General features: G+C 37.7%; 2 protein-coding genes across 5 annotated transcripts; both read left to right on the plus strand.

The window, feature by feature from the left end:
* The first annotated feature begins 6,967 nt into the window (after positions 1 to 6,967).
* On the plus strand, positions 6,968 to 10,986 carry GJE1 (gap junction protein epsilon 1). The gene is made up of 3 exons (XM_074862692.1): positions 6,968 to 7,092; positions 7,682 to 7,864; positions 8,246 to 10,986. The coding sequence occupies exons 1-3, from the start codon at positions 7,054 to 7,056 to the stop codon at positions 8,639 to 8,641; spliced, it is 618 nt and encodes a 205-aa protein (XP_074718793.1). The 5' UTR covers positions 6,968 to 7,053; the 3' UTR covers positions 8,642 to 10,986.
* A 2,238-nt stretch (positions 10,987 to 13,224) lies between these two features.
* Positions 13,225 to 54,537, plus strand: VTA1 (vesicle trafficking 1). Of its 4 annotated transcripts, none has more exons than XM_074862696.1 (9): positions 13,241 to 13,415; positions 14,469 to 14,545; positions 27,175 to 27,269; positions 30,471 to 30,598; positions 31,254 to 31,329; positions 35,855 to 35,966; positions 44,599 to 44,775; positions 46,646 to 46,726; positions 53,394 to 54,537. In XM_074862696.1, exons 3-9 carry the CDS (start codon positions 27,189 to 27,191, stop codon positions 53,537 to 53,539), a joined length of 801 nt encoding a protein of 266 aa, XP_074718797.1. In that variant the 5' UTR covers positions 13,241 to 13,415; positions 14,469 to 14,545; positions 27,175 to 27,188; the 3' UTR covers positions 53,540 to 54,537. The 4 variants fall into 4 exon arrangements, with proteins under 4 accessions (XP_074718794.1, XP_074718795.1, XP_074718797.1 ...); XM_074862695.1 differs by lacking the exon at positions 14,469 to 14,545 and adding an exon at positions 13,740 to 13,766 and having other exon boundaries at positions 13,247 to 13,415; XM_074862693.1 differs by lacking the exon at positions 14,469 to 14,545 and having other exon boundaries at positions 13,225 to 13,415.
* The last annotated feature ends 17,552 nt before the right edge of the window (positions 54,538 to 72,089 follow it).

Here is a 72,089-nt window from a genome sequence, read left to right on the forward strand (position 1 = left end):
ACTGATTCTCTTCTTCTCAAAACGGAGGATAAATGAGCTTGCGGTGAACTTGCTTGTTCCTATTATTAAAACAGTTCTCTTGAAGCCCTATGGGTTTATGACAGGGGTATGGAGAAAGCAAATGAATGCATGGAGGACTTGCTGCAGTGGGAGAAAGAGTTTGACCACTGAAATAGCAGAAGCAAAGCATGGCATGTGTGCAGTAATATATAGCCTGTCCATGGCATGCTGTCCAGTGTAGGAAATAAATTTAGAAGACATCAGCAATTTACTTAAATAACTTTTTAATAAGTTTATCAAACAAAAAGTAATATTGATTCTTAAAAGTTAAACATCTCTGTATCTATCAACTGATCTTTGTGACTCTTCTCACTTCCTGAATTTATAAATGTGTTACAATTACTGATTCATATAATGCTGATTAGTTTATCAGGAAACCCAGCCGGTGCTAGTCCTCCAAAACAGTCAGGCTAGAGACTTCACCTTTACCACTAGGCAGCTGATTGGAATTGTCACAGAGTTCGTCTGGAAGTGATTCTTGTCACTGATCAAGTTTCCTCCACATGATGTTAAATTCAACTACATTTGCTCCAAGGCAGCCTTACTGTCGGCCTGGATATTTATCACAATTGCTGGGACCCTCTACTTTGCTGAGCATAAATGAACTTTTCTAAGATCAACATTCAGGTTTCTGCAAACAGTCCAAATCCACCTTTTTGGTTCCCATTGATTGGATCCAGTATGTGTCTTTAACACTATGACCCCAGAGTATGACCCTTTCACTAATTTATTTGAAAATGGGTTTATATGTGAAAAATCAATACAATTCCCATTGGGAGAATAGTTTAAAGTCAACATGGCTTTACTAGTGATTTATCTGGGTCAATAGAAAGCTGACTCTTTTTGCATGAATATCAGCAGAACACTTTAAAAGCTTCTATCGGCATAAACTTCTTGCAGTTTGCACGGAGAGAGTTGAGACCCCTTGCTTTTTGTTGCACAATACCATCACTCCTACTGCTGCCCTCCAGGATAATTTCTTCTATTCTAGTATGTTTTACCTGTCCTTTAGTCCACAGGATGGAATTCCTAAGGTTGAGGAATTAGGAATATATTCAGTGGGAATTTATGTTCCTGATTCTTACCAGTATTTGATTTAATCTACTCTGTATTTTCAGAACTCTGAACAGCAAGGAAATAAGCTTTGGAGACTGTGAGTGTCTCAGCTCAAAGGAAGCAGAAAGTTAGATTATGCATCTAATGTCATTCAACGGATGTCTGTGTCAAGACAAGGGAATATACTCAAAGAGCATGAATATAATTTCCTGCAGAGGGAGAAAGGAGAGGGAAAGGATCCACAGACCCTGACATAAACCAGCCGGAATTCAGATCCCCACAAACAAACAGTTCATCATTCTCTTTTCAAACAAAAGAATCCACCCGACTCTTTGGATGTTATTTCAGATTATAGTCTAGAGGCAATCTCATCGTGCAGCTGTGACACAGTACTTGGCACAAGAGCAGAGAGCACCACAGGTAAATCTTCTTAGTGGGAAAGAAACTGCTCACAGGCTGACATCAGCCTGCACAGATGAAGCCTATCTGGAAGTGCAACACCACAGAGCAGGAACTGCAACAACCTGGAAATGCGAGAGGCAAATTTACTTCATCAGTAATTCCCAAACATAGGGATGCAAAATCAGCCCGTGTAGGAATGAGGAACTCCACGCATCTCACAAACGCCCTCTATCGAGAATTGCTTCTAGCAGGGAAAAAGGCTCCTTTCACATGTTCATGCAGCTCAAGGCACTTGATAATTCCAGGGCTCCTTCCAGATTTGCATATCCCAACAAACTTCGTGTAGTCCCATGAAGAGCCAAGCATATCTGTCACCAAAACTACCTGCAGTAAGTAGTCTTTAATTAAGCATGCATGCTTGCAAACTAAATGAGAACTGTGTTTAAATGCAACCCTGAAAGTGATCATGTTTGAAGGACCAATCATCAGTCATGCATTAAAAAGAAATAAGAGAACAAAAAAGGAACAAATACTATTTGATTTTAAACATGGAGCATTAGCTGGAAGTGGGCCCAAGAAGCAGCTGGGAAGAGTAGGCAGAGTTGGAGAAAGGAGGGGATGGAGACAAGGGCTCTCTACCAGGGTATGAAATATTCCATGTTGTGGAGCCTCCAAGGAGGACAAAGGTTCAGCTTCTAAGGCCACATCTCTAAGGCCAGAACTCAAACTCTAAGATTAGACATCTCAACATCAAATGTCTATGACTCTTTTACTAGTAAAATAGTGCTGAAAGTTAATTACCTCATAGGTGATGCCAGTGCAATTCTCTGGGAGAAATGGATATGAGAATTACTCTAAAAAGAATTGTTGTGGATTTGTGTAGAAGAAGTCACAAATGGCATAAGCTAGCAAACTAAAGATGTTCAAAAGAGAAATGCTGAGTTCAACTATGGTTGCCCAGGGGTAAGCTCTAAGAAGCAGCTAACTAACAGAAAATATGTCAGATGTCTGCCATGCAGCCCTTTCCCCTTGAACACTCCAGAGAACAAAAAAAGTAGCTACACTCTGCAGTCAGAGCCAAGCTGTGTCCACTGGCAGTGCTATGTCCTTGGAGTGCAAGGCTGCAAGCAGTAGTCTGTGGCCTCCCAGGTCTGGCAAAGCTGCAACAAACACCAATATGGAAAATCCTCTTTGTTAAGTCTGAAGACTGGACATGGTGACTGTAGGAAAGAATGCTAGAGTGATTCATCATGCCTATTTCTTAATATTTCAAAATATGCTTTTTAGATTAAACAGACTTTGTATTGATTTAAAAAAACATAAAAAGTGAGGAAGAAGCTTTATATGTGACACACATCTCCCCAGACTTAGCGCCACACCCCTGTGCAATAAACCCAGACTTTCTTTAGTCCATCCTTCTAAACTCCCAGACTTTGCATCCTGCCTGCTACTCTTCATGCTAAATATAAACCAGCAGGCAGTCAGGAGGATCTGAGAAAGTCACCCTCCTCCTAAGTCTCCTACCCTAGTTGAGGCACTACAGAGAGACTTGGATAGATTGGATTGGTGGGCCAACGTTAACGGGATGAGCTTCAACAAGGCCAAGTGCCAGGTCCTGCACTTGGGCCACAACAACCCCATGCATCACTACAGGCTTGGGGAGGTGTGGCTGGAGAGCTGTGTGGAAGAAAAGGATCTGGGCGTTATAACTGACAAGCAGATGAACATGAGCCGGCAGTGTGCCCAGGTGGCCAAGAAAGCCAACGGCATCCTGGCTTGTATTAGAAATAGTGTGACCAGCAGAAGTAGGGACGTGATAGTCCCCCTGTACTCTGCACTGGTGAGGCCACACCTGGAGTATTGTGTCCAGTTTGGGGCACCTCAATACAAGAGAAATATTGAGGTGCTGGAGCGAGTGCAGAGGAGGGCAACGAAGCTGGTGAAGGGCCTGGAGAACAAATCCTATGAGGAGAGATTGAGGGAGCTGGGACTGTTTAGTTTGAGGAAGAGAAGGCTAAGGGGGAGACCTCATCACTCTCTACAACTACCTGAAAGGACATTGTAGAGAAGTTGGTGCTGGTCTCTTCTCACAGGTGATTAGTGATAGAACAAGAGGGAATGGCTTTAAGCTGCAACAGGGGAGGTTCAGACTGGACATTAGGAAAAAATTTTTCACAGAAAGAGCGGTCAGACAGTGGAATAGGCTGCCCAGGGAGGTGGTGGAGTCACCATCCCTGGATGTGTTTAAGGGTCCTTTAGATGAGATGCTGGAGGATATGGTGTAGGGGAGAACTTTGTAGAGTAGGGCTGATGGTTGGACTCGATGATCCCAAGGGTCTTTTCCAACCTGAATGATTCTGTGATTCTGTGATTCTGTGAAGATGAGGCAACCTCCATCTCAGGTCAGTGAGGGCACCTGTCTGCAGCTAGTAGAGGCCTCCACTGGGCCTAAGCTTCAATGTGGGAACTCTGCAAACCCAAACAAAAATTCAGGTGCTTCCAGAACTAGGCAATGATGGAAAGCTGGCAGAAGAGGCTGGTCTCCATTATTTAGGCATGCAAGCTCTCTTTCGGTGGACAAAAACTTATCTTACTGATACCAGTTCATTTTCTGTGCCATTTTATTTTGTGCCATTTTTTCATGACATGGGGATAATAGGTGCCATTACATTTAACCAGACTAATAAAGCAAAGAACTGGGTGCTTAATGTTAAGCATGCAGTTCATCCCTCTAAGCACAAGTGCAGCTTTATGCATGCCTTTAGTTTCCATTTGTTTAACTGTGATTATTCAGTAGGACTTCAACGCATTAAAAGGTTAAAAAGCACACTGCTGAATTGCAATCCTGAGCCGAAAGCCAGGCTTAGGACTCACTTACAAACAAGTGTGATATCAACATCTTCTATCCCATTTGGGCACGATAGACAACCAACAGACAGCCACTCCTGCAGATTCAAAACAAATAATGATTTTCTGTCAAGAAAGTCCCAAGGAATGGCTTGAGTTGCCTTAGCAGACCATATTCAAAAAGACTGCACAATACCAGCTTACTCTACTCCCATCTCAAGTTATCCTCTTAATATGGTGTTACAAAGCACATTATTGAACATACATGACAAAGAAAAACATTGCTATTAGTTCCTCCTAGTGCGAAGATAATGGGCTTCCTGTGCTTTGGCTCACATAACACGTATTGGAGCCACTTCGAAGAAACCGACAGTTTTATTGTGGGCCCATTCATCACATTCAGTGGGGTCTGAGTGCAGACACCCATGGGGGCTTGTATTGGGTTTATCTGACAACCTCTCCAGAATCCATTTTTTATTTCAATGCAGCCGTATTCCTTATGTGTTCCCAGAAGTAAAGCAGAGCATTGCCAGCTAACTCTTCTTTTAGCATCTCTATCACAGAATAGAAATTCAAGTTTCCATAATGTTACTGAGGTCATACAGAGAATGATTTGATTGCCCTAGATTAGATGATCCCATCACGTAAATAGTTATGTTATCCCCACCTAACAATAAAAAGATACAAAATAGCATTTGTATAGGGCAGCTTTTTACCCCAAATATGGTTTAAAATATTTTTTTCTATCTATAGAGAAATCAGATGCTTGCTGATCAAACTTAATGATTGTTGTGGGTTCATGTTCATTGATTAATGTGAAAATAATTGCTACTATACCAAGCATAATAAAAAGCATTAAAGATCTACCTCAGGTTAGAAACTAGGAGCTTTTTGGGTTTCCCATTATTGCTTTTTTAAGTATTTCTGCTTAAAGACATCGTAAGAAATACCAATATGAGTATTATTTGAAGTACACTCAACAGTAGATTTTCAATAGCAATTCACATTTTAAAAGAATTAAATGATTAAAATATTACTGATATTAAACAGCTGTCCAGCATGCTGAGCTAATTTAGTAATTTTATAGTATTGTGGGAAAATTTAAAACTGCTTTTTGAATATAATTAAGCTCCATATGTATTATGAGCAGAAGAATTCACTGTAATAATTAGTGCATTTTTGTGAAGGTTAGTCACACATCCTGGGAACCACAGTATTTTATTGCAGATCATGTACCACTGTGAGATATTATTACTTTTCGTTCATTCAGTATATACAAACCTCAGCATTCTCTCTACACAGTGGAGCAGCAGATTGCATTGCAAGAAAGTTTAGAAACCCAGTTTCAATGCTACTAGTACAACACCTTTTACAGTCCTTCAGAAGATAAATAAAAATTTAATTAATGCCCGAAAAAGAAGCTGTGGTAGGTAACACACACTTATACTGATGTGCTTTTCACCTTCTTCGTAATGCAGCTACTTCAGCAGAGGCAGGGCAGGTTCCCTTTACAAAGGGTGTTCCAATGTCTTACAACAGTCATTCTAATCATGCCATTAATACATTCATTGTGGTGTCTTTTAGAGCCACAGCAGACAAACCCACACATAAAACGAATCCCGATTCCCATCTCTTCCCTCCTCCTCCCCATGTTTCCATGCGTATGAGCACACATCACAGAGGGAGCAACACTTTTTGTTACATCACCTCGACATCACACTGCAACCAGTCACGAAGGAGGCTTTCTCAGGAGTTTAGAGATAAAAGAATACATGACCCGCTTTGGATTTGGTGGCTGCATTTCACTTTCCTGTGCATCCTCTTCAGAACGCCATATAAACTACTGCACACCAGCGATGAAGGATGAGCTACCTCTTCCCCTCCTCTGGTGTCCCATCCCCATCCTTCCTTTCTCCACCTTCTCATGAAACTCCCACTAGGTTCAAACCAACATGTTGAGAAAGTACATCCCTGAGTTTCACTGTGCGGCTCTTCACTCCCAGGAGTGTCTGGCCCATGCATTGGCTCTTCTGGAGCTCTTTCAACTGTGCATATGGAGTAGGCTGATGAATTATTTATAGCAATTATTGCCATTAAGATATTTGTAGCAATACTAGAGTGCTTAATATTATTCTTTCTTTTCGTTCAAGTGCTGTTATTTCTTTGAATTCAGAATTTTGTACCTCCAAGGTCGGTTGCATCCTTACTTTTTATTGGACTTGCTTAAAACCAGGTTATTACACTCTAGATGGTGTCGACTGAACCTGCCGGCAGCCCGGGACGCTACCGCTGCGCCGCGACTCGGGGGGTCCCGACTCCTCCCGCCGGCGGCAGCCCCCGAGAGCTCCGCGCCGGGGCTGCGGCTGCCGTGTAGCCTCTGGCCGGGACCCGGACCGGGACCGGGGCGGGAGAGAGGCGGCGCGGGGGAGCCCCGCTGCCGGGGACGGGCCGGGGTGACGGTCGGTGCTGCGGGTACCCCTCGGGGTGGGCCGAAAGGCCGACGTAAGGCGGCGGGGCAGGGGCGGGGGAGCAGCCGGCAGCGGCGTGGCGGTGGCGGCCGGCGCTGCTGACGGTGCTGGCCGGGGATTAGGGGCCGGCGGGCCCCGCCGCTGCTGTGCCCGCTCCCCGCCCGGGGGCAAAGGGCGGAGCGAGCCGGGGCCGGGGCTGGCTCCGGCCGCCGCTGCGGACATGTCCCCCAGCTACGTGCGGAGCTTCTCGGAGGGATGTGTGAGTAGGGGGGAGGGGACCCGGCGCCGGAGCCGGGAGCGAGGGGCCCGGCCCCAAACCGGGAGGGAGCCGCGCCGCGTCCCCCGGTCCCCGAGCGCTGCGCGGCGGGGCCGGACGCGACGCCCGCCGACAGAGGCCTCCCGGGGTGCTAGAAATGGCCCCGTGAGGAAGCTGGAATTTAATTTGCAAGAATAAGTATGGTTAGGTTTGCTGCTGGCGCGGCGGTCCTTGTTTTGCCATCACCTGACGTCCCGTAAATCAATGCAGCAGCAAAACGAAGCGCCTGGCGCCCGAAGCGTTCGGCTCCGTCTGGTGCATTCCGCAACAGCGGAATACAGAGAAGGGCTGTGAAACAAATTAACTGATAAGTGCTAGACAAATGAATGTTTATATAAAATTAGTGGCAGCAATAAAGTGTTCTAAGCCGTTATTTTGTTAAATAGCTACTGCAGCCTCCATAGGCAAGCTCTCTCCTTTTAAATCAAGTAGAATAAAATAAATATTTTGGATAATGAAAAAGAGCTAGTAGGCCTCCGACAATAATGCTGTTCATTTCTGTTTTCATGTTGAATAACCCCGTGATTTGCAGCTCAGGCCACCAACGGTAATTGGCCAATTCCACACTCTTTTCTTTGGCTCAGTGCGTATGTTTTTCCTTGGCGTTTTGGGCTTTGCCGTTTATGGAAATGAGGCCTTGCATTTCAGCTGTGACCCAGACAAGAGAGAGGTTAATCTTTTCTGTTACAACCAGTTCAGGCCTATAACTCCTCAGGTAATTCTCTTTTATTATTGTAGAAATCCAATGTTAAGAAAATAAACTGCAGAAATTAAACATAATTGTTCAATATAAGAAGTAGAAACTGATTGGGCTAATTATCACTTAGCTTTTTCATGAATATTTTCTTTTTAATAACCTTTCACTGAGACTAAATATGGAGTTGTGCTTTCTATCCTTCATAACAAAAATCCTCACGTTTCAGAAACCAACTAAACTTTTCAAATTAAAGTGATTTTTACCTGTATTGTTATCTCAGTGTTTATACATTTGATATATATTAAAAACAGACTTGCAAAATGTTCCAATATGTGCGTGTTTTAGCTGTCCCGATGCAGTTGTAAATGATCTGACAGCTACATTTCTGCTACATTTTAGGTATTCTGGGCGTTACAGCTGGTGATTGTACTGGTACCTGGGGCCTTTTTTCATCTTTATGCTGCATGTAAAAGCATCAAACAGGAAGATAACCTCCAAAAGTCATTCTACACTGGTTTTTATATCTTCTCTGTTTTCTTAAGGATTATCCTTGAAGCTGTGGCTTTCTGGCTTCAGATTCAGCTCTTTGGTTTCAAAGTGAATGCAATCTACATGTGTGATATGGGAGCACTTGAAAAAAAGTTTAACGTTACCCGGTGCATGGTGCCAGAGCACTTTGAAAAGACAATTTTTCTTATTGCAATGTACACATTTACTGTGATTACAGTGTTCTTGTGTGTTGCCGAGATTTTTGAGATCACATGTAGAAGGCTAGGTTTCTTAAAAACTCAGTGATGTCAATCACTCCTAGTCATTTGCCACCCTGTCCACCTGCAGTTTTATAACAACGATTTCAAGCTATAACAAAAAACATCTCCTGTCATCTATGCAGTGTTGCAGAAGAGAACCACACTCATGATCACTGATGCAGAGTAGTCATCTGACACTTATTCCTCATCTAAAAGCTACCGCATTACGTGAATAATTTTTGTTTGCATGTCAAGATCAAAGGCAGTAAGATTTACAAGAGTAACGTGTTTTCATGACCTGACACATACAATAGTTTTGCCTCCAGAGGAGTGCCTCTGTGTGAGGAGATTATTTATAAACATATTTTTAATCACAGCTTTTCTGAACACATGCAATTGGAGCTAATAAAGTTATTTACCTTCCAGGAAAAACTATTCCAACTTTCTTACATGTTCTTATGGCTTGAGAATAAAGCAGTAATGTTGGATAATCTCTGGGTACCAGAAAGCATTCAAACATTTTCCCAAGCAGTGCCACTGCTGCAACCTGCGTCTCAGACCCCAGGAGCAGAGACTCCTGGTTAGGCTGTGGTGACAACATATCCATCAATACCAGCTTACTTTGCAGCAGTCCTACTACTGTCATCTGCTAGCTGTGAATCTCCTTTTAAAGGTGGAAGAATGGTATTCTTTGTGCCAACTGGAATGCCTTACCCTCATTATGTTTTGGCTTAAGATGTAGAGGATTTCTACCAATTTTGTTTGATCACATTTTGAAGGAGTAAAAGGGGCTTATGACTTAGTTTTGCATAAGAGGCTTAAAAATGTCAAAAGAAAATCTCGGAGAAAAGCCTTTTCTGGGTCCAATCGTGCCTTGATTTCAGTGAGAGTTTTGCTTGCGTGTGACTGCAGAATCGGGCCCACAGAATTTTTTGCTGTGTGTGTGTCACATCTAACTTAATGCTCTGACCAAACCTGCTAGAATAACATTTAAAAAGAAGTCTGTATACTAAAATTATTCCATGCAGTAAGTGTGTTTGGATAGGTTAGGTCTTGATCTTTATATAGGTATCAGATGTTTCCATGTGTGCCAGTTTCTTCTTAAGGACTAAAACATCTTAAACGTAAGGACTAAGAGACATCTTAATATTATTTTATTCCTTGTGCTGAAGTGAGATAATGGAAAAAAAACAGATTTCAGAACTGGAAAGAAAGGAGGAGGCGGTTTCCTGTATAAAATATAGTATAAAAATAATAGTAGTAATAATATAGTATAAAATAGTAGTAATAATATAGTATAATAATATAGTAATAATATAGTAGTAATAATATAGTATAAAAATAAAATAAACTAGCAACCATAACAATTAGCTATTTCCCGTTTGTTTTTCAAATACCCTCAATTTCTAGGAGAAAAAGATGGAAGGTTTCTTCCTCTTCCTCTTTCATCATTTTCTACAGCTACTAAATTGAACAATTTCTGTTCCGAATCTCAGTGAAACAAGAGACTCAGACTTATCACTACTTAACAGTGATCCAGGAACCAGCAAAGTCAAAAGGAATCCGTCAGCATCTTTGGACAGTCTGAGGCCTGTAACACTGGCAAAGAACATCTTTGCTTCTTGAATTAAATTTAACTTATGTGAAAAAACATTCGGCATAAGCATAAAAAGTTGAGATCCCAGTGACAGGTTCTTTCAGGAATATCTGGAAAATTCTGGAAAAATTACTGCAAAATCTTTTAGCACCGACTGTTAGTTAAGCAGTCCTAAACAAGGTTGGGTTATAAGAACCTTGTAATCCTCACCCACAAAAGCAGTCCGCATTATATAAACAGAATTGCATGATTTAGGCATCTTGGATTTGATTGATTCTGGGCTATTTAAACTAAAGTGGGTCACAACTAGATGTGTGATTTTTTTAATATGCTGATCAAGAACAAGGTGATAAATTTCAATACATTCACTGTATTAAAGCATTAATGTTGTATTATTTTTTCCCTATGAATATAAGTTATATGCGGTCTTATATATATGTCCAGTCAACAATATCAGATTTGTGCAATATTAAATTAGTTATTTGATATTTCTAAGCATTACAAGTGAAATAAGAGTCACTGTGCTAACTTCTTGTTTGCATAATATACCATGTGCTTTGGTCAATACATGTTTATTTTTTTGTTGTATACATTGGTATCCATCTGGAATTATTCTTTGCAATTTAAACTTGTAATCTCAGGTAAAAAAGATCTTTTTGTTTATAAATGAAATACAATATATATATTACTACTAAAAAGAAGAATTTACTTTCATGTGCTAGGTACAGTCATGACCAACTGTACTCAAATCACAATCAGATGTTTGTATAATAATAAAACAATTTCATCACAAACTTGTCAGTGTTTTCCCTGCTGCTCAATACTTCCATTGTTTGTTGTTGTTCTTCTGTAGATTTCAAAACACTTCAGAAATGTCAGAGGAGTGCCAAAACCCCCAGCCCCTCAAGCGACTGCCCTGTTACCTGCCTTGCAGAGCCAGGACTGGCGCGGGACTGCCTGAGGACCCCTGGGGGGGCTCTAGGAGCTGAGTTACCCACCACCATGCCCTTTCCCTTGGTGGTCAAAATCTGGAACATATTAAAAAAGCGTTCTTCTTCCAACACAGATCTTTTTCTGCAGTTCCTGTGAAATTAAAATTGCCAAATTCCTCAGTTTCAGTTTTTCATTTAAAAACAAAATGTACATTATTGCCTTTTAGTGCAAATGTTTTTCTGTCACTGATTCTGTCATTAGTTTCTGGAACATGTTGATGGAAATGTTATGTCCACGTAAAGAAATCATTTCCCCATGGTTGTCAACACTTTTCTTTCCTATATTTGCCATTTATTTTCCCGGCACTCATGTATTCTCAAGTGTCTCTAAACTTTTCTTTCTCCTACTCTTCCAAACTCCCACCACTTTTATCATCATTCACATTGCTTTCTATCAGCTTCCTTCCTCCTTTACTCCCTCTTGAGATTTATAACATGTCTGCATCCTTTTCTCAGTGTTGCACTGATTTTAGCTCAAATGCTTAGCAAATATTTGAGATGATCCTGAAGGCTTTTATTGTCATTATGAAAGGAATTATATAATACACGTGAGGATTCTTTGATTCAATTCTATTTCTTTACACAGCAAACACAAAGTCCCATCTTCCAGAACACAGTAGGAAGTATTTTCGTTGCTTACATCAGGGTCACATTATAAGTGCTTCTTTGACTTTTTCGTTGTTTTTCACCATACTCTAGCCGCCTCATTTTCACAGACAGCACTCAAAGCAATCCCCAGCTCATGCGTTTGCAGTCAGTTTTGTCTCTAGTCAGACATCATGCCCATTTCAGTTCTCACTTAACAAAGATCTGTAATTGTTCCCTCTATCATCTTCAATGAAACAAGCTAAATACATCCAGTAAGTGATGTGATTGCCTTTACATCAAAGGTATAGTTGCTCTGGGCCAGCCAACATCTAGTACACCACCACAACATCCCAGTTCTATAACCACTCCTTGTTCTGTTCCTTTCTTGTCTTCCTTTCTTCTGTTCAGCCATCACTTCCCTTCTGTTCTCCTTTCAGCACTCTCCCGTGATAGCAATGAGAAAATGCAGCCACCTCTCCTACCCTGTGTCTCCCCCCAACATGCATCTTTCTTTATGCCCTGGAGCACTGACATTCTCTTGCCTTGCAGACAGCCATTTTGAGACCAGGAGGAAATTTGGCCACAGGGCCATTTAAAAGAAATTTAAAAATCATTTAACTATGCTGTCAGAATGAGAAGATGACAGACACTAAAATAATTTATATTGCAATTTGTGAGATCCATTTGAAACCATTTTGCTTCAACAGTTCCCATTTCTTTTGCTGTTCTTATCCCCTCTCCCCAAAAAGAGCGATCCCTGAGAAAAAGTTATCTGGGAAGCGGTGATCCTGCGAGATGTACTTTCCAGGTCTGGCAGACTTGCTGCCGGCTGCCGGGAGGCATCCCAGACCGGTGAAGCACTGTTAGCCAGGTCACCGGCAGCACAAGGCTTCTCCTGTAAGCAGCAGCGAGACCAAGGGCAGAGGCCCGGGAGCAGAGGTGCGGTCCAGCCCTCGACTCGGACCTCTGGTGAGCCTTGGGGCAGCCCAAGGGGAACGTTTTTCAACCTGAAAAGGGATTTTTCTTGCAGCTCTAGCTCCGCGGGGAAGGTCTGCACAGCTCTTTGGGCTGATGTGCTGAAGGGGCATAAAAGGGCTGGGGAGGCCGTAGCCTCTCGACCCCTAAGAGCTGGAACCCGGCCGCCATTCCCCCGGCTAGGCCAGAGGAAGGCCCGGCCGCCCTGGGGGCTCCACGCCCCTCCGCACAGCGGCTGTGGGACGCGCTTCAAACACTAACGAGCCACGTAGGAGAAGCGTGAGGCCGCACGGCCCCGCGGGCGGGCGGACGGACGGACGGACGGACGGACGGGCGGACGAGCCACTCCGCCCAGCAGTGCCCGGCAGGCCTCGGGGATGCCGGCCTCCCATCAGCAGGGGGCGCTCTTTCCGGGGCGCACCGCAACCGGCGGCATCCCGCCCACCGCGCACGCGCCCCGGCGTCCCTTCCCGGAAGCGGAAGCGACCGGCGCCGGTCGGGGAGCGAGAGCCGTTTTCGGCCGTCTCTCCGTCCGTCCGTCCGTCGTTGTCGCTGCGCGATGGCGGCCACGGCGCTTCCCCCGCTGCCGCCGCAGTTCAAGAGCATCCAGCACCATCTGCGAACCGCGCAGGAGCTGGACAAGCGCGAACCGGTGGTGGCGTACTACTGTGAGTGAGGCGGCCGCAGCGCCGCCCCGCCCCGCTCCGCTCCGCTCCGCTGCCCCCGAGCCGGGCCCGGCCCGGCCCTGCCGCCGTTCCCCGCGGCTGGGGCCGCCGCCAGCACCCGCCGGCCGCCAGTCGCCGCACCGGGCGGAGCGCGTCCCTCCCTCTGCCCGCCTGGCTGGCTGGGTTGAGCGGCGTGCCCGTCGGATGGACGGAGAAGCGGGGGGAAGCCCCACCTCTTGGGGCGGTGCGGGGTGTTCACGGGGTTCCTCGTCTGCCGCTTCAGCTGCCAGCCCTGGCCCCTCTCTCACGTGCTCTTTTTTTTCGCAGAGTTAAGCCTCTTTGCAGTCGTAGTGGGTATGCTAGCAGCCTAAATACATGCTTGTACGCACGTGTATTAAGTCAGGTCTTCTGTCTGTGTTGGGATAGTCCCAATAAGTATCGCAAAAATCTAACTTTCGAGAGTCTCTTCAGAGTTTTTTTCCTGAAAAAACTGATCTCCTTTCTGTCCTGTATCTTGAGTAAACAATTTGGGTTTGAGAGTCTTTAATTCTTTTAATAGCGTTAATTTTATTTTCTGTGAGGCTTTGTCACTTCAGGAATCTCAAAGGGGGAGAGTGGGTGGTGTTGTGTTTGTTTCATTGAAATGATCACAGCAAAATCTTACTGTAAATCTCTCAATATGATCTGTGAGACTTTCTAAAAGGCTTTCCACAGTTAATTAAGAAATGCAAGCCTGTTGTAGTCTTAAATTCCTGTCACAGCTAATCACCACACTTGGAAAATTTCTAAGACTAGCAGATCACCAGAAATGTATGTTCATGTTGCTTGTTTTTTTTCTTTTTGTTGAGATGCGAGGAGGTCATCTGGGGAGTTAACTTGGCAATAGCTTGTCTTCAAAAAGAGTTAAATAAAAAACAGAGGTAGAACTGGTAGCTTAATTTATAAGGTAATCTTAAATTTAGAAAGATGAACTTAGGAAATTCAGGCTTCAGAAAGCTCTGAAAAAAACTGTCAGCTTAGTATCAAGAATAATTTTAGTTTTTATGTGTTACGCAGGAATACTGTACTAACGTGCAGAAGTGTCACCAGAGAAGTGAGATAGCTACATATTACAACGCTGGATGTTCTCAATAGTACTCACACTTTTCTACTGGAAAAACACAGCACAAATCATACTTTGTGGGGCAGGAAGCACCAGCTAGGTCAAGTTGCACTGGTTTGGGTTGTTTTGTCTTCTTTATTTATTTGGGGTTTTTTATCAGATGTAACACCATGTCTGGCTAAACAATGAAATGACTAGCATTTAGTGTAGGTAACAAAATAGAAGTCTATTTTTATTTTAAAACAGAAATGTTTTGGTGGCTGATCTCTATTTTTCTTAATGTCTTTTCCATTCTGGAACTTAATGTAAGTCTTAGTGTACAGGAAAAAAACCCTATATTGAATAATTAGCATTTTCTGTGCATTGTCTGTCCTAAGTAGCCTGAAAATTTGCATATCTTATTTTTTCATTTGAGTACTTTAGCACATCTGATTCATTACTGAGTATAGTGAAGACTATATTCTAGATATATCTGTCTCATTACATTATTATATAAAATAAAAAGCAGTGACACCTCTTTTTCAAGACAGGTCTTGCTTGGATCCTTTGTTCTTTTAAATACACAAAGAAGAAGAATTAATTTTCACCAGTGTTCCACTGATGACACTTATTTCTTCCCATGGTGGATGAGTTTGTCTGGATTGACTAAAATGCAGAATTCCTGTTTCATAGAAATTTTTTTTTTGTTACGTTAATTCTGGCTGTGAAGCAAAAATAAGGTTTATGAACCATTAATTTTGAACATTGTGGGTTTGCAACAATTATGTGAAATCCCAAAGTATTAATATTGCTGCTGTCAAAAAAAATGTACTGTATATATTTCTAGCATGCTATGAATAATAAAAGCTTTCCTAAAAAGGTAGGGTTTTTAAAGTCTGGGGATACAGAAAATTTTCAGGATACTTTTCAGATAATGTTTTGAAAGAAACACAGATTTTATGTGGAGTTAAAGCAACGTTTCTCACTAGATGCTTCACTGAAAAAAAGTGAGCATCTCTTTGTGGAGCCTTTGAAATGTGTTTCAGAGGAGCTCTATGCATTTGCTATAATGTCTTGCATGGAAGGAATAGTGTGAGGAAAGCTTGATGTGTGCTGGAACACGCGGTGGTCTCTGGGCTGGCGCTCCCCCGCCAGCGTCGACCACGGGCGTGTGCCTGGCACCGCATGTGTCCTGGGGCCAGGAGGATGGTGGGGCGCAGCAGCCAGCTGCAGGGACCCTGCGGTGAAAGGTTCTGTGGTGGGACAGTGCTGCATGTTCCATCACAAGGCTGCTTGCACAGACACTGCATGAGGGGGAACACTGAATTTTGGTCATGTGGTGAATGTAACTGTCAATCCGAAGAAGAGAGTAAGGTGTTTATAGCTTTGAAATGTTGTCAGAAGTGGTTCATCTGTAGAAAGAAGGTTTGGTCCTAATGTTATGTTCCCATAGCACAGTAGTTTTCAGTATGGACATATGTTCGCTAGGTTTTGATTTATGTGCATTTTAGTTCCACTTGCATATTTCTGATAATAAGAGCTGAGACACAAACTAACTTGGATATCAGAAGCAAGTGAACTCTAGTAAGATGTGTTTGCAGCCTAAAATGTTATTTTCTATATTAAAATTGTCAGGAGGAACTACTTACTGCTCATGTTAATATTTTTGTCCCTCATCAGCATCTGCTGGTGCTAGAGGTGTGCTCTCAAATCTGGGAATTTGGCAGTTACACATTTCATTTACATACACCATTTTAATTTTTTTTCTCTTACATTTTTTGGGTGTAGTTCGTTTGAAGAATTAAAGTAGCATAAACCAGCACTGCCAACTGAAGAAGATAATGTAGTCCTCCTCTGACCTCTCATTCCCAACCCTAATGTGCTTCAGAAGCAAACATTGATGTAATTGTATGATGAAAACCAACAATAAGCTATTTTTCAGTCAGGCCAATTCACTACTGCTTAAACAGCTGTGCTCTCACACAGGCAAAGACAAGGAACAAGACACAGTGGCTTGGGGCGAAGACAGGACTCCTGCTTTTTTGATATGGTTGGCATATGTTGATTTAAAGAAACTGTAATTTGATGAACATTAGTCTCTGTTTTACGCAGTATGGATACCTACAGCAGGGATGATTTGTATTTTTCAGCTGCCACGTAGTTTTCCACGTGAGAAATAAAACGTTGAACAACAACATTGATGCTGTTAAGCACCATAACACATCACAGATACTTTTTATTGTGGTACTTGCTAGAAATGGTTTTATTTCTGGTAGTCCTGTGTATTCCTTATAAAGCTTTCATGCTTAACTCCATTTTTAGGTACTCAAATCAAAGCAGCATATGATCAATAGCTTTATATGCTGTTTGTAAACTTACTTTTTTTAATCTACCACCTTCTTTTAAAATGCACACCTTCCCATATGATACTTTCTCACATTTCATATTATTTTGTTAATTATTGTCATCAAGTATGTAGCTATTTCAGGTTCAGTAAAGGTCAGCTGATTCAGTAGGCATAAGGGAATACCAGTTGAAGGTGCTACATTGATTACCTAGCAAAAGGAAAATAACTGGGGTCAATGAAATAACTTTCTTATGTTAAAAATATGCATGAGTCTGACTTGTTTGAGATGTTATTCTGCAAACACAAGGAGGCAGGCTTTGATAAAAAATCTCTGGCCTTTGTAATAACTGAAGAAATTATATCTCTGTGCCATAGGCAGTTTGACTCAGAAGTTATTGTTTTAAAAATTGCAAGGTTTGAGAGGTAGTTTTGTCTTTTAAAAACTCCTGGTTTAATGTTTAGAACAAGAGTTTCCTTAGTAGCTGTTGTTTCAGCCCTTCAGTAGTGTTAAGCTCTTTCCAAAGATGATTGGTAGTTTATTTTGCACTTCTGTGCTTACTGGCCATTGATGGTCTTATTCAAAAGTATTGAGAATGCCAGTGAGCTGCCAGAAAAACATTGATGTTTCCTGATATATAACATCCTAACACACAACAGTGTTTGGATACCCAGTGAATGCAACAAGAAAGATTATGATTCTTGTAAGTTCTGAAATGCAGGACTGTGATGGTTTTTGCTTTGCAGTGTGCTAAACATCAGAAGACATTCATGTGAGATCAGTAGAGTTTATTTGTTTGCAAAAGGTGTGAAGAAAATCCTCTGTGGTTCTCAAAGTCTTGAAATAGAAAAGCATCAGAGAAATCCTTCTGAAGGATCTCACTATTGTGTTGACATTTCTGGTTTTGTGGGATCAAGCAGGAGGGGGAAGCAAAAGAGGCAAAGGTTTTTTTTCCACAACTAATTGACAACCTCTTGAATCAATTCAGCTTTTAACAGAAATACCCATCTGTTAAATGTGACTGGCTTTTTACTTTCAAGTTTAGTCAGACATCCATGAAACAGGCTTCTCACTGCATACCAATTATAAGACTTCTTTTTTTTAATTTAAAAAAAAAAAAAGAGACAAAAAATAAAGTTCATGGCCTGGCTCAGAACTTAGGAAATATAGTTACTGTGTAATTTTACAACTGAGATAGTGTTAATTTTTTTACTGTCCTTCCTCAGAGTAGAGGACTAATAACAGATAAATATTTTAATTGAGCTTTTAATTTATTCAACTTTTTGTTGTATCTTGATGCATTAGAGGATGCGTCTAATTCAGAAGTGTTAATGGAAATAAAAGTAGCTGGTATTTGCTGTATGTCACTGCAGAGGTTCTGCACATGCTTACTGACTTCATTTAACTGGGATATTGTAGAATTGAAATGCATCAAATAATGTTCTTATTCCTTATCTAATAAGATCAGTTTTCTCAGCTTTCCAGTTTAAATACTTATTCTTTGTACTAGTTTTATGTAATCCATTTGTAAAAGTGTATTTTCCATATTCTCATATTGCTGGTGGCAGAAAACTGTTTTGTGTGCTACTAATACTACAAATGATTTAAAGCCTATTACTAGAGATTACATACTGAAGAATAGATTTAATCTCTTCTTTACTCAGGATAAGTTAATTGAAATGGTCAAATATTTAAGAAGTAGGTATCCATTTCATAGTGTACTGTGAGACTTGTTTTGATTGTGCCATGAGTATAAACTAAAAATATTTCTCAATTTCTTTTTTTTCCCCTGTGCTTTCTACTTCTTCTGTCTTCAGTCTTAGCTTATTTGCTCTGATTTGTTTCAGAGATTTGTAAGTACGAAAACTGCTCTTAAAACTCTGGTTTGACTGTGGAGACAGAAAAACAGTGAGAATTGATTGGAATAACAAAGATAAATACATAAACTCCACAGTCCTCAAAGCAGACTGTGGGCAGCAGCAAAAATTAAAAGATTATGTTAACTATTGTATAGTATTTTTGGCATTTGCTTTGATTACATAGGTAATATTTTAAAAGATGTAAAAATAAAAGATATAGGAATGAGAACATAAAATAGAACAAGTGTACTTCAGACACTAAAACTTTATTTATGAGGTATGCATATTTTTATAAAACTCCTGAAGTTTAATTGTACGGTGTCAATATACTAACATGCATTTTTCCACCATATAATTCACGTTTTTTTGGTGGATCTTTATTCAACTTGAACCTCTGGAAGTAGAATTAAGAACTGTCTTTTCCTGCCTGTGGTTTGCTGCTGTTTCTGAAGAAGTAATGCATCAATATCCACATTCTAATTTGCAGAATCATAGCCTCATTGAGATTGAAGGGAACGTTGTACGTCACCTAGTCCAGTCCCCTGCTCAAAGCGTGACCATTAGTGCAGGTTAGTCAGGACTGTCCAGGCAGGTTTTGAATATCCCCAAGGATGGAAACTCAGCTGCTGGGAGCAACCTGTTCCAGTGTGGGATTATCCTCACAGTAAAAGATTTTTCTTATGTTTAAATGGGATTTCCTGTATTTCATTTTGTGCCCATTGCCTCTTGTCCTGTCACTGGGGCACCACTGAGAAGGGTCTGGCTTTGTCTTCACTTCCCACTGCCCCGCTCCCTGCATCAGGTATTTATGCACATTGATAAGACCCTCTGAGCCTTCTCTTTTCAAGACCAAACAGTCCCAGCCCTCTGCCTCTCCTGGTATGACAGATGTTCCTAGCCCTTCATCAGCTTTGTGGCCGTTCTCATGTCTCTCGTACTGGGAGCCCAGAACTGGACCCAGTACTCCAGGTGTGTCACACCAGTACTGAGTAGAAGGGGAAAGATCACCTCCTTCAACCTGCTGGCACTGCTTCTCCTAATGCAGCCCTGGATGCTGTTAGCAGTTAAGGTCAGGAGTGCACTTTGGAAACTTATCTCATGGTTATGCCCATCTAGGGTGCTTTGGTCCACCTCACAGAGTAGTTTGAGATTATGAAATAGGTTTCTTCCAGTTTAAACTAAGCTGGAGGGTGTCCCACAGGAGTGCTTCAGGTTTGTGCACTAATCAGTACAAGCTGTTTTATCTCTATGACTTGACCGTAACTAAGCCAGAGTAGCTGCCTTCTCCTTTTGCCTTCTTGAGATCTCAATTACTATAAATCCTACTGTTAAAATAGTTTTTGTTTTAATTAGAAATATTTCATCTTCTTTATTAGACTATAGAAACAAGATTTGAAAAATACTGATAGTTTAAATATTGTGTAAAAGCTTAGAAACCTATGAATTCCACATATGGATCTCTTAAATTTTACTAGACCAAAATTGGTCCTTAAACCACACTGAAGAATGGCAGTGTAGAATATGGAGTCATTTCCTAGGATTCATAATATTGTCATCTAACAATAATTACCACTCTTTGTAATTGCAAATTTTGTTTCACCTATTTAGTTTGTTTACAAGTTGCTATTCTTCAAATAGCAGTAAATGCTAATGTAATTTACTACAACTTTCAGTAATTTCAGGAGATATTTTACTTCAGATAGTTTTGACTTGACAAAGTTTGTCAAGCATGTAACATAACCTTGAAATATACTACTATCAATCCATTTTTCTCTGTAGGGTTTAGAATACTATAAAAGAATCCGAGGGGAAGAAGGGGTCATGATACTATCCTTTTTTTGTTTTGACTTCCTTAATTAAATTTGTGTGTAGTCTTCCTTCCCCCCACTTGTGTCTCAGAATTATTTTTTTTTCTTGCATTTCTCCTTAAACTAATTTTACCTGAAACTAAATATTTAAAAGTAATTTGTTTTCTCTGGAGTTTCAGATTTTGAATTGATGCTGCCAGCCTAATACTTACCTTGTCTTTGCCAGTTTCCTTCAGCATCATATAATGAAAAGGAGGTATAAGGCCTTTCGAAGTTTGTTTGTCAGAGCTATTAAATCTATTTTTGAAAGTCTTAAGAATTCGGACAACTTGAACTTAGCCATGTAGAAATACCATATATTTAATGATCTGCATGGAAAAATTAAATGAATGAAGTGTGATACATTAATGTTCATGAAAGAAGAATAATTCATTTTTATTTTCTTTGCAGATGCAGTCTTTATGAAAATATGCTTGCAGTAGTTTGAGTGCAATCCAATTTAATGTTTTTGTGTCCTTTGCTTCCCACATTTGTATTCCAGCTGTTGTCTTCCTGTACCAAGCAGTTAACAAACATTTTTCTGTCAGTGGTTTGACAAAGGGAAGAGGAAGGTGTAGAATATGAACAAGTAATAAATTACGGCCTGAAAAAGCTTTCATCTCTTAATCAGAATCAAAACATGGCTAAAGTTTATAGCAATGGTTTTTGTCACTATTTAGTGTCAATTTCTTTCTATCAAATGTCCAAAATATTCCAGTTCCTAATAATTTTTTTTCTATACTAGAGAAATAAATACACGTGGGGAAAAAGAACTGTAATCTTTTGATCCTGTTAGACCAGGAAGAAGAAAAGATGGATAGTAGGACAGAATTTAGAAGATAGAATCAACCTATTGTGCATGCTTGCTGGCTGGAACTTTTGTTCTCCAGTATTTTTATTTGGCATGGAGTTAGTTTAAAATGGGAGTGAGGGGAGTTTCAGTTGTTATCCAAACATAAATCTGGAATAACTTACTGTGTATTAGGAATGAATGCCTGGCACATACTAAAGACAAAATACTCGTTCTGAAATTGTGCTGTGTATTAGCAAAGGAAAAATAACGTGGTATTACGTGACATAAATAAAAGCAGAGAAGTTTCTGTAAAGCTCACTGTATAATTCCATCCAGCACACCCACACTTAGTATTTGCTGAACAAAGATTAAGGGCAACAAATCAAGACATAAATTTTGTAGTTGTCTTGGCAAAACATTTTTTCTGAGAATGATTACTTGCCAAGTCTTTATGAATTTGAAGATAAATGTCCTGTCTGCAAACTGAGAGCAAACCCTCTTTTAGTTAATAATTGGCAAAACAGTTCTGTCTCTGTGCGTAAAAGATTACAAGTGACTTGAGCTCTACTTTACAATATAAATTAATGTTTAGACATTAGCTCTCTGTAGCCTCCTTTACCTCCTTAATGCTTTACTTTATGCATATATTACTGTTGTTGGCCACACAGAAATCTTTTCTGCTACTTGAATTGGATAAAGTGGACCAAAAAAAATAGGTTGTATCTGTTATGAAGTCAAGTGTATAAAACAAGCCTAAAAAGAACCAATAATTGCATTTGTTTATTTGTTTCCAAGTATTCCAGATCTTCATCACAAATAGTGAAGACATGAGAATTACATGTCACTTATTTCCAAGATTGTCTACATTCTTCAAATATTTCATTTAGGCTTTAAAAACTTGAAACTTCTGCAGCTACAGTATATGGTTTTAGTCGTCTTTTTATATCAGAATTTTCAGCAGCTTGGCTTTTCACAGAGGAAATTTTTTGTCAAAAGTTACCAAGCAAATGGCTCCCTTAAGTCTAATTGTTTAATTGTACAGTATATTACTGTGATCATTAAGGACATGCACTTGAAACACTTTTCACTGTATAGAGAGAAGTTCTGAAGAGAAAACTTCGAAATAATTTTTATATAAAATGGCATCTCAAGTGTAGTATTTTTAAAAGGTAAAATAATGCAGTTGTATCAGAACACTAAGAGGATTTCTTCCTTTGGTGTCCATGCCATTCAGGAGATTAACTTCGAGTTATTAGAAATTGAACCACTTGCATTAAAGCAAAATTTTTGACTTAGCAAGCAGAGTAATACATTCCACTGCTTTTGCAGTATTATAGAAACCAGAACAGCTGTATTTAAAGGAATGTAAATAATTACTCTGTTTTCTTTCAGATATAGGGGGGAGAAAAACTTAACTCATGTTACATTTGGCTTTCTAAGCAGAGATGTTGGAGGAGGTAAACTTTGGCCTCTTGCTTACGAGTTCTTTGCTACTGAGATTACCTGTCAACATAAACATGGAGGACATTTTGACCATTGCCAGTTTAAAATTTCACTGATGATACTAACACAGGGAAATTATGTTTTGCTTGTTGCTGCTGAAAATTCAGTAATGAAGTAAGTTTGCCCATTTGCTGCAAGTTAGGCAGGAAAAGGACATAATAGGTTTCCTTCACTATATCAAAGCATATCTTTCAGTTACTATCATGTATCCCTATTATAAGTAATATTTGTGTGACAAACTATACACAAAAGTAAAAGATGCAAGAGAATTCTGACAGCATAATTGGCAAAGGTAGTAGTATCAAAACCAACACAAACCGACATGGTCTTACAGAGAGCCTTCACGCAGAATACTTGGGGCATTTCAAAATTAGGGAGAGCAGAGAGAAGGACAACAAAAGATGCAGACATGGAAAAACTAAATTAAGATTCTTTGCTTTAGGAATAAGGTAATAATACACAAAAATGCAAAGAGTAGAACTAGTAGATACTTTTTCCTGTTGTCTGTAGTAATGCAAGGTATTACTTAGTGCTTTCAGATTCACACCCATGCTGCTCTTCATACAGATATTTTCAAAAGCAAAATTTCAAAACATTAAAAGAGTATTATTTTTATTTCTGTAGTTTCTGTAGAGGCAAATACTAAATTATTTTCCCTTCTTCCTATTCTGATTCTGTCAGAGAAATCCCAGATTCTCTCAGTCTTTCTACTATTTCACCTGCTGTCTGCTTTGTAAGTTTAATGATTGTTGATAGATGTTTTCAACCTCCAAGCCCCACTTTTGACTAGAGAAGCACTGAGTAAAGCAGTAAGTGTGCCTAAAGGTACTTAACATTTTGTTTGTCGCTGGTGAGTTTCAAACTGTGGAGAGTATACTTTCTTTCTCCATCTTCAGTTTATCGATTGAAACTGATGTTCCAGGAGATTTTGACTGGTAGGATATGGTTTGTGTTTTCTGACCTGCAGGTTGCCTTGTCCTTCATTACAATCAGGTTCTTTCATCAACGGTATTTGAGTCAAGACTCCCTTTCAGTACTGAATGCTACTAGGTAGTGATGCTCTGTCAATAGTAGTTTCCACAAACAATGTAGTCTTTCTTGATCACCACTTGAGAAAGAAGGAGTAGATTTTGCCCTTACCTCAATGATTGCCTCATCAGAGGCCTGTCTCTGGGCAGGTGTTGTTATGCAGTACTCCTTTCGAACATACTACTGATGAGAAGAAGTGAGTATACAAAAATTATGAACTTGATTGCAGTAGACTCTCTTGTTAGGGTAACTTAAGTGTGCTTTGATCTTTTACCAGTTAATAAGATCTTGCAGGAAGTCTCCTTTCTTGTATAGTCAGTTGTGTGGTACAGAGATGTAATTGCTGTGTCAGGTGTAACACATTTAATCTTAGCTCAGGTGACATTAATAGCCTGTCTGTAGGATGTCTCTGTTCTTAATATCTGTAGAGCTGCTGCTGCTAGAACATGTTTTCTTGACAGTCTATGTATGCTTTGGATAATAGTCCTTTGATCTTGAATGACCTGAGGACTCTTGGGCACCTCGTTCCCAGTCTTCTGTTAGCAGGAAAGTGGTGTTGGTATGGAACATTGCTTGATGTCACCCACAGTGTAAATTTATATATAGACAAGAAAAACATGTTTCTTCTCTGTAACTATTGTTCTTTGGCCTATGTTCTCAGTGTATTCTAGAGTCACTCTTCTGCATTTGTTTATTGGAGTGCCTGAAGGAGTCTGAGGTTTTCTCAGTCTCTGAAATCCTAAGAGGGGAAAGGGCTGGGTTTATAGGGCTGTCTACAAAGCATACAGATGTCACAGTCCTGTCACTGCACGCCTTTGGATATTATTGAGGAAAAAAATTACCTTGCTTTCACTATTTAATGAATGCAATGAATGTGAAAAAAAGCAGCATATGGGTAACAGAAGAGTAACAGTTCCAGATAAGCAGGTCTTTTAATGATTGATCCTCAAGACTAAAGACATTTGCAAGATTTCCATTTGTATGGAAACAGTTCTTTTTATGTAAATGAATTATGGAAGAGATAGGAAGATGCATACTTCAGCAAATAAAATCTGTAAACAGTAATGACCAAGGGTATTCTGAATTTATGTTGCCTACCTCATATCAGTCTAAAATTAATTTACTTTCCTCTGAAAATGTCTGATACTTTGATCTGTCAAAAAGAAATAACTGAACTAGATGGCCCATAGGTCTAACACCCATTATGTTAATTCCTAAGTTTTACATTATTAAATCATACTATGAAATGTGTTCAGGGAAGCTTACAATCAAACATGTACTTAAAAATCAGTTTAATTAAAGGCTGTAAGCATTAACTCCTCATCATGGGATTATGGTGTTTTAATTGGCAGTAGACGAGTGCCTTAAAGACAAATCTCTGTATCTTTCTGTGTTTGGATTTCTTTGAAATGTAATTTCAGCATTATATGTGCTGGTTTCATAATTTTTAACATTACGTGTCAGCATCCTGAAGATAATAAGGTGAGCTTAAGAGTACATATCAATAAGTAGCTCAATATTAGTGTTGTCACTTGATGAAACCTACATAGCATAGAACCTACATAGCAATTCTTGTTAAAATTGCTGTCTTTCGTTTGTCATGGTCAGCTGTTGTAGTTGTTCATAGCCTTTATGTAGTCCTGAAGTTTCGCTCAGAGTCAACTTTGAATTGATTGTTCTTTACTGAGAATTTCAATATGAAGGTGCTAGGTTGTTTTATAAATTCTAAATGTGGAAGAGAGGCATTGGAGGGTACGGGTACTTTATCTATTAGTTTAGGGGGGGTCTTTAAATGGTTGGGCAACACAAGAGCTTTAATATTCAAAAATTTGTCAGCTTTGCAGCCCCAAATAAGGAATATACACTCTGTCTGGTTTGAATAATCAGTTGTACGTGGAGCATGAAATACAACTTTTAAAATCCAGAAAAATTAGTTAAATTATGATGCTCACCAGCAGAACCTAGGTAGATTCTTGTAGAGAGATCTGATTTTGTTAGACAAACTGATAATAGATGGAAAAGGCAGACAAGCTTTTGAGCATATAATGCTTTCTTCTGCAGCAAACATCAGAATAAGTGCAACTGAAAACAACTGTGTTATATTTGTGTTTACTGAGATAATTTGAAGGGAAAATGCTGTCTCTAGTGTATGAAGAGATGCTTGGAAGAAGAGAGGTGGTAAAGCTGTGAAGTGAGTAAGGGTCACTTACAGAACTCCATGTTCTACAGGAAGAAGGACATGGGGGTATGCCATAAGAAGTCATAGCTCATGTTAGTATTTGGTAGAGTTACAGCTTTTAGTTCTTAAGCTCTGCATTTGAAAGTGTTTTGTAGGACTCCCTTGAGGGTTGGGAGTGAGAGTTGGTAGAATGGCTTGTTTGTGAAAAATGTTCTGTGTTTGGTTACTGAGTGTTTCTGCCCATTTTCCCTTCTCTGTGTTGTCAATCCTAGTAAATAGTAGTTGTTTGATTTTTTTTTTTTTTTTAACCCAAAATTTCCTGAAGCAAATAAAGTTCTGCCATGTGTGTATCTAAAATTCATAGATTTTTGGTAGTAAAAACATAATTGTTAATCAGAAGATGTTAATCATTCATTTTCAAGGTCATTTGAAAAACTGACAACTTTACTTGCAGGGAGAACGGTCAGTGTTTGGTTAATGGTTGGACTAGATGATCTTCAAGGTCTTTCCCAACCTAGATGATTCGGTGATTCTGTGAAAGTTTAATAAAGTCTGTCTTGTCTGATTCTAAGGTCAGGTTTGTGTCTTGTGTTTTTTGATGCTATGTATGCATATACATGGAGATAATAGATGCTTAATTCCATTTGTTAATTGGAGTTTTAAAGCTAACTGGTTTCTGCTACATTAAGCTCCATTTTTGAGATATATCCATACACTCTATATGTATGTGTAACTCATATGAAAGTTAGTTGTGTATAATTAGGGATAAAAATTGACTTGAAGTTCCTGTTTGAGAGAGTTGCAAACAAGGGTGGTGATTTTTTACAAAAGCAATATATATTGCACAATAGTGATCCAAGCATCAGTCTGAAATCATCAGGAAATACTCATTGAGATAAAGAAAGCATAAATCTTAGAAAAAATATTTCCTACTATCTCTGCAAGACTAAACATACCTAGATTTCGGTGTTATTGCTTGCTAGTAGTGCAATAGTACATTGTTAAACCACAAGATGAGTTTGTCTTTCACATGTGTTGGGGGGGGGGAGGAATTGCTTTGTTTCCTTATGGGTTTTGCCTTAGATAATCACTTCTGGGTTTTTTTTGTGTTTTGTCTCCTTTAAAGGCCGTTTGTATGCAATGCAAACGGGGATGAAGATTGATAGTAAAACCCCAGAATGCCGTAAATTTTTATCCAAACTTATGGATCAGTTGGAAGCTGTAAGTAGAATTTATTGCTCTCCTCTAAAATGATTCATGGTGTTACTTTAAGTTTTATTTAAGCTTCTGCAAATACTATCTTTTTTCTGTCATCAGTCATTGATGCAACTATTCTGTATGCAGGCATACTGTATGAATTTAAGTTGTATGTAATGAATTGGCAGAAGGATTGAAAGGAGATAAAGCTCTATGTATATATGTATATTTGTAGGTATGTATGCATGCACATAACTGAAATTTTATACAGCAGACATTTGCCGTAAGATTTTGTTTAGACAACATGAATTACGGTACTTTATTCATACATATTCTCATGAGAAATCATAATTCATTACAAATAAATACAGGAGTTCTAGAAGACTTTTTTTTATTGATTTATCTTTGATTCATTGAAGTCTGTGAGTTACTTTCACTGCTTGTAGGACTGGCTAGCCTAGTCTTTGGGTGCTTTTGAAATTTTTGACCTAAACTGTTGTACCCAGGGAGTTTTTTAAAACATTCTCTAGAAGATAAAGATACTTTTGATCATATCCTTTGTTAGAGATTGAGGATCTTTACTATGAATGTTTGTAAGCAGAGTCTTACCTGTGTGGGTAAGAGATAGCTACACCACACTCTTTGAGTGGACCTGATAGTATTAAAAAGCAAACAACCTTAAATAGAACAGGGTTAAACAAAGGAAGGTAAAGTCATTGTACAGATGGTCAGTTCAAGTTCCAGGAGCTGTTTATGTTCATATGCTGTATTTTTCAGTAGTCTTGAAATGTGTGGATTTTAAGGTTTAAGTGCTCATTTGGAAGCAGAAAGTAATGTTGAAAAATGAAGCAGCAGTTCTTTTTGTGTACTGTATTAATGATTCCATCCAAAATCTAGGCATAGCAATGCCTGAAGAGTTTGTGTGAAACTAGTGCAACAGCCTTCAATTCTTCAGGGGGGAAAAAACCCACCATGAATCATTTGTCTTTTTTTCATACTTTGTGCTTCTTGCTATGTTTTATCTCTGATATTTAGCAGTGGAAAATCCAGTGTACAGTGACTTCTTGGTGTGTTATTTAATGAAATTTTGACGTCTTTATTGGGTCTAGTTTTCCTGTTCAGAAGGGTGACAGAAGAGGTAAGATTAAAACTCTGACAGATTTTGCTCTTCATTTCTTAAGGATTGTTAAAATTTGGTGGATCCCTTGTGGTACTGCAGCAACTGATCTGTCTGCAGCATTCAGTTACCCCTTTTGTTTCAAATTTGGAAAGACTAGAAAAGCAGCAAAATCCAATGGTTTCATCTTTCAGTTGCTGATAAGGTTGTCTCTGTGACAGCTGATGCTCAGGTACTGGAGTTCCTTCTGCGTAGCCAAGTGGTGGAAGGATGGAGAGACCACTTCTAAGCAGATCTAATGGAGCATTTTGGGGGCTAGGAAGCTTGCGCAAGTTGACAATTTGGACCTCTGTGGTAATTTAATAGCAGTCATTTTCAGTCTGCCCTGAACCAGCAGGGGGCACAAAGGGTGCTGCAGGGCTGCCCCAAATGTTTCTCAGCTTTCTGTTTGTTGTCACAATTGATTATTCTAGAGGTTAAAACAGAAGCTTACAAACAATCCTGAACTTTATAGTAGCAAAGAATAAAACAGTGTAGATGTATCTGGAAATTATCAGATGTGTTCTTTACAACAAACTTCATAATATGCCAGATACGTGAATTAAATAAAGTGATTTTTTTATCCAAAATGCATGTTTCTGTCAAATATTTTTACAGATGATTGCGTTGTTTTGCTTTTCCAATAGGTAACTGTTTCATTTAAAAGTTTTTAGTAAAATTAAACAAAATTTGCTTGATTTTACGTTCAAATTATGAATCATTTAAAACATCAGTACTGCTGTACTGAATCATGGATTGTGTGAAGGGTTATTTCAAAAGTAAATAACTTGGTTAACTATTTTTAGAAGCATATGTAACTGAGTGTTATTTGTGCATTTGAAATCAGCTCCATTGAACATCAGATCAAGCATAGTAATAAGTTATTTTCTGTGTTATAGCTGTATATATAGGCTGGTGAACTATATGTAAACAAATCATATTGTCTTCAGTTAGCTTCAGTGTTTCATTTCAATGATATATATCTTGCAACTTACAAATTGTGGTACACTCACAAGAAAAACAATTGCACTTTGTAAAACAAATACTTTTTGCAAACTAGGTAGAATACGAGTTTGACAAAAGTCTTCAAATTTAAAGTTCTATTTGGAAAGTTTATATTTCAATATTGAAATCAGGTAACTTTGCTGGCAACATTCTGTGTGTTAAAAAGTTGGCAGCAAACTAAAAAATTTGGAAATGCAGCCTGCATGATTAAATGTTCTTCACACGCACAGCTGAAAATAACTGCCATTCAGAGATTGTTTTTAAATCTTTTGGCAAAATAAAGGCTGCAGGTTAGTATCATGCAGGGTTCCTGTTTTTGTTCTCTAAGGATAGCCTGAGATTTCCTTATGTGCAAACAGTAAGCCTATTCAGAAGTTGTAAATCCACCTGTTGTAACTGTTAGAGGGTTATTTGCTTTACTGATTTTTATTAAGAAACCTGAGGATTCTTGTACTCTAACGTCTTTGAAAAGAGGTCTTTGAATTGCAGTACACTGTTACACTGAAAATTCCAGTAAATCCATAGGTCACTAGACTGGTCAAGGTAGGGCTCAGATGCTTTGAAAAATGTAGTGAACTGCAGTGAAATAACCTTACAAGAGAAGAGTGATCACTTTGACCTACAGTACCTTTATAAAGCATGCATTGCTTTATCAGTTGAACTGTGCTGAATCCTGACACAGGCTTCAGAGTGCTTCTTCTTTCAGATAGTAAGGGGAAAAATACCTGTAGCTGTTCCTTCATGATATTGTAGTTGTGTTTATTTTTAACATGGTTTTTATTTTTGTTTGGTTGGTTTGGGGTTTTTTTTGTGACTGAAGACAGTATTCAGAGCTCATAATATTTCTTCCTCCAAAAGAATATGCTTTCTCTTTAACATGCGGTTGCTTTTAGTGTTTGTCATGTTAGAAGCTGGAGATTTGTAAAATAATTGAAGTGGATGTTGTTTCTTTTTTAAATTGTACTTGGCTTTGTCTAAATCAGCAGCTTCTTGTGTTTGAATTAGATTGCAGAATTGCTAGGGTCTAATAAGGTAATTAATGTATTTTTACCAACTTTTTTCAGATGAAAAAGCAATTTGGTGATAATGAAGCAATTACTCAGGAAATTGTTGGTTCTGCTCATGTGGAGAATTATGCCTTGAAAATGTTTTTGTATGCAGACAATGAAGACAGAGCTGGGCAATTTCATAAGTAGGTGAAAATCTTCGGTTTTGTTATCTAAATTAAGATACTGGTCAAGAAATTTGAATATCTAAATTGTTTTTAATTTGACTGGAAATAGGAATTGGGCTTTAATGCTTTCATTCCTCTTTCAGAAAACTAGATTTGTTACTACTTGTGTGTCTCTAACTTCACACATTAACTGGTATTCTGCTTGTGTTCCTTAAGAGGTTGCTCACCTAATATCAAGCTGCCCAAAACCCCAGACTAATATTGAGCTTGACATCAAGCATGTTATAGTTTCTACTGCCCAGTGATATTAACATAGTTGTGATGATACATTATGTGATTTGATTTACAGCAATTACTACAGCGTGTTGATGGCTTTTTCTAAGATAATATAGGATGTCCTATGTCCTGTATTGAACATTCCAAACTAGAAACTAAGTGCGGAACACATGACCAGCTTTAAAAAGTACTGAAAACTTTCTGCATAGTTGTCAGAAGACTAGTCAATATATTACTAAATTTAAACATTGTAAATTCTGCAACATCAGAGTAAAAGAAAAAAAATAGTAGTGATGACTGGCTTGAAATAAGCCAGTATGGTCTAAATGCCGACTTCTAAAATGTGGTCCTGAGAGACTGACATTACCAAGTTCATGACATGTTTTCTTTTTTACAGAAACATGATAAAGTCCTTTTATACTGCAAGTCTCCTTATAGATGTTCTAACAGTATTTGGGGAGCTCTCTGAAGAGGTAAGTGTTAGCGATATCAGTGTATTACCTGATTGCTTTTTCTAGCATAGGTGAAAATTACTTTTTTAGTTCTGTAAAGTTGTTTTTATAATTTGTGAATATAAACTTTAAAGAACATAGGTTCTAATTGTGTTGACAAATGCATGTTAGTAAGTCGTAAGGAATTATGCTAAGTATTTCGAATAAATTGTATGTGAAGTATTAGACAACTGTTATCTGTTAGAAAATGCTTCATAAGTATCAGTTAGAAATTCAAAGTCTGTATATTAATGTGGGACACATAACATTACATTGAGCAATTAGGAATGAATATAGGGCAAAATGATGCAAGGTTTCTGGCTTTTTCCACCTTCACTTTTTTCACCATGCAAGCAAGCAATTTAGTGCTAGTAATTAAGGTGGAATTGTGTACAGTTTTAGTTAGAATAGGTATTCTTGGTTTTGCAACAAACTCCACTTTTAAAAGGTGATAAGTTGGAAGAATGTGGATTTACTTCATAAAAAATAGCTTGCTATCTGGCCATTAGGACATGAATATTTTAATTCAAAAAATTATCTGCTAAAGTCATTAACACAATGCTCTTTATGTCAGGTAGTCTTTTAATGAAACAAGTATTCCAGAATTGACTGAACTAGATCACTATTATTTTTATTAAGGCACAACAGAATAATGTCTTCATCTGTTTTAAAGCAAACTTTTCTGTTAGGTGCATGGTCAGCTGCTCTCTGTTATTCATGCCCCACAGAAGAATTAATCTCTGATATAGAGGAGCAGGTACTCTTAATAAAGTATTCCTTGTTCTGAAAATCAAAAGTGAGATTTTCTTGCTAAATTAACTGAATGAGAAGCTCGATTTGAAAATGTAATGATATAGTCGACAACTTCTGACAAAAAAAAAAAAAATAAAACTGCTACTGACTCATGAAGACAAGTTTCAAATCTTGTTAAAGAAAGGTTGAAATAAGTGGAAAAATAAATAAGAAACAGCAACAACACTAAACAATCTGAGACAAAAATCAGCAAGTGCTGATCATGTAAGTGCTGAATATGTCTCAGGACACCTAAATCCACACAGGTAATCAACAAATATTTTTTTTCATTAAATGATTTTTTGGTTGGAAGGGATCTTAAAAGATCATGTAGTTCCACCCCCCCTGCCATGGGCAGGGACACCTTCTGCTAGATCAGGTTGCTCAAAGCCCTGTCCAACCTGGCCTGGAACATTTCAAGAGGGTATCCACAGCTTCTCTGGGCAACCTGTTCCTGTGTCTCACCACCCTCACAGGGAAGAATTTCTTCCTTATATCTAATCTAAATCTACCCTCTTTCAGTTTAAAACCATTACCCCTCGTCCTATCACTGCACTCCCTGATAAAGAGTCCCTCCCCATCTTTCCTGTAGGCCCCCTTTAAGTATTGCAAGGCTGCTATAAGGTCTTTCCAGAGCCTTCTCTTCTCCAGGCTGAACAACCCCAACTCTCTCAGCCTGTCCTCACAGGGGAGGTGCTCCAGCCCCCAGATCATTTTCATGGCCTCCTCTGGACCCACTCAAGCAGGTCCATGTCCTTCTTATGTTGGGGGCCCCAGAGCTGGACACAGTACTCCAGGTGGGGTCTCATGAGAGCGGAATAGTGGGGGAGATTCACCTCCTTTTCTTGTATGCTTGGGTGTTACAGACTTCCACGCTTACCCTAGTAAAAGTGCCTTAGAAACCAAAAGCTTTGTTTTGCAGACTGGTAACAAGCCTGTGGTTGTCGGTCCCAAACTTCAATGCCCTGTTTGGAATTCACAGAAGCCTGAAGTTAGCTCAGCCTGACACCTGGTTATATAGTCTGACATCGAAACTCAGACCACCTGTGTGTCTTTTCAGTATGTAATTGCTGCCTTATGTATGGAATATCAATTATTGAAAGGCTTTTAAATCAACAGCAGAAGGCATAGAAAGCAAATACTTGACACCTAAAATCAGAAAATGAGTATTGTAAATAATATGTATATTTTTAATTGGCAAGTGGTTGATTATTGGGTAGTATGAATGGATTGTGTCACAGGAAGCAGTGGATGTTCAATATCTCAATATTCAAACTGCAAAAGGATTTTCTGGAAGACATGCCATACACGACACAGCTGATGTTACATCAGTAAGAAGTGTTGATGATAGTGTTATTCTCAATTACCTCAGTAATAGTGTTCATATGGTAGGGCAGCCTTCCAAAAAGGGACATCAGTGCATATTAAAAACAAACTAAAAGCAGCAAAGTTTAGGTTCTCAGTTCTGGAATTACAAGCTTTGCATTTGGGATGCATCAAACACTTTCCCTTCCTCTCTCTCCATCCAGTGTTTTGGTGGGGACATGTTTTGGCCCATTCTCAAATACACTTTCCCAGGGGGGCTCAGCTATGTCCTGTGGTGGGTCTGCTAGAGTTGGCTGTGTGGGGCAGCCCTGGCCTCTCCTCACACCACCACCCCTGCTGCCCCCTGTAGCCAGCACCTGGGCATGGACACCCAACGCAACAGCATCTTCACACTTTATCCAGAAATAATTGGGGTATTAGAACAGAGGGGAGATGTACAGGCTGTTAAATCTTGCATAATGGTCTTTTCTGGAAGTACAGTACTCCATATTTCCGAATTTTGTGGCTTCTACTGTATTTGCGAATGATAAAATAATTTAATCTGTAATACTACCTGACCAGGAATGATTATTAAAAGAAAGTAGTTAACAGAAAGCTATGTTTTCGAATTGTACTTTTTCTTTCTGAGGTATAGTGAATGCATTTTAATAAATCTGTCATCAGGATAGGCTTTCTTCTGGAGAACATCTTATTTGCGAAAACAAAGACTGTATCTTTCTCTTGGGCTGTGTGAGCACTCTGGTGGATAACAACATACTAAATATGAGCAAGGGAGCTTGTTGGACATACCCATTATACTGCCACTCTCTACCCTGTTCTGGATGACAGTGCAATATACTTTGTGAAGTACAATTTTGAATTTCACTTACTAATTTTCAAAAACTTTGGATGTAATTTCAGTCAGGACTTTTAAAAAGAGATTATTCTGTCTACCTCAGTTTCCAAAGTACTTTACCTGTCATTGTTACTGTGGAAATTTGAGTTCACCAGTACCCTGCAGGTGATGATGTTGATGTGAAACACTCTGTTAATTTGGCCAAGTGACCAATGCAGGTTATTCCACTCATCCTTCCACATTTCTCATCTTTGTTTATATTCAGCCTTGTTCCTTGAAATATATTCCCTCCTAACTGTTGGAACTGTTAAGTTCTGTCATACTACTTTTGCCAAATTAGTTGATTTGCATAATCAGTTAAAGATTTCTTGTTACAATTAAGAAGTCTTCCTGAATTAAAAAAAACAGTATTGGAACAGTCTCAGGAGATATAAAGTGGCCAATCTTCTTTCCATATTTTGACATATTAAAGTTGTACCTAAGAACAGTAAAGTATATTTTTAAAAATTAAATTAAAAATCTCAAAACAGTTGAGATTCTGAGATTTATTTCAATCACTCATGTTTTGTGAAAATAATATATGGAAAGCCCGGGTGAAATGCTTTTCCCTCAATTTCTTTTTCCCAGAAACTGAAAATAGTGAAAAATCATGTTGTTTTTCTTTAAATACTGAAGTTACTACCACATTTTTTCAATTTCACACTGTTACCATGGAAATGGAATCAGAAAGGCAAGCAGCAGATTCGCTTCTAACTGCTATTGCTTCACATTGACACCATTTCAGAAGATGAGAGTTGCAAAAAATTATGTTGACTGTCAATATAGTATTCAATTTTTTGGGAAGTGTTAATATCTTTTATAATAAGTGAGCTGTTAAACTTGTCATTAACACTTTATTTAAAGTCGTTATTGTCGTAAGTCATTGCTCCGCAGGTAGTTTATGTATTGCTATAAATCCTTAATCTGATTTTTAGCTATGCTGTGAAGATATTAAATCAAAATATTGTATGTTTTAGAATGTATATCCCCCACACACCATGTTAATCTGCAACTACAGCAGCCTTTCTGTTTTCATGCTTTTAAATAATTTTTTTAAATTTAATGCATTTTAATTAGAAAAGATTTTATATTATTGATAAGTGGGAGTAGCATTTTAAGTTTCAGATATTTAAATCTAAAGTAAATAATTATCTAAGTTTATGGACATTGAAAGTTTTCGTTATTATTTCACATCAGCAATTACTACACAGTGCTCCGTCTTTCACACTAGATCGTTCTGGTATAGTTTATTTCCCTGACATGCTGCACTAATTGAAGATCTCTACATTTTCCTTTCATGCTGAGATCCTGTTAGAGCTGTTCTTTTTATATATTTTTTTTAATTCGCTGATCAATTTCACATGTTTTTGATCTTAAAGGGGTGTCAGATGATAGAGAAAACAGTTTAGTTTTATAATCTTGTCTTAGGGTGGAAAACCTGCTTATATTTCTGTTTTGAATGCATTAATTCACAGAAGTGAGTGGTTAAAATGGCTGGCCTTTTCACTTCCCCAGAACGCTCAGCACAGGAAGTATGCCAGGTGGAAGGCAGCATATATTCATAACTGCTTGAAGAACGGAGAGACTCCTCAGCCTGGGCCTATTGGAATGGAAGGAGAGAGCTTTGGTATGTCTTTCTCTTTTCTTTTTAAAAGAGCAGAGGGCTGGGCCAAGACCGAAGTGGTGCTATGCACAGTTCTACAGGAAGCACCTCACAGGATGCACAGCTTCCTTGTTTAATGTTCTATTCATGATGGGCCACCTTCTGCTTTTTTTTCTGCTTCTCCTACTGTTATTTTTTTTGGACCATACTATCTGATTGACTTAAAAAATGTTTTATTAAATCTTTTCTCTGTAGTGGAGATTATTATTTTGAATACAGCTGCTCTCTAAGAAGGCATTGTCACTTTTGGGCCAGAACCATGCATTTCTTTAACGCTACCCACAGTCCTTCTTTTAAATCTGTTCTGTAAAGTTATGATCCCTTTGCCAGTTTATCCTCTCTCAGAAGTTAAATAGGAGTTGAAAACTGATTGATTGTAGATGAATTCAACTTCAAAGCAAGCTGATCTGTGAGACAACCCCTTCATCCCCAAATAATAATGTGGTCTTCAAAAGAGATTTATGACATACTCTTTTTAGATTGGATTTCCTGCTGCTTTCTCTCTTATCCCCCTTTTCCTTGTGTTTTTAGTCCCTGTGTTCTTCTGGCTACCTGACTTTCCTGTACAGTTTTCCTTGAAGTTACCTTCTTAACTGTTAGATAGAAAGCGGTGATTTCCAAGGACACCCACTTACCAAAATTAATGTTTATCAAAACAGGTTGTTTTAAACCTCCCGAATTGTAAGTTTTACTGTCTTCTATTTAATGCACTCAGACATGTCTGAACTCTGCTGCTAATTTAAAAGTCCTGGCTCTTCACTAAGAAACATTAGGGGCATCCAAACCTTTCTCATTTAGAACTTTTTAAAAACAGACACAACCACTGTGAGCAGACACAAGCTAGTCTCTCCATGAAATAACAGAACACATACTGAGCAGACTCTCCTACAAGAGCACATAGATCACATCCTAACCTATTCTGAGAAAGACAGCTCCATTATCTTATTTCATTATGTGTATTTTTACTAAAAGTAACTAAACAATCAGAGCTGCCATATTATTTCTAAACCTCATAAATGTTACCGTATTTCTGAAGTATAGATCTACAGACTTCACAGGTGTATGCAAGTTTTTTGAGAAGTCAAATGAAATCATATACAAAGCTTTGTTTGCTAAACTGCTAAAACAGATAGTAGTATTACTGCTCTGTGTATAAACTTATCATGCTTTTCAGTTATTGATAAAAGCAAAATATATGCAAAAATGATTCATTTCTGAAATATATCCAAATAGAAATGGTATGTAATTGTTAAATTAACTTTCAAAATATTTTCACCCATTTATTTTTGTATGGTTTGCAGTTTCTCTATGCTTAATGCTTTATGAATGTTTAATTCTTTTTGTATTTCACCAGTTGCTTTTGATAGCAATCAGTTTCATTAATAAGGGATCTCCTTGTTTTCCTCTCCAGTCAGTGCAGAAGCTTGAAATACAAATTTTAAATGTGAATCTCTTATGGAAATAGGATGTCTTTGGAATGGATATTTTCATTATGCAAGTTAAAACAGACTAATTCTGCACAATGACAATAACCTTTATGTATAATTTTTCACATACCTAATGAAACAACTAAGAACATTAAATGATTTGCAATTTTTGTCTGAGCCACTTTGTGGCTTGAATGAATGTCACTTAAGTTGATGCTCATTTATCTCAACTTAAGGTTGAATTTAATAATACAAATTTTTCTAGTAAAAAGGAATAATAAATCTACAGTACAAAAGAGTTAGATTTAACTTGTAAAGTGTGGCTTGTATCTAACTTGTAGAGCCACCTTGTAGAGGTGTCTACATAAAGTTTTATGAACATATGTATTAATACATATGATCCATGTATTTAGACATCCACACATACACACACATGTGATGTATACACATACAAGTATTTATTTGTTTCTATTCCATGTTTGGGGTCTGTACCTGAGTCTTCAGTGGATTTTGAAGTCTGGATCTGTAATTTCAAATATGTTATGAATAGGCTTGTAATTTTCTGCACATTTGCTTTATTTCAAACATGTAAAAGCATTATACAACTGGTTTCTCTTCTGGTTTTCAATGTTTTCAACATGCAATCTCATATTTTGAAGCTTCTTTCCTGTTTGCCTGTGACAAAAGAGGAGGATGGGCATGACCTACTATTTATAGAAAGATTAAACTGGTGGTCCTTCCAGTAAGGTATAGCATCCTATTCCACTTGGCAGCCACTAGCCGATTCCTTAGCAGAAGACAAATGTGTAGCAGAAGATAAAAAGTAACAAAGTAGCTTACCACCTTTATCAGACAGTGAACAAAGTGTAAGGAAGTAGAAGATAGGCAGTCTTACTCACTCCTTCCAAGCCCATCTTTGTTAGAAAGTAGTATATTGCTTGAAGTATGAGAGTTTTCTATTGTCTTCCCAATGTGAACTGGAGAACATGGCATACAAGGTGAAGTTAAATGGGTGTAAGGATAGTTCTTATTGCTGTCTTAAACTATACCTAATGAGAGAGTGTAGAGAAGATCTAAGCCAGACTGTTCTTAGACATGCATAGTGATAGCACAAGAGGCAATGGACGTAGATTGCAACAAGGAAAATGTGAATTAATTATTAGGAAAATAACTTTCATAATAAACATGGTCAGATACTGAAAAGAGTGTCCAAGAGAGGTCATGGAATCTCCATCCTTGGAAATATTCAAAACCAAACTGGACACCATCCTGGGCAACCGGCTCTAGCTGACCCTGCTTGAAGGGGGCTTGGACTAGATAATCTGAAGAGGTCCCTTTCAACCCCAGTCATTCTGTGCCCAGAGCAGCATGATCCATGTTAGTGTTGCTATAAGTGAGGAATTGGACGAGGTAGCCTGCAAGGTATCCTTCAGCCTTTTTATGATTCTTGAAAAAATCATTCAGTTGTATATGGAAAAGAGAATCAATGAGTGGAAGGGGGAGAGGGCCAGATAAGAGCGCTTCTGGGGTGCAGACTTAGCCAAAAAAGTCTGAAAAGTGGCTCTCCACAGTGTAATCTCTTATCATTTATATGTCCTGGCCACCATTACATTTAAAAGAAAAAACCCTAAAAATTATAAAATACATTGTCACTATTTTTTTTTAATGAGAATGTACACCAAACATCTATCCCTGTTTATTCTTACTCTTTATTTTTTTAAAAGTAGACAAAATTGTCTAAAAGTCTGGGTGCCGATTACAATTTCTATGTAGTTTCCTGGATAAAATACTGTTTGGGTATTAATGTTGCAGAAACACTACAACATAAGTAAATTCAAATGTTTGTGAACAAATAACGAGTATGATACAATTTGATTTCCAAGCTACCGGTTTATTCTTGTTACTGTTTTCCTTACCTAAAGATGTCCTACAGACTTTGAACACTTTCTTACCCACTGAAATACATTCCAGTCTAGGCACAGCTATATTTGAAGTGAAGCATTAGCAAACTAATTCCTTCTTCAACATACAATCTTTTTCAAAGCAGTTTTCTTAACTGCTGGTGCAGCTGTAGTGAGAGACACTTACAATGCAGCTGCAGCTGCAAACATCACCACATATTTGTAAGTCACATTGCACCAGTTTGATAATTTAATGGAGAAGACAACATGTGGGAAAACATCTTTTGTTATAGTAAATGGAATGAATACCCCAATTAAAAATTTCTAGCTTTAGTGGTCTGGCTCATAGTGTAGTAATGTTTACAAAGCTCACCTGATGATGTGAAATGAATTATGAATTCTAAACAATTGCAAAAACAGAATTTCTAAGCAAAGATTAGATTTGCTAAAAATCTGTGTATGCAGCTTGTGTAGAAACAATAATTGTTCCTCAGCAGCAACAAATAGGCTCTTTCTTCATTTCATTAATGTGGAGGCAGAGGTAACTGACTTGCTCAAGGCTGCAAAAGAAATTTGCAGGAGGAATAGTAGAATTCAGACTTCACTCAAATCCTTATCATTCACTGCAGGTCATTACAAGCAGTAGTGTGAATTGGTGAGGACTGTTGCTTTCATTACCAAGTTATGTCTACGTGCAACTTAAAAGGGACACAAATGCTGAGTGAGCCAAAATTTTAATATCCTTATTGATAGGGAGCCTGCAATATCTATAGTTTGGCAATTTTTTGTTATTGTTGTTGAATTGTATTTCATGTAGTAAGAGAATTTCTCATGCTTACTTTCTGAGCAATGAAATGAAAAATACTTTTTGATGTTTGCTTTTGGAAATTAACTCCTTAGTGTAGGTATCCATAATGCTTTACACAACAAAGACAAATTTATGCAAATTAATTTTTATTAGAAGAATCGGTTAAAAAAAAGTGTCAATTCTTGCTTTGTGCATTGTAAGAAGAAAAGCAGCATTGTTTGAATGTATGACTGGACCTTCCCCATTCCTTTCTGCTTGCTCATTTTCTTCCTCCCTTTGCAAGTGGAAAAAGTCTGTTTAAACAGAGTGAAACTAGGTCTCTGTAGCTTGACAAATTACCATTTTTTTCCAAAGTGTTATTTTCTTTGTGATTCTTGAAAACCATACTGTAACTCTTGGAGATGTTTTTACAGTAACATAGGCATGCTTTATGCAGTTCTGCTGTTGGATTTATGGATGCTGTTGTCAGGATGCCACCATGGAAACCTTAAAATGACATACTACATTTATTAATGCAGTTGGAATATACGTCCTAGAGTACACATAAAGGTCACTTAGCAGTAGCCCTAGGTCATCCAACAAGATTTTATACTAATGGAAAAAAATTAAAAGTGTAATTTCAAATATGAAAAAGTGTTTAACTGGTCATGGTATAGCCGTAGTAAAATACATTAAATGTCACCACTTTCATTGCAATATATAACAAGTATTCTATATTTATATTACAGAATTCCAGGAAACCTTTATAGTCCCAACTAGCAGAAAGAACAGTATATGAAAAGTTGATGAATTTTTGAGTCTATTTCTCAATGTTGTAGAAAAAAATATTTGCATATATATGTTTTTAAAAAGCAGTGTTCCAATAGAACCTTATGTTGTGCAAGTTTTAGCAACATCTCGAGCTAAAGACAAACAATGCAGCAGAATGAGAAGATGTTTCTAAATTAAAATTAATAGATTACCTTTTTAATTTTCTGGACTCAGTGAAAACAGAAGTCCAAAGAATTGGAGGAGTCTGGACTCCTTAAAAATTTTGCTAGTTTTAAGTTTAGTGCTCTGGGCTGCTGAAGTTAAAGTCATAATGGGTGCTTCCTTACACTAGACAAGGGAATACCCATTAAGCCTTGAGATTCCTCTGTTTATATGAAAGAATCTTTGGACAGTTGGTTATGGGGCCAGGGGTATCAGACTTACTCCACTTATTGAAGTCTTGCCTTCAATAAATAAATAATAATTAAAAAAAAAAAGAACCAAACAACAAAAAAAAACAAACAAAAAAACCCCACAAGCAAAGAGATAGTTTGGGTATACTGTAGCTCTGAGGAAAGTCTAAAGAGCGCATGGATTCATTATGCTGGGATCCAAGCACAAAGGCTGATGAGGTTCCAAGACAAGAAATTCAGCTGGAGCTGAAACTGAATGTGAAACAATTGTGTCAGTGTTCCACAGCCTCATATTTCAGCATCCTTAAGCAAATTGCAAGCTTTAAATTTTAGGGTATAACTGCTTTATGAGAAATTAATTTTCTAATTTTTCTAATGTTTGTTCCCATTCCTTGGAAAAGGTTTGTTTTTCAATAATGTTATGGATGTTCTAACCACAGAACTTAAAAACAGTTTGTTGACTTAAGTGTTCTTTTCAGCAGTCTGAAATCCTTTTATTTAGTACTACTGTTAAAACTTCACGAATACTGCCAAGTGCATATCTCAAAATGGTTCTAATACTTTAATCTCTGATAAAGGATATTTTAAATATTTACTTTGCAGAAAGAATAGTTACAATACTTTGATGACATTTTGACACTTTAAACACCTAAGAAGAGTTAATTTAAACAAAACTACTTTTATGTTTAATACAGGTTAACATTTGCCAATTGCATAATAAGGAAATCAAACAGTTGAGCTTGATCTTTTGATACATATACCTGATTAAAAGTATATTGCCCTTTTGTGAATTTGCCTCTTACAGGCACTCTTACTAAGGGTGGTCAGCACTTCTAACACTTCTTTTCAGGTTGCTTTTCTTCTGTTTATAACACTGCCAGACATTAACCATTTGAGTTCATCTTCTATGGCTAGTGTTGCCTACAGCATTGCACCTTTACAGGAGTGACTAGAGACCGTGAACTATGCAGTGAGGAAGTTTGAAGCTGAAACTGGGGATGTCTTGGAGAGAAGATTGGGAGGTAGTACAAGACAGACACAAGTATGGGGCAAGGGGTTGCAGATATGGGATATGAAGCCCTGGTGCAGATAGAGAGAATCAGAATGGGACTGAAGAGCCAGATAAGGGCAACAGGAAGCTGCAGGGGACAGAATAAAGGAATAAATGCATTAAAGGTTTAGGTCCGTAACTCTTAGTTGAGATACTAATGAAAGAATGTTTTCTTCCACTCGCTCTTTCTCAAAAGTGGCTTAATTTTTACAACAGCTTTCCCAAAATACTAGCTTCAGTCAGACACCCAACATGGAAAATCCAACTTCATGGCTACAATTTAACCAAGCTATAAATAATTGATAACAGTGTTACAAGTAAACTTGGGCAGCCTTACCTTCAGACAGCATGATGAGTGTTGTGCATAACCTTTTCATTAGTCTTAAATATAGTAAGTCTCTGGGATTTCTGTTAAACTAAATCTTATTTTCTGAAACTGTTTTAAAGTAGCTTCCTTAGTTAACACCAAAAAGACTGAAAAATACAGCATTCAACCAATGGCTTATTCCTATCATTCCGTTATTATTTAAAAGGTAGCATATCCAGTGTTTACTTTTGAATCTCACCTCTTTTTTGCCAGTTTTGACACATTTAATTTTACCTCCATGCATGTTAGACACATGATATTGCAGTATGAGTTATTAGCAAAGGAAAATCTGGCACCTTAGGATATCCTTTGCCTTCCAGAAATCTGCCAGATGTTTGTTTGCATGTCAGAAATAGCTTCATAAAACCACAGCTTGAATTACTGGTTGCAGCAAGTGAAAGTAATTTTCATGAGTAACATACAAAAATTTTACTATGTTCTTTGTTTTTATATTAAATTTTGCTAGGAATGCTTGACATGCCTGAGACAACTTTGCTTTCAGGTTTCTTTGCTTTTTTAATACTTTAAAATAAAGATTTTTGGTATTAGACTGTGGATTTGGGAGATTTGTGAATTTGTTTATTAGTACTTGAATGTTCTGAATGAAAGTAAACAACTACAACTTTGCAATATAAACCAAAAATGTATTCTTTAACTGTATATTTATTAAAGTCCAGTAAAAATGTCCTAATGACAGTACTGTTGATTTTACTCCACATTATAGCCTTTTATTGTAGTAAATAGTATTGTGACTTAGAAGGTGTTTAGTAATTTTTAGTAAATGTAGTACCTGTACTTTTTCTGTGAGGAAGAGGGCCTTAGATGGGAAAAAATTCCAATATTTGTTAGAGTAATATTTGTAATAGTAGACTTCAGTTATTAAGCAGTAGAGGTGTTTGCATAACACCATCTTGTATAGTTGAAGATTAGTGTGGATTTCAGGCAGAACATCGCTCTTGCCAGCTCTAGACACTTACAGGTTGTTTGCTCCCTTTCAAGAACTGGCTGTTAACAAAGCCATTCCCAAAACTGTGCTCATTCCACCTGACAGTATCGAACATATACACAGTTAAAGAAAAATAGCTTTTTTAAATTGAACTGAATTCAAATTAGGGAGCAGAAATCAACCATTTTCTAAATTAACTGGGTCATTAGCGTAATAAATTTGGAACATTAGCCTTCAAAGCAACATCAAATAAACTAGACCGGAACCTTAAGAACATGATAAAATTGAAAAATAATGCATATGTTCTTCGTATGTGCTATGAGATATATTGAACATCATTATTCTTATAGTGCAATATGTACTCTAACTGTTCTAGATACAGTTATGACTTGGGCAAGCTGCATTTTGGTTTTTTGTTTGGTATTACTTTCCCAAAGTTTGCCTGTTTTGTTATTTATTTGTGGTTTGTTTAATTGATACGGGGTGGAAGGATTGGCACTGTCTTTTCTTTTTACAAAGAGTTTCTAAGGCAAATACAGTTTTCCATATTCTGGTTCATGTATATATTAAAATGTAGATCACTACATATTTGTAGTATCTTGTTCAACTACTGTGGATGCACTTCATGGAGGTATAAGGGATTGTACTAATGAGACAAATTGCTTATATTCAGACCAGTAATTAGATGATCTTTCAATTTAAACAGAAGAGATCTTTGAAAGTATGTGAGTTTATAGATCTTTATCCTATGGTCTGTTGCTTTTTACTTTGTCAAATCAACCATAGGTGGTTTGGGTTGATAAATGTTTTATGTCACACTGTGGTGGCAATTTTTCTATAACAAAAATTTGAAAGGAGGTTTTAAAAGAAAGCCTAAGTTTTCAAGTGTTTGTACAGAAGAGTTGCAGTAATTCCTGTTTTGTGTCATCATAGCAGATGTTGAAAGGGAAGAAGCAGGGTCATCTTCTCTCCATAGTGGAACAACTCAACCAACATCATCATCTACGTATGAAGCTAACAACATACCAACTAGTAATTACACTGGCATACATATACCACCAGGTGCCCATGCACCAGCTAACACTCCAGCTGAAGTACCTCATAACACAGGTATGTCCCAATCACACCCAAAAAAATCACGCCTTCATTGAGAGGCAAATTCTAGCCCTCTTCCCATTACATATGAAGTAACATATAGATATTCTATGGCAGAATCAACTTCATAAATTAACATCATAAAAATGCCATTGGAAATATTTTTTTATGTTTTTACGGTTTTGAAAATACGTAATTCATATTTTGGAGCACTTTGCCAGAAGAGATAAATGGACTGAAAGAGTGAATGTTCCTGCAGACAGAATGGTTTTTTTCTTCTCTAGAATCATGCATTGCAACATCTATACTGTAAAGCCCTATTTGAATCTTTCACTTGGTAGATTAAATTATATGACTTCATTTCATATTTAGCTTTCCCTGGAAATTATATGACTTCATTTCATATTTAGCTTTCCCTGTGCAGATAGACTGCTGTTCTTTATGTGGAAACATATCCAACATAATGTTGAAACTGTTACAAAACCGTAACAATCATGCCTGATGTACCATTCATACTTTTCTTCTGTTTGGTTTATGCTTCTTTTCCCATGCAAGTACTTTAGTGTGGTTGACCTCAAACAATATTATTAATGGAAATTTTGTCCCTGTTGCTAAACATATTGGCTTCTCTAGCCACCTTCTTGTTCTGTGTCATTTTTGGACCGAAAACAAGTTCTTAAAAATCCAAAGTTCTTCCCAGTTGCTGTATTTAAAAAAAAAAAAAAAAAAAAGTTGTATTAAATGATTTGTGAATACAACTTTTTCACCTCATATTACCTTTTTATAATGATGTTTAATAGGACTACAGAAATAAAGCTCTTGATTTCGATCCTCATGATCATTTGATCAGATATGTTTCTGTATTCTAGAACATGAGATGTTTTTGTTGCACAGCCCCTCCTTTTCTTTTACTTTCTCATTTTAAAAATGCTTCACCCTATGAAAAGTTCAGGATGCTCTTCTTTCCCCTTTATCAAGGGGAAATCCTTCAGATAGGTGGGGTTTTTGGGTCTGGGAGGGGGAGAGTATTGTTTTTTACATTCAGCCTAGGTAAATGTTTAGCTCTTTGTTTTTCCCAGATCTGAAAATTACAGGTTATGTACCTTGTTGGAATACATGAATTCTTGCATTACGTAGTTTTAATTCTATCAGTCATTCCATGAAACAACAAATAATTTAGAAAAGTGATTAATACAGTCTTCCTACATAGCAGATATTACAGAAATAACTTTGTTAGTCTGATAAGTTCTGGACATACTGCAAAGATATAGTTTTGGATCAGTGCAGATGAGAGTGTCTAAAATGTGAATGTAGACACAAGAATGCTTTACAGCATGAAGTGCTGTTTCTTCTAGCATCACCAGATCCCTTTTAGATCTAGTTAGATTTTTTTTATTCTCAGCAGTTGTTTTTGAAGAAATTAGGAGTTAGTTTGAAAGTGTGAGATGGCAGCCATGGGGCTTTAAATATACAATAATGGAGGCTCTCTGATATTAAAAGGCAGAATTTAAACTTCAATATAGAAGTTTACTCCTGCTCTTCTTTAGCAGGTTTTCCTCAATACTTTATGATTACCAGTGTCCTTTGGATTAATGTTTTCTTTTTTTTTTTTAATGCTTGAAATTAAATGCTTGAAATACTGTACTGATGAAATGAATGACAGCCTGTAAATTCTTCTGTATTTTATAAAACATTCATAGTCTGAAGTAAGGGTTTTAAAATTGTTTGTCGAAAACTTTCAGAATTGGGAAGCTATCAGCTACTTAATTTAAAAATCATTGAGTTACTAGGTTTACCTGTTGTATTTTCTTATTTTGTCTGCTTACTTTTAAAGTCTATAAAAAAAAACCCAACCCAAATCCATTTTTTTTGCATTGATTTGCAGGAGTGACAAGTAACACCATTCAGCCTGCTCCTCAGAATATTCCTCTAGTCGATCCTTCCCTTTACAGTGCTCAAACTGCAGGTAAGGTGGTGGCATTTGTATTGTCTGTACATGGACATGCTGTGTCCCAAACAAGAAGTTTGAGAAACAATGTCATCGTTACCTGAATGCTACTAGTTCAGAATTTTTTAAAAAAAGACACCATCTACACATTTTGTTGCTAAGAGTTTTATAGTGTCTGAAAGTTTTGCTACAGTGTATGATTAGTGTTGTCTGTCTGACTTTTTCAAACCAATGGGCTAGCATTGTGTCAGTTTTTTCATTATTTATGTTGTTCTCAGGTGAGGTCCTTAGCAAAGCCTATATTCCTGATGGCCCTGCTAAATTGTATTTTTGTTAATTAATACACATTCCCTTTACTTAAAATTTCTTCTACAGGGTCAATATGTAAGTTATATATTCATTAACTAATCATGACATTCCAGTGGTGTTCTGTGTTGCAGCATAGTTGTTACGTGTGCTTGTTGATTTTAAGTAGTACCTGTATTAAATGAAATAATTTATCACGTACTGCTAATGATGTCATTTTGATATAGCATTTAATCAAGGCTTTTATCTGTTAAAATGCCATCTGTCTTTGATGTTAAAATCACTGATAACCTATATTACATGTATTTTATGTCTGCTTGCATATATCATGCTTTGAAGTGCACACATAAATGCTAACCTTAGGGAAAGCATGGCCTGTGAAAGAGTAGTGACTGACAATAAAGCTGGAATCATCCTAGATTCTAATTTGAACACTGATGTGCATTTGGACAAATTATTAACTCTTTTCTAGGAATTTTTCTGTCTGTGGAATAGAGATAATAAAAACATAAGTTACATCTGTTTGTAATAATCAGGTTTTTGTTGGCAATATAATGTGGATGTTGAGTGAGGAGGTCTAGAAGACTTGGCATGAAATCTGTTCACACTCTACCCTACAGTTTATCCTCATCAGGGAAAGCTAATAGTATACCTAATTGATGTTTTAAGTTCCAGTACTAGATACAGTCAAATGTTGCCTGTTATGACTACAAAGTTTATATAGGTATATTCTAACTTACAAATATTTAGTTAGATATTTTAGTTTATTATGTTGTTGAAGAGGGTGTCTATGTTAAAATACCAACTTTACTGAAAAAGCATTTTTGATTCAATGGAATGCTATAATAGGAATTCAGCGTTTAGCTTGATTTTAGTCATGATCCTCTAGACAGTCATTCTAATAGGTTTTTGGATAACTACTCTGAAAATTTTAGTCATCATTCTTTCTTGGTTGGAATGTTTAGTTGTCAAAAATGTCATAATTTTGATTTAAATGTTAAAAAATTCTTCATTAAGTATTAGAAGTTCCATTATTTGATTTCTAGATAGTATCAGTGCATTGCTTCTTCTAGCCACTTACCTGTGATAACCTGATTTAATAAGTACATAAATATAAATAAAAAGGAATGGAGTGAATTAAGATACCCTGTGTTTGTGAGTATTCATAACTACTGTCATATAATTAAGAGATGAAGACCCTTGCTAAGCACAGAGATGAATCTCTTAACTTGAAGTATTTGCATGCCTTCATTCCTCTGCTGCACATCTGTTGTGTCACTACAAGTTTGGGTCTTATAACAGCTTAAAGTGTTACATTCTTATGAGGGAGTTTTGCAGAAGTGCACCTGACACAGATCCTTGGTTCTGAAAGCTTAGAAAATACGCTGCCAGTGATGCAGGAGTTTGAGAGGGCATAAGGGATGTATCAGTCAGCAGAGATACAGTAACAGTTCTGTTTGCATGCATAGAATTAAGAAGCTTGAGAGCAATGCAGAGTGTTTGTCCTTGCCTGTCACCATCCTGTCATGCATGCCTGGTCACTACCCAGTGCATCCTCCCTTCAGCTGTACTGGATGAAGGTAATGGCAGATATCATTCTTCTCATACTGGTGAGGAGTCCTTTTTATGCCAACAATACTTGGTTCCACAGTAGCCTTGTTCCCTGACATGTAAGTAGATTTAGAAGTGCCTCTATCTCACAACAGACACACTAAATTGTGGGACCTAGGAGCCCTCCCCAGGTCCTGAGTTGCAATATATATATTCAGGCTAGATCCTGGCTGCATATTGAGGTTAGACTTTGGTGTGCACCATTCCTATGGAACCGAAGTTTCCTTTGGATGGGAAGGAAGGATCAGTGTTGCATTCCAGTAGATCCATGGAGCTAGCACAGTGCAAAGTACGCTTGGTCCATGATTTAGACATGATGTCTGTGTCTATACTAATAAATTAAACATGCCTGTAAATAGTTCACAGTGAGAACAGCTGGCACAGAACCACTCACATCCATACTATTAAACTTTTAAACCTTCTAAACAAGGTAGTTTGTGAAGGCTGCCAATACTGAATGGTCTCTAGCCTGCTCTGACCACAAGTCATGCCCAGGAGTTGTTTGGGAAAGTGCTAGTTTGCATGGGCCAAAACCATACTGGAGTCTGTTCCAGCAGTTTGACAGTGTAGACAGTCAAGTTTGAGTGCTGAGACGCATTCCCTGGCACTGTTGAATGTACTAGTATAGGCATAGCCAAACAGGATATTCCACATATTCCTGCAAGACTCTTCCTGGTAGTAAGTTCAAATATATATTTTTAAAATAAATTATATATTTTCTTTCCTTCCCATAACATGTGAGAAGCAATTTGCTTAATGCTGTGATGGGAGGGAAACTTTTGATGGAGAAGAATGAAATATTTTATTAAAAGAAAATAAAGTAACAGCATTCCTTTGATTTTAGTCAGCACGAGTCCTTCAATAATTGTCCTGTCCTGTGGGAACAGGTTCCATAGTTTAACACTGACTTTTGAAAGTGTCAAAGCTTGTGCATTGGTTAATGTCTCTGACAACAGAATGTAGAGCTACAGCAACTTTGTATAATGTGTGTGTGCACTTCTCTGGTGTAGTTTGCTTAAAAAATTTATTACACCTAGATTTTGGTAACACTACATGCATTCATGGTTGTAATACCCAGAGTTTTTATAAAATGTTCTTACATTACCATATGCTTCCTTCCACAGGTGGCATAGTGTAGAGAAACCATATGTCCATTCTAGTTCTGTGTATAATAAATAATGTTCAATTTTCTACACACAAAGTAGAAATAATAGTTTGGCATTTCACGTGTTTTCATGATCTTCAGAAGAAATCTTTGAGGATTTATATTTCAAATATCTTTTAAGTGCTTTAGTGGGAAAAAAAGAGCATCTTGTTTCAGAAATCATTTCAGTTACCTTTGCCATCACTTTTTAAACACTAAGCTGCATTATTAAAATGTTCTTAAATCAGCTGCCTTGTATTTGGGCAACTTCATAGAAAAGCATCTGATGGATGGAAAAGGTTACCAGGGAGAAGCAGAACTGTTCTTTTTCAGCATCTCTAGTCAAATTGCCTTTTGGTTTTCACTTTGTGTTCCTCTTAAACTGAAAGAATCATGCTTGTTATGGATTCCATATGTCTGTCATATTTCAGTAGTAGATATAACTACTGTGCTAATAATTTCACATAAACGCAGAAGCAAGTTTGCTTCAGGATAAATACAGTATACTTTTCCCATCTCAGTGTTGCTGGGCTTTTTTAGAGCTTGGAATCACAGGATGGTTGAGGTTGGAAGCGACCTCTGGAGGTCATCTGGCCCAACATCTCTCAAGCAAGTGTCCTGTAAAATGGGTTGCTCAGGACCACGTCCTCTGTGTGTTCCCCTGCCCCTGCACTCTACCCGTGGTTTAATTTGCAGCACTGAAGGAAGAAGTTTGAGGAAAAAAAATGTCACCATTAATTCAAAAGACAGTTTTTTAATATCTCCAAGGATGGAGGCTCCACAGCCTCTCTGGGCAACCCGTGCCAGTGCTCAGTCATCCTTACAGTAAAAAGTGTGTCCCGATATTCAGAAATACAGAACCCTCCTGCATTTCAGTTTGTGCTCACCACCTGTGGTCCTGTCACTCGGCACCACTTGAAAGAGCCTGGTTCCGTCCTCTTTGCACCCTCCCTGTGGTTATTTATATACATTGATGAGATGCCCCTGAGCCTTGCCTTCTCCAGGCTGAACAGTCTCAGCTCTCTCAGCCTCTCCTCATGTGAGAGGTGCCTCAGTCCCTTCTTCATCTTTGTGGCCCTTTGCTGGACTCTATACAGGGTGTCAGTGTCTCTCTTGTACTGAGGAACCCAGAATTGGATACAGCACTTCAGGTGTGGCCTCACCAGTGCTGAATAAAGGGGAAAGATCACCTCCCTCGACCTGCTGGCAACACTCCTTCTAATGCAGCCCAGGACACCATTAGCCCTCTTTGCTGAGAGGACAGATTGTTCGCTCATGGACAAATTGGTGTCCACCAGGACCCCCAGGTCCTTTTCTCCAAAGCGGCTTAACCCTTAGAATATGTAAAATGAAGTCAGTTACTAGCTTTTGTGGTTATCCTGTGATGTAAGTACATACATTATAGTTAAGTTTCACATTATTTTGAAACCTTAAGAACACAGAGCTGTTTTATTTCAATTCTGCGTGTCCATTGTGAGGTGCTGACTTCAATAGGAGCTGAGGCCACTGAGCACATCAAAAGATCAACACCCTTTTACTGTGTAAACTTTGGTTTATAAATTTAAAATTGTTAACTTTTTTCCTTCAAGTTATGTCATAATAGCATCTGAAGTAGATTTCATAATAAATAAGGCTTTATGCCAGCAAAACATTAATAGAGCTCATACTGTAAAAATAAGATTAGACTGGTGAATTTAGGCTTCCTTCCAATAAATTAGTTGAATGCTGGACTGATGCCTTGGCCAGTTTTTAAAGAATGATTTTGTAGTTTCTTTTGGCATCATAGCATAAAGCCACTTCGAGGGGAGCTGGGTTTTTTTTAATTTCTTAAAGATGTCCAGTAACGTGGTTGCAGATTGACCCCAGCTGCTTTTAGTCTGTGACTTTATTTAGGTTACAAAATAACCTAAGTGTGTGCCTGTGTTTATGCACTGCCTCACATGTATTTACTCACATGTGCATGTATTTTAAGAGACTTAATGTGGCTTAACTTGAATTCAACAGTAAACTAATATACATTGCAATGATAATGAACCCACCAGGTTGTCACATGCCTCAATATTCAACAGTTATTTTCTGGTTATATTTATTTATTTAAGGCAAAATAGTAGACTTATAGAGTAATTTCATAAAATTTTAAAATATAATCTTAAGAGCACTTACCCTTCTGATTTTTATTGGAGTAGGGTTGTTTTGAAAACCAGCAGACCAGTCTAGTCTTTAATATTCCCAGGTTTTCCATTTTATTTGTTCAACAGCTGTTCTTCAGTAATAAGACTGGGGAAAGGAAAAGCAAATATAATAGACGTTTTCTGATAAGAACTGAGATTCTTTGGTAAACATTCTCACCATATTGCTAACAAGTTTTATTTTGAAAGAAAGAGATCCAGCTAACTGAAATTGTACCATAAAAATGGCTTTTAAGTGTATTCATGTCCTTGCTTAAAATTAGAAAGCTGTACTTAGAGAGCTAAACCTTTGGTTAGCCAATTTTTATAGAAAATCTATGGTGCATTTTAAAATGCATTTTTTCTTAATCTGTGAAATCTGTTCATTGCTTATAAAATACTGTGGGGGAAGCCTATTAAATGAATACATAATTCTTTAGTATTGCATATAATTATATATCGATGTCAGTAAAAATCAGTCTTTTACAGGTTAAGTTGTTCCGAAAGAACATAAGTGAAGGTTTTGTAATTTATCCATAGGTTATTGGAGTGGCATGGGATTAGCCTTAAAACTCCCAGTGAATTTGTGTGTGGAAGGAGGGCAGTAACACAACCGTGCTTTACTTTATGCACACATTATTGATACTATTCACATATTAAATCTTCTGCCATTTAGGCCATAAGTCTCTACTGTGCTTTCTAGAAGACTGAAAGCATGTGTTTGAGCATTACAGAATTCCCAGTGTTTTAATTTATGTTAAGAAAATACTCTGATTAATAAATAAGTTAATTGTTTTATACTATATTATGAGAATATTTTTTCCTAGTGTTCTCCAGTATTACAAAAATGGTCATATTTAATGGGATCAATCTTGTTTTCAGTCATCTTGCATAAAATTGGAAACATAAGCGGTACTTGGATAAAACAGACTTACAAAATGTGCAAAAACATGCCAGTGAGAAATGTGTCTACATTTTGAAAAGTTACTTCAGCTGAGAAGAAACAGTTTCAAATTACGTATTATTCCTGAAGAAGAGAGCAAAGTAATTATACTGTAAACACAAAAAAACATTCATTGTTTCTTGTAGGTTGTAATATGATTACAGATAACATAGTGTTGTTAAAAAGCTCTCCTTTGCTGCCTTAAATGAAGAGCAGATCTTTCTCAAAGGTATTGACTTACTTTTGAAAGGCACTGGGTCATACAAATACCAGTGTTTAGAAAGGTCCTCTTATATTTTTCAAATGCCAGCAGCAAAGAAGTTAAGCATTATATGAATGGAAAGCAAAGTGAACAGAAGAAACACCATAGCTTGGTCTTTGTAATATTACCACATATATTAGCCTGGTTTTCATAATATTACTGCAAATATAAGTAAAACACAGAAATCATGTGAAAGGAAGCCTCCGTCAGATTTCCTTTATAGTAACTTTGTAATACTTATGTTTTTGCAGGGGAAGTCCGTTTGACTCCAGAGGACTTTGCCAGAGCTCAAAAATATTGCAAATATGCTGGCAGTGCTTTGCAATATGAAGATGTGAGCACTGCTGTGCAGAATCTACAGAAGGCCCTCAAGTTACTGATTACGGGCAGAGAATGAAGTCTTTATCTAACAGATTCATGTCTTTTGCCTAAGAAACTAACAGCTTATTACTGTACCTGTTAGGGGAGTGGAGTTATACACGAGTTCTCAGTCCCATCACCCATGACAATGAAATCACTGTTTCAGTGTCATATTAGCAATTAATGGTACAGTAGGAATCTCTTTTCATTTTACAAACAGTGGAGCTAGAAACATGAATGCTGTGGCTTGATGTAAGCAAAATACTGAAGAAAGTACTGTGAACACTGCTCAAGAGTTAGAATTCATCTTGCAATATTTAGGTTATTGGAATGGGAAAATGCTGAATCTGTCAAAAAACTTGAGCATAAGAATGTTCTGTTAAAATTCTTACTCTGATTTTATTATTTCAAACAATTACTTAATAAGTATAATAGCTTTAAAATTGTAACTCAGATTAGCGCTTTCCTCCTGAAGTGAGAGCATGTGAGAAGGCTGGCAGATCCACAATGGGAAGGACTTTTTTCTGTACACAAATTATTTGGGTATTATCTGAGGCATAAGTCAAAGTTGAGGGAAACTTGAGGACATTTGTATTTCATTTTAAAACGTGCTGGAAAAAACATCTCTTAATACTTCAGAGAGTCATTTTGATGGTGTTCCAACCCAATCCCCCACAACTGTACAGACTGCTAAATGTATTCTTGATTATTGGTTCTTGCTCCTTTTGTGTGAACACTTACAATTTTGTATATGTATGGATAATTAAGAGAAAGTACTAATACTTATCAGAGATGATCCTGAAAGCTGAGGCAGAGATTCTAAACAACATGAACTTTTAGGGAGATTTACCTTGTAGCTGTTTCCTCTTCTTAAGAGACTGGGAAAAAAGGCCTGTTCTTCAGCCATTAAAGCAGTATAGGTTCATCTCTGGTATTAGTGTCATAGAGCTTATTTCCAGCTAATATTCTTCCTGTTTGCTTTGTTGTGGAGACTTTTTGGACTTGGGATTTAATTAAAATATCTTGGAAACTGTATTTTGAGTCTTTATGAGGTCTGCCCTTGCAATTATAGAGCTCTTGATTGTTAAAAATCTATCCATGCTGTTTAAAAGAAAGAAGAAGTAGCCTTTTAACTGGTGTGACATAATAATTGAGTACACCATAAAGCATGTCTGATTTATGTAATAATTTTAATGACATAGTATCTGACCTGTCTTTCCAAGCTGTCGGATCAAATCCACGTATTCGTTGCAGCTGCACACTTTTGCAGTGACTAAAATAAGTTTGATATTCAGAACAAAAAGATGAGGAAAAGAAAATCAGACATAAGCATGCATTAAAGTTTAGCTGGTCGTATCCTTTTAAGAGTGTAGAGTCTCTGACAGCAGGTTTGAGACGGGTGGTGTGAAACTTGTAAATATGTGCTTAAGCATTTTAGTTGACTGAGGTTTAACAGGTAAAATGTCTAGTATTTGTGTTTCTTTCTGATATGGGATAGCATGCTAATCTAGACAATGATTTGGATTAGATTTTAATTGCTTTGGGAAATTTAGAATAAATAAGTCTGAAACTTTTTTGACAGTAATGCTGCACAGCCCTGGGCAGTAAGCCTGTGTTTTGTACAGTGCTTCATGCAAGCTGGATCCCTCACTTCAGTATCAAACTGAATTACTGTAAATTATTCCATGTATATTATTGTGGTGTTACACTGTGATTGGGAAAGCTGCTTTTCAGTTGGAAGAAGGATGCAGAACATTGATCCATGTAGAAATACCTATATTGCATTGCTATAAAAAAATCAGAAGTTGCTTTCATTTGGGGATCATACCACTACTTACTAATACCAGCTTCAGTCCCCAGCACTTGAAAGAGGAATGTCAGTTTTCCTGTTTCTATTTATAAAATAATTACAAGAACTTTGGGCCTTTTGTATTACATGGAAAAATAAGCAAGCTGTGATATGATACTGTATTAATTTGAGGCTTTTCAATTAATTTTCTTTTTTTTGGTGATTGATATGGAATGGAAGTACAAAACTAAGAAGGTTGCAAGCAAAAATTTAAGTATTTCTTAAAGATTGCCTGTTGGCCATGATTATGTTGAACCTCTAGGTTCCTCTAGGAAACCAGGGAATCATCAGTGAAAAAGTGATAAGCAATGAAAAAGTCACAAGCAATTTTTTTGAGTGATCATTTATAAATGTGTAACCTTGTTCTGCCTAGAAAGAAGTTAAAATAAGTGTCTCCGAGGGGAATGGAGATGAAAATCCTAATACAGAAGTTTAAGAATTGCTTAGAGAAGCTATCAGGACATGCTTTCTGAAAATAAATTAGTGTTTAAAAGATTTAACATATAAAATTCTTACGAGTTCTGTAAAATAAAACATATCCTAATACTGACCTTCAGACCACAATACTTGAATTAGCATATTGAGTTTTACTTTGCATAAAATTATTTTGCTCTGATCATTTATTTTTTGAGAAGTTTTGTAACAGCGCATCAAACCTTGTTTGAAGTCACATCTTTAAGCTGCTAACATTTGATGCAACAGACTCTATTTATCATCTAAACTGATGCCTAAATTAAATTATAGCAGAACACTTCCATTCCATTAAATATGGCCTCTGGGACAGCTTTAAATATGGCAGATAGCCCAAAAGTAGAAACCAGTGTTGGAGAACAGTTCAAAAACTGTACATATTTGAAAATGTCGGAGAATGTAGTTAGATAGTCTGTAATTATTCCAAATTGGAATTTGTGGTAGGCACTGGAATTTGTGGCCCCATTGTTAAATATTGTGTGAACTTTAAGTGTTGACTGATTAATTTTACAGCCATTCTGAATGATAAAGTATCAACCCATAGCTCCTCTTAAACGAATTCCCAACATGTGTGAGTATAGTATTCAATAAAGGAAAGTGCCTCTTTTGCTGCGAGCTACAGTCAACAACTCTATCTTCTTCAGTACTATTGCCACCTACGTGCTTGTTGGCCTTTCACATTTGGATTGAGAGTTCTCAGTCTTGCTTAAGAAAGGAGAAAGAAGCGTTTTCTGTCAGATATTCCATGTTCAGTTTTGCTACTTATGTAAACTAGAATTGTAGTAAATCTGTTCAATGTTTCGTAAAAGGCTTTGGTATTACTTAATGTTTTTGCAGTTCTTTATACTTTCATCTCTCTGCAGGGAAAGTTCCATATTATTCTTCAGGATTCCTATAAAAGTTTTTGAAAAGTGTTTTGCGGAGCAGGTATTGTTTATGAAATGGTGATTTTTTTCAAATGTGTGCTAATTGGATTTAGTAATACTGGAGGTGTTCTTTTCAAATTGTTGTAGTCATTTCAGGTGGAATTTTTAATTATGTCCTTTGCAAGTGAAGTTTCAGAAGCACAGACTTGAGGATGATCATATTGCAGAATGTGATTGTAATTGTAGTATTTGATGCTATATAATACTTACAAGAAACTAACATCAGAGAAGCTTACTGTCAGAAGTAGAGTTGGGGAGTGGTGGTAGTCCGTGTGCAGACACATGTCTGTGCATTTATAATATAATGTATGTAAATTCAGTGGTGAGCTATAAGAATGCCTTCCAGAAACCATAATTAGTACCTTGTTTACAAGTATTGGGAAAATGTCAAATATATACATACTGCTGACAAATGTTGTTCTTAATACTAAACCTTAAATGTACTAGTATAACTCCAAAAGTTAGCTTTTAATTGTGCAGTATTCCAACTGAATGATCTTTGATTTTCTACTTTTTCATGTCAACAGTAAAATAGGAGCCTGGTACAAAATGAATGAGAACAGAAATTTAGAGGAAGTTAGATTTACAAAAGATCAAAGATAGTTTCTGTTATTTTAAAGTCTTTGTGGTAATGTTCTGATTGAGATTGGCAAGTGGCCCTGCTTATAACATATAATTCTTGCTTTCTTTTAAAATGTCCTCTGTTGTGCGGTTTATGGAATTAAAGCCTGAGCCTGGATATCTGGATTAGGAAAACCTGAAGTTTGATGCTAAGTTTCTAAATCACCAGTTCATCCTGATACTGACAGCAACTGTTACTCACAGTCATCTCAGAGTACCTATTTTTAAATGTTGGAATTTTAACCAAGTTTGTTGGGAAAAGGAGCAATGCTTTTTTCTTATTGTGTCGCCACCTTTCAGTGCACAGCTGTAGTAACAAGAGAACTGGAGAAGATATGAATTTGCATTTCACTATGAGCAAGAAAAGAATATTATGTTGGCAGCAGAGCGCTCTCTGTCTCTGGCTTACAAGAGTATTGGAACAGTCTAATCATAGAGATTGTTCTGAATGTAATGCCCTAAATGATCTCAGAATAGGAACCTTGTAAATAAGAGCATTGAAAACAAATTTGAAAGAGAGTGCAGCCATATGCCGGGGAGAAAAAGGAATCACACTCTCCACAGAACGGGAGGGGGCACAGAAATGATTGCTGAAGAAAACAGAAGAAATACTTACAATCCCACATGGAAGCAGAGGCAGAGCAATGACTGGAATGAGGTTAGAGTTGTTGATTGATTTATTATTTTTTTTTTTAAGAACCTTGAAAGATGAGAAAGCAGCTTGAGCTTAAAAGATTGCAGAAAGATAGAAGAGGTGGGAGGAGAACTAGAATGACAAAAAACCCCACTTTTTTTACCTCAAACTGGGAAAAAATGTTATAGCACAGGGTAACCTAGTTGAGGAAATGATAGCAGAGACTAAGTCTACCTCTAAAAGGGAAGGAAAAAAAACCACAAGTTGACAGCATTCTGAAAATGGAGAGGACCTGATCTCATGCTTGGAACCTTTGCACTCATTAAATATGTCATATTTCTTAATTAAAATTGATTTGATGTGACCCTTGTGGAAAACTTAGGAGACTGCATGAATTTCTGCATGGTATCTGCAGAGAACTAGAGAGATCCGTGTTTGCCTTTAAAATGCTTTCTCCTGATTTTGTGATTTCTTCCTGTTTTAATTTGTCTGCCCTTTTTCATTGTATTTATTCTGTGGTGTTCCCATAGCTAGAGGGGAGGTTGTTGTGGTAGAATGCAAGGCTAAGTATGAGTGATAGCCCACATGTTTAGACATTCTTGGGTAATTTGGGAAGATTAACAGGTCTGGGTTTTACCTGGTATGTGCTATGGAGAAAAACATAGTGATTATACTTCCCTCCTGAGCTTCAGAGGCTCTTTGGCAGCTGTATGACTACAATATTTAAATAAAGGATATGTGGAAATTAACTCAGAGCCACATTCCCAATCAGAGCCCAACAAACTGATCTCTAGGAGTTTGGAGACCTCCAGCTAAGCTAAATTGGTGAAATTGTCAACTTCTCCTTGCCTCAATTAACCCGTCTGTAAAATGGGCTTCTTAATACAGTCAGGATTTTTGTAATCCTGAAGAGTAATGATAAGACAAGGGCTGCTTATGGTAACAAGTTCCCAAAATAAATAGAGTTTTTAGGAGAGACAGAGAAGGTATTAATATGTAATGAGAAGATGTATAATGAGAACGGAAGAAATGCAAAAAAACTTGATAGGATAATTTAGGGGACAATGGACCGCAGTGAGGAGATTGAGATAAAGAGACAGTGTAGTTGTAAATCATGGGCAGCAATTTGTATAGAGTAGTAATACCTAATGCAAATCTTAAAATACTGGATTTATCAGAGGACCAACATAACCTCCATTCTACAATGCTGAAATGAACATAAATCCAGTAATAAGAACTTTTAATGCATCTATAAGTTCATAGTTAGCATTTTACAGCAGAACACCAAATAAAGGAATTGTATTAGGAAAAAAAAGTTGTGATCAACTTCAGACCTGTTAATTTAACCACAAGATTAAGCAAAAGCTTACTTCAGATTCTGAACAGAAGACTTAAAGTTCAGACATGGGTAGGATAGCACATAGTATGTTTTCTTCTAGCCCTTTCATTCTGCCCCTCACCCTGGGTGGTTTGGGACACTAAGTTTTTAGAAAATGAATGTGATCAATTTATTTACTTAAAATGAAGCAATGCTTGACATAAGACCCTAAAAAATACGTAAGTGGAAATAGATTAGCATGAGAATTGAAAGATGGATTAAAGGTGGTGGAAAAAGAGATTGCAGTAAACTCTTAATTATTTTTAGGCTGGATATGGAGAGAGATCAGCCTAGGAACACATCCTGTTTCATACATCAGTGACCTAGGTTGAGGTCACCAGCTAAATCACATGTAATGTGTGGATTAGATGAAGTTGGGAGGTATTGCAAGTACTACAGAGAACTGAGAAAAATTCTGTGACTGAAGGACCAGAATGGAGTGAAACTGAAAGCACAAAATACAAAGTCACTCACTTGGGTTCTAACAGGAGAATACCTTTTAATGAAAATGAGGATACTGGAAGCTGAAGTAATCCTCATCAGCCTTGCCTAGTTCAGCAAGCTAATGCATATTTAGGATGCATTGGATGAGACTTGCAGTACAGAGATTAAGTGCAGTCACAATACTGGGTTTGATTCTGGTCATTGTTGATTTAAGTTATTTACTAGTAAGAGATACAAAGAAGGGCTACTAAGATGATGAAAATCTTACCTATTGAAAAAAAACAATTAAATCTAGTTACAGAATGGCTTAAGGCATTACGGACAAAGCATTAATTTATTTTAAGACATCTTGATAAATTTATGGATTGGATTGCAAGATTGAAGTGGTTCTAGAGTTAAAATTTCAGTTGGTCAGTCAATGAGCATTTGGGAAGGTTTTTGTGGCTTCTGCTCAACCTTGAGTAATGGTCCATCTCCCACAATACCTGGAAATGTTACTGTAAAAAAAGGTATTGCAGGTCCTGAGACATTGTGATGACCTGATTTCTCCCAGTGTCTTCCAGTGACACATCATTTTGTCTGTCTTAGGTCTAATGTTTGTTATGATGCATTGTAAGCATTTTGTGAATAACAGTGAGTGTGGGGCAGAATGAAGCAATTTTTATGCATTGTGTGATTTCAATATGTAATGTATGTTTGCTAGTGACTGTGGAAGGATATCCACAGTCTGCATGTTTCTGAATGCAGACACCTTTTAAACTTGCAATATGAAAAGCTTATCAAAGATTTAGACGTAGAGCATATTGTCAAAATATGGCACTGCTCAAATTAGAGGCTATATCTCTTGGCTTTGCAGGAACTAGCCCATACTGAAATCCCTGTAAGCTGTTGTAAAAAACAGCAAATAATTATTTTGTGCTGAAGATAATCAAGTGTATCAGCACAGTCTTGGGAAAAATACTTTATTCAGTATAGATACTAAATCTGTATTTGTAAAACAGGCATGCAGGTACTCATGACCACTGCACTTCAGCTTAGCAGCCCTTTGATAATAGAAGCTTTACACACATCTGGCCTTTATCCTACACTTACTCGCCTGAGTAAGTTCACCATGTGAATGGTTCTACTGAGGCAATAGGAGTACTCGTGTACATAAGTGTTTGCTGTGTTCGGGTAGAAGGCTTTGCTTGTTCTGTAAAATATAACTAGAACAATGGCAATGGCTTTAATGTATCCAAGTGTGGTTTGCTGCTAGTTTTCCAGTGTGGGGTTCTAATCTCAATCTTTATACTGACAGATTTCGAGACAGAAGTCTTTTTTTCCATTTATGTTTTCTGTTGGGAAATGCTGGGGTTTTATTTGTACTTTATACAAAATAATAATGATAAATTTTATTGAACCTAACTGCACTAGATATGCAGAAAAGGGTAGTACTCCTTTGAAGGCTCTATCAGTCGATTTTATTTTACAAATATATCTAAACACAGCTTCTGTTACCTAAGAAATTTTTATTCTCAGCAGCACCTGCAGGAACATGCACAAGCCCCACAGCACAGGCCCTGCCATGCATACTGCAGGTGATCATGAAAAGGGGCAACTTCTATTCTTGTTCACTCTCAACCACCTACCTAAATCAGAACATGCAGCTCTCTTCCCCTTACTACTCAGCTTTAGATGGTAAATTTCTCCGACAGACTCTTTGGAGTACTTAAGTCATTGTCCCTGCTGAAGCTCAATGAGATACAAACAGCATAAAATGTGGAAGTTCCATTCTACAGCCACTTTTCATAGTAACTGTAATATTTGTTGGTACTGTTCGGTCAGCTTTCTGTGAAGTAATCTGTTTGTAAATGTTTCTGCCTGTATGTTAGGTTTACAGATCCATGTGTATTTGGTCAAAGCACTAAGCTCTTTGAACCTAAGCACATTGGTGTATGCTAAACATGCTGCTACTGCATTTCTAGCACCTGGAATTTCTTCAGTTTCTGGCAATGGAAATACCTATCAAGATTACTGTCTACTGAAATCTTAAAACCTAATTCCACAACTTCTTCCTCTGCCACAGTTCATCTTTCAGAGAGCATCTTGCCTTTTGAGTGCTTTGATCAGACTTTCCAGTCACAGTAGACACAGATGCTGCCACAAACATCTGTGCAATGTGCACTTCAGGACAAGCCTCAGAACAGCCCACTTCTTTTTTCCCTTGGTTCACACAGCTCCAGTCTTACATTAAAAATAAGATGATTTTCTGAAAGCATTCGCTCTCAGTGACTAGTGTTATGTTAGTCTCCTGTCTAGAAATTTCTTGATCTTCAATCAAGTTTGTTGTCTTTTTAGTCCTCAGCTATGCAAAATGTTAGGACTCAAGAGCTCCCAAGAGAAAACATCTGTTTATGGCTCCCAACTTAAAAGCTCTTTCACAGTCAAGTCTTTAAAAAGGGGAAATGCAAAACAGGGTGGGAACCTTGAGATTTCCAGACATAATGTCTTTAGAGACTGAAGAGGCTTTCTCTTTGTAGGGCACTTTAGAGAAGACCTGAGAGTATCAGCCATTTTCCTAAAACTCTTTGTCTATTAAGACTTTTATTTAAAGTAGTTTCTTGAGATTTTTGGCAAGCAACTGGCAGAAGTACTTTGCAAGGATATGTTGAATCAGTCTAAATCTTGTTGGGTTCTTCTATCATCACTCCAAAATAAAGGTCTTGCTGACTGGCACTCACTGGGTAGCTAAGTTCAAAATACTTGACATTATACTCAAATATCTAGGAACTTTGACAAAAAGTACAAAAGACTGCAGAAGAGGCTTGTTTTGTTCATGTGACCAAACGCAGTAGCCGCCATGTCTACTGCAGCCTTTAAAAAGAGTGAACAAACAAGAACTGAGTGGCTTTGTTTGTACTAGAAGACTGTCAACCACTTGACAATTCGATAGTACTTGAAGACTTGCTCAATAATTTCTTCTGGGATTTGGATATGTTATATCCAAATATAACCATAAAGCTATTATCATATAACTCCCTGGACCTCCCAGGAGGATACCAGAGCACATGCATTGATGTCTGCTGTGTGTCTTGATTCCTGAAGAAAATTTATTGTGCAATAAGAAATCATCCTTTGAAGGAAACCATATTTAGCACTTGTACAGTGAGGTTGTCATTCTGATAAGGATAACTACTTTGATACTTTTTGTCTCTAGGGGACCTCCCTCCACTCTAAAAAAATAGTAAATCTATTGTATATGCTATGCTCTCTTACTCTGTCTCCCAAATCCCACACAGGCAACTTCCTGCAGACTGCACATAGGAACCTCCACGGAGGTACTGATATGAAATCCGATGTTACAAATTCTAGCTATAATGGAATTGTTTGGAGACCTTTTTGTGGAATGGAATCCAAATTGTTCATCCTTTGTGTACTATGGCTGGTCTCTTTGACCTAATATCATTTTAGATGCCATTTATCTGCAGTGTTTGACAGCTGGTAACCTCAGACATGCTCAAAATTATGAAACAGTCTTTTCTTTACTACATTTGAACTCTTGTTCTTTTGTTTCTCTTTTAAAACTCCTCCCATAAGACTCCCATTACCTCGTTAGACTTGCTAACAGTATCAGCCTCAGAATATGCCTGGGAGAAAGGGAATTTAAATTATTTCTTGTCATCAAAAATTTATGTATCATTGGGCAGTCTTTAACCTTAAAAACATGAATACATATTTGAGTTTAAGTGAAGAATATCACAGATGTCATCTTCAGCAGTTCAGATTTCTCAATGAAATCAGACCTGTTCAAGACCATTCCAGATTAGAGTCCTCTTTGTAGTACCAGAGGGCAGTCCTCTTCACTTTCCTGGGAGTCAATCAATGGATCAAGTGCCTCAAGCATTGAATACAGAAGCTGAGGTACAACTGGTGGTGTAGCTGCAGGTCTCTGAATATTCTTGCCTACTGTGTTTGAAGCATTTGGTGATGGCTCCTCTTTTTATTGAAAGTCAGGATCCTTACTGTGACTTAATCTTGTCTTTGTATTTTTTTATTTACCTGCCTTTTGTCCAAGGGCTATCACAGAATCGTTCAGGTTGGAAAAGACCCTTGGGATCATCGTCGAACCATCAGCCCTACTCTACAAAGTTCTCCCCTACACCGTATCCCCCAGCATCTCATCTAAATAACCCTTAAACACATTCAGGGATGGTGACTCTACCACCTCCCTGGGCAGCCTATTCCACTGTCTGACCACTCTTTCTGTGAAAAATTTTTTCCTAATGTCCAGTCTGAACCTCCCCTCTTGCAGCTTAAAGCCATTCCCTCTTGTTCTATCACTAATTACCTGTGAGAAGAGACCAGCACCAACTTCTCTACAATGTCCTTTCAGGTAGGTGTAGAGAGTGATGAGGTCTCCCCTCAGCCTTCTCTTCCTCAAACTGAACAGTCCCAGCTCCCTCAATCTGTCCTCATAGGATTTGTTCTCCAGGCCCTTCACCAGGTTCATTGCCCTCCTCTGCACTCGCTCCAGCACCTCGATACCTCTCTCATATTGAGGTGCCCCAAACTGGACACAATACTCCAGGTGTGGCCTCACCAGTGCAGAGTACAGGGGGACTATCACCTCCCTACTTCTGCTGGTCACACTATTTCTAATACAAGCCAGGATGCCGTTGGCTTTCTTGGTCACCTGGGCACACTGCCGGCTCATGTTCAGTTGCTTGTCAATTAGAACTCCCAGGTCCTTCTCTTCCACACAGCTCTCCAGCCACACCTCCCCAGGCCTGTAGCAATGCATGGAGTTGTTGTGGCCCAAGTGCAGGACCTGGCACTTGGCCTTGTTGAAGGCCATCCCGTTAACGTTGGCCCACTGATCCAATCTGTCCAAGTCTCTCTGTAGTGCCTCCCTATCTTCATGGAGATCGATATTGTCTCCTGTCAAAAAAAATGCTTTTTCTACTAGCTATCAATCTGGTCAGGAGAGGAAAGAGTCAGTTTCTAGGGTACAAACCTGATGTTTTACAACCTTTGAGGGCTAGGTTACTTTGAGGATTCACCATAAGTTTTTTCTGAAGATGGTATCAGAGTTTTGCTTGAAGCCATTGTCTGTCCTCATCCTTAAGACTATTCACAGAACTGAGGCTAGGTGAATGCTGTATTGGCTTCACCTTTTTCTGTTCGTAGAAGCTCATTCAGGTTGTCTTCTTATCTGCGTCTACAAGCAATTGGCAGTTTTATTGCAGAGGTCCTCTCAGTAGACTGTGACGAGGTGACACAGGAAGAGGTAGAACCATGGGTTGACAATGGGGAGATGCTGCTGGAGATGTGCCATTGTAAAGGAGTGGATGGAGATGGTTGAAAACAGAAATTAACTAGCTAATGCCACTGCATCCATAGGTAATACATCTCAGAGGGAATTAGTTCTAGGTAACTAATAAAAGTTTTTAAGACACATTTTCGTCACTGAAATGACCATAGCAGATATTGTTGATGAAGATGCAATGTAAATTACAAAGTTAATGCACATGCAAAATATAAAATAATAGAAAATTTAGGGTGGACATTCGTATTTATCCTTCTCTCCAGCTGTGCTCTGGCCCAGTAAAAGGACTTTATTTGGAAAGCACATCTGACACAAAAATTTCCACACAGAAGTGTATGGAAGAAAGGAAAAATTAACCCAGATTCTAAAATAAAACAAATGTTGAAAATTGAACTGCCTGCATCTTTATAGCAGTGGGGGTTTGGGAGGACATGTATGCTAATTTCTTCTTTCAATACTATAAGCTTCCATTTTTATTCTATGTGGGCATCGTAATGAATATGTGCTTCATTCTTGCAAGTGTAAAAGACAGTATAGTTTTTAATGTAATTAATATTTGTCTCTGGCAAGAGATAGTTTAAACCAGAGGTTTTATGTATTTGAAGTCTTAAAATACTAAAAAAGGAGGCTAGAAGTGGGTGAGGAAACTTTCCCGGCAAAATTCAGTCATCCTTCAAGTGTTTTTCTTAGTGGATTACACCGTAGGTTCATTTGAGCGTCTAGAATGAGAGACTTGCACAGACATTTTTTATCCAGAGTTTTTACTAAGTTAAAGTGCTTAACTAACTACTACTGTACTTAAAATTGTATTTTAGGCCAGATAGAGGCAAAGTAAAAAGTTTGGGAAGTGTTGATGCAAATTTGGTTTTGCCTCATAGACATTTAAACATATTCCACACTTGCAAGGGGTGGCTTTAAAAGATAGCATAGCACATCAGTTCTTATCTGATATTTCTTTAAATGCTACACTTGCCACCAAATGGAGGTTCATAACTTGTGTTACGGCATCCACAAACAAGCCAGCATGCTTCATAATCACGCTAAATCCTGGAACCTGTTGCATGCACTTGGCTGTTGAATGCAAATAAGGATTTCTTCAGTAGTTCCCTGGCACCGCGAATTTTGATTAGTGTCATCAAAATAGGCAAGGAGAGAAGAAAATGACTGGGTCAGATTCTACATGAAAAGAAAGCTAATAAAATTCAGCATATGAGTACTGGTCTCCAGCTTAGTAATGTCTGATTCTATTGTATCTAATTTAGTGTCTAGACATCAAGTTTTCTTCTTATGGGAGGAGGAATCTAGAGCTGTAGAGATCTCTCACTAAAATGATGAAATTAGCGCTTTCCTGGGGACGAAATCAGAACTTTGAGTAAATATGTGGAATTCTCTGCAGAAAAGATTATGCAATATGAATATTTTTATGTGCAAGAAAAATTATTCTTTTTATTCTGTTTAGTGCACTCTGACTGCTTTCAATTACTGTTTCATGGATGCAGCCAGCTTGTTGGTTCCTGGAGTTGCCATGAGTCATGAATAAACCACATAAACAGTTTAAAAGAAACCCAATCCTACCCCTGCAATGTGGCAACAGTAATGGCAGGTACTTTAGACTTGTCAGTAGGGGTTTTTTCATTAACATTATGTTGTAAAAATTAGGTTAGTTGCTGGTGAGTGGCTTGCTTTGTTCTCTGGAGGTGGAGCATGCTTATACAGTTGTATGCTATTTTAAGCATTGCTGCAAGCGTGATTTCCATGAATCCATATAATTGCTACAGGTTCTTGGAGGAGGGACAGATATTCTGGTGACATGTGATTGCAGAGCATCAGAGCATGTAAAGAAGTGGGGAAAACGTCCAGGGAAAAGGGGAGGGGAATAAGTTGTGGATTCTGGAGAACTTACATCCAGATTGTCCTAAGTGGAAGCAAAGATGATTAAAAGAGAAAAATACTCTTAAGAATCAGTTCAGAGCTTTAGGGCTTAATTTGTTCTGAAGATTTTAGCTACCAAACTGTGCTGAAGTTTCTTAACACAGGTTAAAGTTTATACAGACTAAATGTCCTCAATGGTTGCCATCATTTTGTCTATTTGCTCTGCAATACTAGGGTCTGGTATCTGTGGAGCACATGGTATAAAAAGAACTATGTACATAACACAGGAAAATCTTCATATTTGTTCAGATACGTTGCTTCCTACCTGTACAGTACTTGTTGCTTCCAAGACTTGCTTGGGAATGGAAGTAGTAATTACCAGCTGGCATACACCCATCTGGGCGCTCCTGGAGAGTGCAGTTTTCTGCCTGTGCCATGACATTGTTGGCATGCTATAGGATTTCCTTTTGGTTTTTTCTGGGATACAGTTTTCCACAACTTCTCGCTTTTTGTTCTAGATCTGCATTCTTGTTCAAAGCAGCCTAGCTCTGGATGGAGGAATTAACTTATTTATGTATCTTGCCAAGTCCTAAAAGTCAACTTAGCAGAGTAACCAAAGGTGATTGATATTTTTTTCTCCTTGCTGTATTTTTCTTGAGCATCCTATACGAGACAGGGAATTTGTAAACTGGAAGGAGAAAATTACATGACTTTATATAATTTTTTGTATATAGCCTTATTCCACATTGGCAAATACCGTTTTTTCAGTTGTTCTTTCCATTATAATTTTGAGTGTGTTATTTCTTAACAGGATACATCTTTGTTTATTTTCTCTAATTACATTTTTGGATGTGAAACTTGACTAGATATGCCAAAATGACAATCCAGTGAACCAATGCTAAGGGGAAAAGGGCATGAGTCAGCATTTTGCAATGTAGGCTCCATTTTGATCAAGTTTTGCTTTGTCTTTTGGAAGATTCTTGGATAACAAAACCTTAGGGTACAAACCCAGATGAACCAAGGAGGGAGAGTTCAAAGCAGGCCGCTGTGTCAAACAACATCCCTGAGCTCTGCATAACTGTAGCTGTCATTACCCTGCGTAACTGCTGCCATTTTTCTATATGGGGGATTTATCTATTCGACAGGTGTGCTGTTTTTTTTTTTTCCTTTAGTTCTGACTAATTTCTTTCAAATAGGAGTGTCATTCTGAAAACAAAATAAGATCTAAGTATGTATTAATTTTGTCTTGGAAGCTGCTCTGATGGTTATCCAAGAGCAGTATTTCTGACCACAGTACGATGCATTACAAAAGAAACAGGATGTAAGCATGCCAGAGTTTTACAAAGCACCCTTCTTCTTTTAAAAATTGGAGTGTATTAACATGTTGAAATATATCCAGTGTCAATTAGACTACAAAGGAATAACCATCTCTTTGCAGACTAATTGGACTTCCTACTCTTGCCTGTTTGGAGTCAGCAGTTACTGTGTACTGATTCCTTGGCAAAACTAGGAGCTATGCAGAGAAAGGATCAGACAGAGCTTTGACTTTCCTACCTTCCTAATGGATCTGAACTCTAAAGGGAGAGCTGTGCATTTTTTTTATATTTAACTTTGATTACTTTATGAACAATCTCTAACATGGGACTGGCACCAAAGGGGAGGAAAAAAAAAAAAATCTAGCCTTTACTTTGATTCAGTAATGGATTTCTGTTATAACATTTAGAGGTTTTATTTTATTTCACTAGTAAATTCTTGAGAGTCTCATTCAACTAGTGGTCCTTTGTCTATTAAGCATATTTTCTATAGCACAAACTCAATAAAACTAATAAACTTTAAGAAGAGTTGCTGTTGAGGGGAATCAAAATCATAAAAGGTTCAACAATCAAGTACTTCTTACTTCACCTGATACAATCTATTAATCATAAATTTTATTAATGATAAAGTTCTAATATATTTTACTGTCTTCCCAAAGGAACTTGCCATTGGTGTACAAAAGATTAATCCATCTCCAGAAAAGAGGGATCACCACTGTGATTGTTCCTCAATCATCCATAAGGAACGTACACATTTGGAGGGATTCTGACTTCCCCAACTGATCTCTCTACTTTTCTGTGAAGATAGATAGCAGTAGAAGTAAAAGCTATTCACAATTTTTTAAAGACAATCCTGCAATGCACAGTGAGAATGTGCTATTGCAAACAGTATTTTCAGCACAAATTCTGTTCTTCAGAGCTATGTTTCCTTAGGATCCCTCCTGGCAGGCTTGCTGCAGATGCTGGTGCAGGCATGAGAGAGGCAGTGGTTGGGGCAGAGACTGTTATATACCGCTCAGACTGTTCCCTCTCTGTCTAACCAGACTTCTGACTTGGAGCAGTGACTGCACCCATTTTACTTGTCTGGTTGGAGCTGGTATCCAGCGTTTTGACAGATTATTCCAGTGCACAATCTAATCTGCCTTCTCGTTTTAATCCCCTCTTCCAGTGTTGCTCTGCTTTTTTTCCTGTAGTCCTGCCAAATTTGAAGAAACATTTATGTTCTAATACGTATTTTGTATAAATGCAGGACCTTTGATCCTGAAGTGTGCTAATGCAATAATTTAGATATAAATGGCGCCAGTGATGAAGAAGGGAAACAATGTATTCTGTCCAAGTAATTTGAGGCAAGGATATCTGGGTAAATTCTACTTTCCATAACTCATCACAGGTTCTAAATCTTACAGGAGAAGATCTAAGCACTCAGCATCATTAAGGGACTACACAGGAGACTCACAGCTGGTTCCAGGCAGCACTCAAGTTATCCAAATGCTAGAAAGAGAAAAGAGATCATGCCTGGAATTCAACATGTGTGGTCATTCTAGAAAGTATAAACTAACTCTTTCTTTTCATTAGTGCTCATACTTCTGATTTTTTACTCCAGTTCTGCCGGTGTTTGAGCTTTAGCTGTGCTCTCGGCCTGACAATCACAACTCTTAGATTGAGAACCACTGAACAAGGTGTTATAAATTAAGCTTGGTACTACAATATGCTGTGGAAATTATCACAATGAAAACAAAACACATGGAATGTAAACAAGTAAATGAGTGTAATGAGATCAATCGTATTGTCCATGTGAAGTAAGGAATTTCTGAATATATCTTTTTAACTCTCCAGAATGTCAAAATTGCATCTTTTTGACACACAAATTCTGGACAGATGCACAGAAACACAATCTGAGAATGACCACAGGTAGTGTAACAGTTATTTTCAAACACAACAAATAAGCAGGAGCTTTAACTGCCCTTCAGTTTCTCTCTTTCATAACTGAAGACTTCAACCGGGGAGAAGTAGCGATAGTGAAATACAAAGTGACATGTCATAAGGTACGACTGTGTTAAACTTACTGCATATACAAGAAAAGAATAAACTGTAAGGACATACTGTGAATTCTTCTGCTGAAGGAACAGTATGGGGCTGCATGGAATTTACTGCACACTTTCACCAATCCAGAATTAAAAGTTTCATTTTTGTCACTGGTCCTATTTCCAGCTCTTCTTATATCCAAATGGGCAGGGTTAATAATTCTGTGTATGACAACATGATACAGTATAGAATAAAACTTTAGAATCATCATATGCTATTCTAAAATGCCCATAGAGATGCAAAACATTTGTATTTCACTGATACTTTCTATTTAAAACTTCTCTGTTTTCAAAATACCAAACAGATGCCAGTTCAGTTTAAATTACCTATCTGCCTGGGTGGAGAGCTGTTCCAGGCAGCAACTTCCATATACCCCTGTGGTTCTCGGAACAAGGTGAGGAGGCTTTAGGTATGTGTGGTCTATGAGAACTATAGTTGTGAGTGTAGGAAATTTGGGGAAAACAGTATATTTTTAAACTCTGGTGTCTTCATAGTTACTAATCCAACATTGTCCATTTCAAAGGCACCCTCCTGGTTTGATATTAATATTCCTCATCTCAGTGATAGTTTTGTTGGCACTGATAGCTTTCTGTAGGTAAATTCTTTGCATAGTTGAAAACCAAGTGGTGTTCTCTGACATCTCTCTTCCGTTGTTATTTCACCAGAACTGTTAATGTTGTCATCTTACATTAATCTTGCCTAAGTGTGTGTGGAGTAAAAAAATCAACTAAGTAAGTGAGAACCCGATCCTTAAAAGTATTTCTCTGTAGATGACTTGAAGTAAATGAATGGCTGTTAGTACACACAAACACATTTTCCCTGTTTAATATCTAATATAATAGCATTATCATTTATGAAAAATGATTAGCTGAGTACCTGTCATGTGAATTTAAATCCTGTTTCCTTGCTGCTTATCAGAAAGCTAGAGGCGATATGCCGTTTCTGGTGTTTTGTTCCCAGAGGAGACAGAAGTGCTATAGCTGCAGCAAATGTAAACCTGGCAAACACTGGAGACAAGGAGGGGGAAGGAAGTACGTTAAGTGCTTAAAGTTGGGTAGTGTAAATATCCTTTTCCCACTCCCCATGCTGTTGAAATCCCGAATATTTAGACCAACTGATAGCCAAAAGGGAGCTCTTTGTTTCCATGCGCAAAGCAAGGACATATTTCTGAAAGCTGTTTAACCTTGTGAGGAGTGTTACTGCAACAAAGGTAGCCATACTTAAACTCTCTTAAATACTGCTAACAGCAAAACTGTGGCAGCTTGGATTTCAGTGTTGCTGGTTATCCCTGCTGTCCTGAGGTTAGGGGTGCTAGTACAGCAGTTGAAGCCTGTGTCGGAGTCCTTCACTGCCATCAGTACTGTGGATGGTTACCAGTGGTTTATTAAATTACTGGTCTCTATATGTTACTGTTTAAGTAGTCAGATTATGCTTAAATCATTAAATTAGACTGTTAAACAGGTTCCTCTGAAGGGTGAAGTAACAGTGTCCTCAATTACTCCCTTGTCTGTCAAATTAAGCATTTTGGTGATGCCCTTTACTAGGGAAGAGCTTACTTTAGGGATGTTACTCCTAATGCATAAAATCTGCATTTTCTACTAGCACAGAAACTTTAGTCACTGATCATGCTCTATTTCTTCCCTCAGATCAAAATGCCTTTGAAGAACCTTTTTTACTGCTATACAGTAA

This window comes from Strix uralensis, chromosome 3 (genome assembly GCF_047716275.1).
Source record: "Strix uralensis isolate ZFMK-TIS-50842 chromosome 3, bStrUra1, whole genome shotgun sequence".
Classification (NCBI taxonomy): Eukaryota; Metazoa; Chordata; class Aves; order Strigiformes; family Strigidae; genus Strix; species Strix uralensis.

What these genes read in the sequence shown, in the direction of transcription:
- GJE1 (XM_074862692.1), top strand. Translation starts at nt 7,054, where the DNA reads ATGTCCCCCAGCTACGTGCGGAGCTTCTCGGAGGGATGT. An exon ending in GGAGCTTCTCGGAGGGATGT is followed by an intron (nt 7,093 to 7,681) that starts GTGAGTAGGGGG and finishes CGTGATTTGCAG; the next exon opens with CTCAGGCCACCAACGGTAAT. An exon ending in TCAGGCCTATAACTCCTCAG is followed by an intron (nt 7,865 to 8,245) that starts GTAATTCTCTTT and finishes GCTACATTTTAG; the next exon opens with GTATTCTGGGCGTTACAGCT.
- VTA1 (XM_074862693.1), top strand. Translation starts at nt 13,307, where the DNA reads ATGGCGGCCACGGCGCTTCCCCCGCTGCCGCCGCAGTTCAAGAGCATC. An exon ending in TTGGGGAGCTCTCTGAAGAG is followed by an intron (nt 31,330 to 35,854) that starts GTAAGTGTTAGC and finishes TCACTTCCCCAG; the next exon opens with AACGCTCAGCACAGGAAGTA. An exon ending in TGAAGTACCTCATAACACAG is followed by an intron (nt 44,776 to 46,645) that starts GTATGTCCCAAT and finishes ATTGATTTGCAG; the next exon opens with GAGTGACAAGTAACACCATT.